The sequence below is a fragment of the Nicotiana tabacum genome, chromosome 13, assembly GCF_000715075.1.
Source record: "Nicotiana tabacum cultivar K326 chromosome 13, ASM71507v2, whole genome shotgun sequence".
NCBI classification, from domain to species: Eukaryota; Viridiplantae; Streptophyta; class Magnoliopsida; order Solanales; family Solanaceae; genus Nicotiana; species Nicotiana tabacum.
In genome coordinates this window covers 83,631,948-83,704,036 of record NC_134092.1, presented here as the reverse complement: position 1 = coordinate 83,704,036, position 72,089 = coordinate 83,631,948, and the positions used below count along the sequence as shown (strand labels likewise).

At 38.4% G+C, this 72,089-nt stretch overlaps 1 protein-coding gene across 3 annotated transcripts; it reads right to left on the bottom strand.

Annotated features, from left to right (window-relative positions):
• Positions 1-21,678: 21,678 nt before the first annotated feature.
• On the bottom strand, positions 21,679-64,287 carry LOC107772910 (MADS-box protein AGL42-like). 3 transcript variants are annotated; one of them, XM_075228093.1, is made up of 10 exons: positions 64,142-64,286; positions 63,925-64,004; positions 63,741-63,817; positions 63,469-63,654; positions 39,154-39,244; positions 23,379-23,440; positions 23,175-23,274; positions 22,989-23,030; positions 22,849-22,890; positions 21,679-22,002 (listed from the first exon to the last, which is right to left on the bottom strand). In XM_075228093.1, exons 4-10 carry the CDS (start codon positions 63,648-63,650, stop codon positions 21,853-21,855), a joined length of 669 nt encoding a protein of 222 aa, XP_075084194.1. In that variant the 5' UTR covers positions 63,651-63,654; positions 63,741-63,817; positions 63,925-64,004; positions 64,142-64,286; the 3' UTR covers positions 21,679-21,852. The 3 variants fall into 3 exon arrangements, with proteins under 3 accessions (XP_075084194.1, XP_075084195.1, XP_016447855.1); XM_075228094.1 differs by lacking the exon at positions 63,741-63,817 and having other exon boundaries at positions 64,142-64,287; XM_016592369.2 differs by lacking the exon at positions 64,142-64,286 and having other exon boundaries at positions 63,925-64,135.
• Positions 64,288-72,089: the final 7,802 nt, after the last annotated feature.

Genomic DNA, 72,089 nt, shown 5'->3' with positions numbered 1-72,089 from the left:
TATGAGGCGAAGTACCTTGGGAAAAAATCCTTGAACAAATCTTGTGTGGAAGCGGTTGCTCTTATTGAGTTGTTACTTGTTTTCTCTACTTGGTTTCACCAGACTTAAACTGTGTTCAGCTTACTTCTCGGCATTACTACTTGTTGCTCCCTGTTGCTAGTTGTTTCTAGTGTCATTTTGCGAGTATAGCTTTGTTATTTTTACCATGCTTAGTTTTATATTGGCATTGTTTTCCCTGTTAGTTTCACATTCATACTTGTACAGGTTGTTAAGTCTACTAGGTGTCTTGACTGTCCCTCGTCACTACCACTGAGGTTAGTCTTGATACTTACTGGGTACCACTGTGGTGTACTCATGCTATGTTGTTTGTACATTTTTGTATAGATCCAGGTACTTCGGAGTTGGTTGATCACTAGCTAGTTTTCCGGGTTTGCTGTGGGGACTTAAGGTATACATGTCATCGCGTTTGCAGGCCTCAGAGTCACCTTCTGATTTTGTACATGTACCGTCTATTTCTATTTCGGAACTGTTGTACTTAGAAGATTTATCCTACTAAACTCAGTATAGCTTATGACTTGTACTATCGGTTTTGGGTATTGTATTGCACTCGGGAGTATTGGTTCACTATGGAAATTTCAATTTCATGCTTAATAGTTGTTTCTAGTTAAATTATGTCATTTATTTTAGTAAGTGTTAGGCTTACCTAGTCTTAGTGACTAGGTGCCATCACGACATCCTACGGAGGAAAATTGGGGTCGTGACATTTTGATCCTTTGGTTCTTGTCTTAGAAATTTAAGTTGAAAATGTTGACTGAAGTTTGACTTTTGTGAAAATGACCCCGGAACGGTGTTTTGATGGCCCCGATAGTTCGTATAATGATTTTCCACTTGGGCGTATGCCCGGAATTGAATTCGAAGGTCCCTAGGTTTATTAGACTTGTTTTGCTGAAAGTTAGCAATTTGAGGTTTAGAAGTTTCCTTAAGTTTGACTGTAGGTTGACTTCATGGCTATTGGGTTTAGATTTTTATTTTGGGACTTGAAATAGGCATGTTTTGCTATTTAGAACTTGTCGTATAGTGTTTATAGATTTGTGTGGATGTTTGGTGTAGAGCCCCGAGGGCTCGGGTGAGTTTCGAACGTGTTTCAGATTGGTTTAGAGTCATTTCCAGGTTGCTGGTGTGCTAGTGCCTCAGATATTGCAATTGCGAGCACCAACATCGCAATTGCAAAGTGGACAGGAGGAGAGCAGGTATCGCTTCTGCGATTCCTTACTCGCAATTGTGAAGTTAGGCCTTGGCTGGGTAGGTTCGTATTTGCGATCAAGGGGTCGCATTTGCGACATTCCTCAAGGTCGTCAAGTGCCGCAATTGCGAGTCCTTTTTAGAAATTGCGAACTCAAGGTCGTAATTGCGACTTCTGCACCTGAACAAAAGGGTTAAGAAGATGGGATTTGAATCTCATTCTCACATTTTAGAACCCTAGACTCAGTATGAGGGGATTTGGAGAGGGGATTTTCACATATGACCATTAGGTAATTGATTTTGATTAATTTTCAACTACATTACATGATTAAGTGATTTTGTTATTTCATGTTTTAGTTTCCATTATCGAGGTTTCCCTTATATGCATTTGTTAGTAGTTGTTGTTATATGTTATTCTTTCCATTGTCGAGTATTCTCATGAATTTAGTCGTAATTGCAATTTCATGCTGCCTCTTTTATTGTTAAGCTTATATTATGTTTCAGAATTTGAAGATGCCATTTCGTGGAAATACCTTCATTGTTAAGTTATTGAAGTTGTAGTTGTTGAAAGCTATTAACCCGGTTGTGGTTGAAAATGTTGGTTATTAGAATACCTTTCCTTGTTGAGTTAGTTCTCATTCATTTTGTTGTTATTGAGATTTTATTACACATTGTGGTTGAGCCGTGGGCTATGTGTTGTGGTAATATTGGTATTATTTATTTTGGGAATGTTGTCACAGATGGGCACGGTGGTGCGAGTTTATTATTGTGTTGTGATATTGATGTGCATGTGGCGGTATAAGGATGGTTTATGCGCATGCGGCAAGAAAAGGTGGGATTTATACACGTGTTGCTAGTAAAGGAGTTACTTGAAGCCACGGGGTGAAATAACGGGGCTAAAGTGCGTGTAGCTATTTCGAAAAAATATTTTTAAAATAAATGCAAGGCTCAAGCGGCGATATAAGGAAGACTGTGATGTGACTTGTGGAATGTGAATATGAGTTGTGGTACCTCGATTGTGATTCTTGTTGCACATTCTATATTGAAAAGGTTTGTTGATTTGAACGGTTATTATCTTTCCTTCATTAGTTTTACTTGTATTTTCATGGTATTTGATCACTTGTTGTTCTTATCATATGTTCACTCTTTGTTGTCCTTTATTGCCTTAATTTCTATTGTTAGCCTTATATCCTTGTATTGTTTTATCGACATTATTTCGTTGCTTTCCGTTATTAGATTATATTAATATTTTATTTAGGTTTCTATGTCCGGGAGGTGTTTTGACCTAGCCTCGTCACTACTCTACCGAGGTTAGGCTTGATACTTACTGGGTACCATTGTGGTGTACTCATGATATGCTTCTGTACATATTTGTGCATATCCATGTACTTCTGCTCATGCCGGACGTTATTGAGTTGACCCAGATATTTCGTATACTTTAAGGTATACATGCTTGACTCTCGCAATCCTCGGAGTCCCCCTCTGCTATTGTCTTTTCTATTGTTATCTTCATATCAAAACAGTATTATATTCAGAGTTCACTAGTGTACTTATTTAGAGCTTATGACTCTGTACTACCGATTTTGGGAATTATTCTACTGTTATTCAGTTATGGTTATTATGTCATTTATCAGCTTAATTTAATATCTTAGTCGATATTTCTACTAGATTTTTATATGTGTTAGGCTTACATTTTCTTAGAGACTAGGTGCCATCACGACTACCTAAGATGGGATTTTGAGGTCGTGACATGTTGGTATCAGAGTGCTAGGTTCATAGGTGCTACGAGTCATTCGCAAGTTAAGTAGAGTCTTGTGAAGCAGTACGGAGATGTTTATACTTATCTTTGAGAGGCTACAAAACTATAAGGAAAAATTCCACTTCTTTGATATCTTATCGTGCGCATTTGTTGATTTCGAAATATGAGCTATGTCTATCTATTCTTTCACAGATGGTGAGGACACGCACTGTTGGATCGGATGAGCAAACACCCATGCCCTCTGCTACAGCTGCGAAATGTCGTGATCGGGGCCGATGAGGGGCACGTGCCACAGCTAGAGCACCTGCTAGAGCAGCGACTGAGGAGCCTCTAGTAGCTCCGATTGGGGGACAAGCATCTGAGTCGCCTATTGTCACCCCTGGACTTTAGGAGACCCTAGCATACTTCCTGATTATGTTCGCTACTTTAGCTTAGCCGGGATTGATCCTAGTTGCACCATCTACGGCCCACACTACAGAGCAGCGGGTACATGTTGATCAGGTTCCAGGTATTATGCCAGCACAACCTGTTATTATGATTCAGCCTGAGGTCAGGCCAGAGGTATCTGAGGAGGAGCATTAGGGACTTGAGAGGTTCAAGAAGTATGATCCTCCTACTTTCAGCGACGCAGTTACTGAGGATGCGCAAGGTTTTCTAGACAAGTGCCACCATATTCTCCACACCATGGGTAGTGTGGAGGTGAGCGGAGTTGACTTTACTATATTTCAGCTGTCAAGAGTAGCATACGAGTGGTGGCAGGCTTATGAGGAGGGTAGGTTCAGCTGATGCATCCCCACTCACTTGGGCTCAGTTTCAGAGATGCTTTTGAGAGAGTTTGTTCCCTAGATCCTCCGGGAAGCGTGGCGCAAAGAGTTTGAACAGCTGCATTAGGGGACTATGATGGTGTCGGAATATGCCATCAGGTTCAGTGAGTTGACCCCTCATGCACCGATTTGGTTTTCACAATCAGAGAGCGAGTCTGCAGGTTTATCGAGAGGCTCAGTTATGGTCTTCAATTCAGTATAGCTCGAGAGTTGTAGACGGATACTCCATTTTAACAGGTTGTAGAGATAGCTTGGATGATTGAGCGTACGTGTGTCTAGGAGATAGAGGGTAGGTAGGTCAAGAGGCCATGAGATTTTGGAGGATTTAGTGGTGCCCGCGCTCCGGTTTCAGATCATCATGGCAAAGGTTATAAGAGTCGACCCATTCATTCAGCACTTCCAGCTACTCACACTACTCTAGCTATTCCGAGGTCTCAGATCGTCCATTTTGCACAGCCACTTTCTAGTATACCTCCTGCACGGTGTGCCTTTAGCAGTTAGTCCAGCTGATCGGGTTAGGTTCAGTTTCAGCACCCACACCCACCGAGAGCTTGTTTCGAGTGTGGTGATACCAGGCATATGGTGAAGGGCTGTCCTAGACATAGGAGAAATGCACCTCCATAGGCTAAACAAGTTCAACGGATTCCACAGGGTCCACAGGGTACTCAGGCCATGGTTGTTGCTCCAGTTGCCGCTCCACCTACATCGCCAACTAAGGGTGGAGGTCAGGCGGGTAGAGGTCGCCTTAGAGAGGGAGGCCTGGCCCGTTTCTATGTTTTTTGGGGTAGGACGAAGGCGGTCGGATCTGATGTTTTCATCACATGTATTGTTCTGGTCTGTCATAGGGATGCATCAGTTTTATTTAATCCGGGTTCCACTTATTCGTATGTATCATCTTACTTTTGTTCCATATTTGGATATATCTTGTGATTCTTTGAGTGCTTTTGTATATATTTCTATGCCTCTAGAAGATTCTATTGTTGTAGACCATATTTATCGGTCCATTTTAGTCATTATCGGGGGATATGAGACCAGAGTTGACCTATTGCTACTCTGTATGGTGGAGTTTGACGTGATATTAGGCATGGATTGATTATCGCCGTATCATGTAATTTTGGATTGTCATGCCAAGACCGTGACATTGGCTATGCCAGGGTTGCCATGGTTTGAGGGGAGAGGTACATTGGATTATATTCCTAGCAGGGTTATGTCCTTTCTATAGGAACTGTGCATGGTTGAGAAGGGATGCAAAGTGTATCTAGCCTTTGTAAGGGATGCCAGTGATGATACTCCTACCGTCGAGTCAGTTCTGGTAGTGAGAGATTTTCTATATGTGTTTCTAGCAGACCTATCGGGCATGACGTCCGATAGGAATATCGATTATGGTATTGACCTGGTGCCGGTCACTCAGCCCATTCTTATTCCACCATATCATATGGAACCAGATGAGTTAAAGGAATTAATGGAACAATTTCAGGAGTTGCTTGATAAGGGTTTCATTCTACCAAGTGTCTCGCCTTAGGGTGCTCTAGTTCTATTTGTGAAGAACAAAGATGGCTCTATGAGGATGTGTATTGATTATAGGCACCTGAACAAGGTTACATTCAAGAACAAGTACCTACTACTGCGTATTGATGATCTGTTCGACTAGCTTCAGGGTGCTCGGGTATTCTCGAAGATCGATTTGAGGTCGGGGTACCATCAGTTGAAGATTCGGGATTCAGATATTCCTAAGATTGCTTTCAAGAATTGCTATGGTCATTATGAGTTTTTGGTGATGTCACTTGGGCTGACCAACGTTCCAGAAGTATTTATGCACTTGATGAACAATGTATTCCATCCATATCTTTATTATTTTGTCATCGTGTTCATTGATGACATATTGTTGTATTCTCGCAGTCGGGTGGCTTAAAAGGGTGCCCCATTCAGGTGGTCTAACGAGTGTGAGGAGAGCTTTCAGAAGTTCAAGACTGCCTTGACCACAGCTCCAGTTCTGGTGTTTCCTTCAGCGTCGGGTTCTTATACAATTTATTATGATACCTCGCGGATTGTCATTGGATGTGTATTGATGCAGGAGGGTAGAGTGATTGCTTGTGCTTCTCGTCAGTTGAAGCCCCATGAGAAGAACTACCCAGTACATGATTTAGAGTTGGCAGCCATTGTTCACGCATTGAAGATTTGTAACCACTATCTCAACGGCATGTCTTGTGAGGTATATACAGATCATCAGAGTCTACAACACTTGTTTAAGCAAAAGGATCTGAACTTGAGGAAACGAAGGTGGTTAGAGCTGTTGAAAACTATGATATCACCATTCTGTATCATCCTGAGAAGGCCAATAGGGTGGTTGATGCCTTGAGTAGGAAGGCTGAGAGCATGGGGAGTCTTGCTTATATCCCAGTTGGAGAGAGGCCGTTAGCATTGGAAGATAGGCTTGGGCCAATCGGTCCGTGAGGTTGGATATTTCGGAGCCTAGTAGGGTTCTTGCTTGCGTGGTTTTTCGGTCTTCTTTGTATGAGCGCATTAAGGCGCGTCAATATGAAGATCCCCATTTTCTTGTCCTTAAGGACACGGTGCAGCATGGCGATGCCAAAGAGGTTTCTTTAGGAGATGATGGGTTGTTGGGGGATACAGGGCTGTATTTGTGTGCCCAACCTGGATGGGTTGCGTGAGTTGATTCTTGAAGGGGCCCACAGTTTGCGGTATTTTATTCATCCGAGTTCCATGAAGATGTACTAGGATTAGAGGCAACACTATTGGTGGAGAAGAATGAAGAAAGATATAGTGGAGTGTGTGGCTCGGTGGTTGAACTGCCAGCAGGTGAAGTACGAGCATAAGAGACCGGGTGGTTTGCTTCAGAGACTTGATATTCCAGAGTTGAAGTGGGAGCATATCACCATGGATTTCGTTGTTGGACTCCCAAAGACCTTGAGGAAATTTGATGCGGTATGGGTTAATGTGGACATACTGACCAAGTCTGCATACTTCATTCTGGTTGTGACTACCTACTCTTCAGAGTAGCTAGCTCAGATCTATATTCGTGAGATTATTCGTCTTTATGTTATACTGATGTCTATTATCTTCGATCGAGGCTCGCCATTCACATCGCATTTATGGAGAGCTGTGCAGCACGAGTTGAGCATGACATTTCATCCCCAGACGGACGGGCAATCTGAGCGCACCATTCAGATCTAGGAGGATATTTACGTGCCTGTGTTATGGATTTTGGGGGTTCATGGGATTAGTTCCTACCGCTCGCAGAGTTTGCCTACAATAACAGCTACCAATCGAATATTCAGATGGCTCTTTATGAGGCCTTATATGGGTGTCGGTGTTGTTTTCCAGTTGGTTGGTTTGAGTCGGGGAAGGCTATGTTGTTGGGCACTAATTGGTTCGGGATGCCTTGGAGAAATTCAAGTTGATTCATGATTGGCTTCGTACAACACAATCCAGACATAAGAGTTATTAGAGAGGGGATTTTCACATACAACCCTTGGGTGAGTTATTTTGATTAATTTTCAACTATATTACATGATTATATATGAAATTTAACATCAAATTCATGAGAATCTAAGAGGAATTTTGGGAAATTTTGTCTATTTTTAAAAAATGAAAATTTGGGATTTGAGAGTCGAATTCGACTCGGATTTGAAAACAAATCACATATATGGACTCGTTGGGTTATGGGTAGTCACGATCTATCCTTGGACTCGGGTCTTGACCGGGAAGGCCCAGGATTAACTATAGTTGACTTTTGGAAAATTGTGTAAAGATCATAGCTTTATTGATCGAAATTGGTTTCTCTTGCATTGTTTGATGTTATTAAGTCGGTTTTCTTAGATTTGAGCCGTGTGGAGGTAAATTCTAGGAGAAAAGCTATTTTTGAGTATTTATTTGACCTAGTTAGATAAATATCTTGCCTAACTTTGTGTGAGGAACTACCCATTAGGATTAGGTTTGATTGCACTATTTGAATTATGTGAAAGACGAGTACATGGGGTGACGAGTGTGTACACAGGCTTATATGTAAAAATTAACTGGAGAGGCTCTTAGGTTACTTATAAGCATTTAATTGAGATTGTTATTAATTGTTCTATTTTACGTTGTCAAGTTTATTTTTACAAGCTTTAATTGAAGTTGTTATTTCATGTTTTAGTTTCCATTATCGAGGTTTCCCTTATATGCATTTGTTAGTAGTTGTTGTTATATATTATTCTTTCCATTGTTGAGTTATTCTCATGAATTTAGTCATAACTGCTATTTCATGCTACCTCTTTTATTGTTAAGATTATGTTATGCATTTGAATTTGAAGATGTCATTTCGTGGAAATACCTTCATTGTTGAGTTATTGAAGTTGTAGTTGTTGAAAGCTATTAACTCGGTTGTGGTTAAAATTATTGGTTATTGGAATACCATTCCTTGTTGAGTTAGTTCTCATTCATTTTGTTGTTATTGAGATTCTTGTACATGTTGTGGTTGAGTCATGGGCTATGTGTTGTGGTAATATTGGTATTGTTGATTTTTGCAATGCTGTGGAATATGGGCACGTATGGTGTGAGTTGATTATTGTGTTGTGATATTGATGTGCATATGGCGGTATAAGGATAGGGGTTGATGCGCATGCGGCGGGATAAAGTGGGATTTTATAAGCGTGTTGCTAGTAAGGGAGTTACTTGAAGCCACGCGGTGCGATAAGGCGGCTAAAACGCGTGTAGCTATTTTGAAAAAAATATTTTTTAAATAAATACAAGGCTCACACGGCGATATAAGGAAGATTATGATGTGACTTGTGAAATATGAATATGAGGTATGGCACCTCGGTTGTGATTCTTGTTGCACATTATATATTAAAAAGGCTTATTGATTTGAAGGATTATTATCTTTCCTTCATTCGTTTTACTTGTATCTCCGTGGTATTTGATCACTTATTGTTCTTATCATATGTTAACTCTTTGTTGTCCTTTATTGCCTTAATTTTTGTTGTTAGCCTTATATTCTTATATTGTTTTGTCAACATTATTTATTTTCTTTCCGTTATTAGATTATCTTAATATTGTGTTCGGGTTTCTATGTCTGGTAGGTGTCTTGACCTGGCCTCATCATTACTCTACCGAGGTTAGGCTTGATACTTACTGGGTACCGTTGTAGTGTACTCATGCTATGCTTTTGCACATTTTTGTACAGACCCGGGTTCTTCTGCTTGTGTCGGACGTCAGTGAGTTGACCTAGATATTTCGGAGACTTCAAGGTATACTTGCTTGATGCTCGCAGGCCTCCGAGTCCCCACTGCTGTTGTCTTTTCTACTGTTTATCATTATATCAAAATAGCATTGTATTCAGAGTTCACTAGTGTACTTCTTTAGAACTTATGACTCTATACTACCGGTTATGGGAATTGTACTATTGTTATTCAATTATGGTTACTATGTCATTTATTAGCATAATTTAATATTTTAGTCGATATTTCTGCTAAATATTTTTGTGGGTTACGCTTACCTAGTCTCTAAGACTAGGTGCCATAACGACTACTTAAGGTGGGATTTTGGGGTCATGACAACCAAACTATAAAAACTTTAGTTAATAGCAAAGTGCCTATCGCAAAAAAAAAAAAAACCAAAAAAACTTATTACCTATCTATTCTACATTATGAATCTAAATACCATTATTAAAGATTTTCTCATTTAAGTACATACCCTATACATAATTACCAATTGCATATAAAGTGTTACGCCATGCCTTACTGAGATTCCTTGGAAGGGCGACGTAAGGCTAAGCAACCGATGTCCGTGTAGTTACTATCCGCCAACTGGGGTCCCCTCTGTATGCTAGACGAGATTGTCAGTGCCGTAAATGAGAGAACAAAAAAGAGAATTGAGAATGAAAGAAAACTTGATTGCATTAATAAAAGCTATTACAGCAAAGCAACACGCTGTTGATGGGGAGAGTCACCAATACAGAGAATTTTTTGCTTGCTAGAAAGTTTGATTGCTTGATCCCCTCTAATAGTGCTTAAGAAGAATAAGCCAAAGTTACAGAACTTAGCATAACTAAGCTAGAGAGACATAATGGAAATACATGAAATAAAACTACTCTATATTTACAATAGAAATGACTTAGATTCCAACAAAGCAGAAGCAGGTCCGTTGGCAGCAACATTGTCTTTAACATGCATGACGTTGTTGGAATCTGCCTACGGCTGGGCACTGGCGACGGCTATCGGTGAGGCGACATAGGCACAGGCGCGCTTGTCACTTGGCGCTGCCAAGACCACGGGGCCGTCCATGGCGCTAAGCATTGGGAGGCTTGCCAGGACACCATGGGACGCGTCCAAAGGGTCATGGGGCATGGCTGGAACTCTGCCCATGACATTCTCCCCCACCTGAGTTAGCGACATCCTCGGTGCCTTACTTGCAAGATAATCTTCGATTAGGCTCTTGTTGGTTTTGAGCTTTGTTCCCCTCTCCCAAGTATTGTCCTCTGCATCACAGCCCTGCCATTTCACCAGGAATTCTTCGTGATCTTTCCTCGAAGCATGAAATACCCTATCACCGAGAATACCTTCTACCCGCCTTTTCTCGGTTGAATTCGAGCCTCAAATACTGGGTATTGTGAGTTGGCTCCACGAAGGATCCTTCATGTTTTCTTGAAAAGGTTTCAGGAGGCTAATATGGAAGACTGGATGAATCTATCACTAGGCTGGGGTATCCACCCAGTATGCAACATTCCCAATGTGCTTCTCAATGGATAAGGGTCTAATGTACTTTTGCAATAGGCGAGGGTCATGGAACCCAGCAAACAAGTACCGCTTTGGGATTTTCACCATCACTTTGTCTCCTACTTGATATTCAACAAAGCGATGATTTTGATCAGCATGCTTTTTCATCCGTTTCTGGGCTTTGACAAGATAGCTCTGCATTATCTCTAAATTTCGCTTCCATTCCTTCGAGAAGCTAGCAGCTCGAGGAGATTTCGACATGTTTGGGGCATTCATAGTGTGTGGGAGTAGCGGTTGCTGTCCGGTAATAATTTCAAAAGCGCTTTTGTTTGTACTATAGCTCTTTTGTGAATTGAAACACAGTTGAGCAGCATCCAGAAGCTTCACCCAATTCTTCTGCGATTCGGTAATAAAGTGGCGGAGATATTCCTTCAGCATGCCATTGAACCGCTCCATTTGGTTATCAGATTGCGGGTGGAAACTTGAACTGTGGCTCAAATTGGACCCGAGGCACTTAAAGAGCTGAGTCCAAAATTTGCTTGTAAAGTGAGAGTCGCGATCACTAACGATGTCTTTAGGTAGACCGCAATATTTGACAACATGAGTGAAGAAGAGTTGAGTTGTATCTTCTACTGATATATATTGTGGGGCATCTATAAATATAGCATACTTGGAAAACCGACCTACCACAACTAATATAGTTGTAAGATCTCTTACCTTGGGTAGCCCAGCGATGAAATCCAGTGAAATGCTTTCCCAATGTCTCTTTGGAAAAGGCAATGGATCCAAAAGTCCCGCTTGTGTCAAGAGGTCCGACTTGTCTTTTTGGCACACTAGGCAAGTCTTCACATACTGAGCAACATTATCATCCATTTGAGGCCAATAATAAGCACGGCGCAACAACGCCATGGTGCGTTCTTCACCTGGATGGCCAGCCCACAAAGTATCATGGCAATCCATCATAAGAGTCCTTCACAGATTTCCTCATTTAGGAACATAAAGTCGGTTCCCTTTTACCTTTAGGAACCCATCTTCTATGTAGAACTGGCGAATCTTGTCCTGTCCTACCAAATCGACCAAATACTATGTAGCAGGATCCTTTGGGAGTAGATCTTGTATCTGGTCTCTTATAGTGGTGGCCGCTTCGCTCCCCTTTAGGGTGGCAAGTAGGAACAACGAGGCTAAGTCAGCCCTTCAATTGAGTGCATCAGCAATTTGGTTGGTATTCCCACTTCGGTACTCGAGGTTGAAGTGAAATTCCTCTGGGAGTTCCTGCCACCTGGCATAGCGGCCATTCAGCTTTAGCTGGGCCATGAAATGGCTAACAGCTGTGTTGTCTGTCTTGACCATGAATGGGGTGCCCAGTAGATAGTGCCTCCAAAGGCGTATGCAATGGACGATACCCAATAATTCTTTTTCGTGGGCGACATAGCATCATTCTTCATCCTCCAACTTCCGGCTCTCGTACGCCACCGGATGACCCTCTTGTAGCAAGACTCCGTCCAGAGAAAAGTTAGAGGCATCCATCTGTACTTCAAATGGCTTGGCCAAATCAGGAAGGGCCAAGACGGGGCTACTAGACATAGCCGCTTTCAATGCGTTGAAGGCCTCGACTCGCCTGGTACCCCAATCCCAAGGCTTGACCTTCTTCAGAAGTTCTGTCAACGGCAATGCAATGAGAGAGTAATTCTTCACAAATCACCGATAAAAGTTGCATAGACTAAGGAACGCCCTTAAGGCATGGATATCCTTAGGCGGCGGCCAATCTCTGATAGCCTGAATCTTCTATTGGTCCATCTTTATCCGCCCTTCCTCGATGACATGTCCGAGGAAGTCAAATTGGTTTTGGGCGAATGTGTACTTGGACAACTTCACATATAGTTCGTGCTCCCGCAGTCAAGCTAGGACCTTCCGTAGGTGCTCCAGGTGCTCCTCTAATGTTTTGATATAATATCACAATATCATCCAAGTAGACTACTACGAACTCGCCGATGTATTCTCAGAAGACTTGGTTCATCAATGTGCAAAATATGGCTGGAGCATTAGTCAAGCCTAATAGCAAAGCCAGGAAGTCGTACGACCCATATCTTGTCACACAGGTCATATTGTGTTCATCTCCTTCAGCAATTCGGACTTGCTAGTAACCTGTCTTCAGGTCTATTTTGGTGAACACTATGGCACCACCCAATCTATCGAACAAGTCTGCCATGAGCGGGAAAGGGTACTTGTTCTTCATGGTGATTTTGTTTAGGGCCTGATAATCCACACAGAGTCGTAGGGTGCCATCCTGTTTCTTTTGGAATAGCATAGGGGACTCATAAGGGGACTTGGAGGGCACAATTATCCCCGTGTCTAGTATTTCCGTCAACTTTTTCCGAAGCTCAGTGAGCTCGGGTTGTGACATTCTGTAAGGCACCCAGGCGGGTGGCTTCGCACCCGGCACTAACTCAATCTCATGGTCTATAGTGTGCCTAGGCGGGAGTCACTTTGGCATGACGTCTTCAAACTCCAGTAGCAACTCCCTCACGGGTGTAGGAATGAGACCCGAGAAGCATTCTATATCTTTAATACAAAGGGTAGCTAGGAACGTAGGGTCATATCTTTTGACTCTTTTCTTTAACAGTAAGGCCGAGATGTTCTCAGCGGCCATCTTTATGGTTGTGCATCGAATAATACAGGGCTTGGCCTCGTTTTCTCCCATCATCAGTAGCATGTCAGCATAAGGTACTGGGTCGGTTTGCCTCATGAATTCCAACCCAACTATCAGCTCGAAGTCATCCATGGCGCGCAAGTTGACTTTTCCTTCATAAGGGCAAAGATTCACTAGCACTCCTTTGACTATTCCACCCACTGGCTGAGGTGGTGAATTAATAGCCTTTACACGACCTCTGCCCTTTTCCCACAACTAGACCAAGGCGTTCTACCGAGTTGAGGCTAAGTGTTGTGAGTTGCGCCAGTGTTTATCATCGCCCGAATGGGCTTGCCATTAATTTTCATCTCGACGAACATCAAGGTCTTCCCTTGGTAAATAGGAGGCCCCTCATCCGCCCTATTTTTTTCCTTTCTTGGTCACTCGGCATGGGTCCTTCTTATTACAGATATCAGCACTGGTTCCCGCTAAGGCCTTAGAAATAGAACAAACAAGTATGTTGAAGGCACCTATTGGTTCGGTCTCGTCAGCATCATCTGTGTCGCCATCCGTCCCACCATCAAAAGTTTGATGGGCATTCATCTGTGCATGTAGGAATTAATTATTCCAATGTGGCCCACCGCAATGAAGGCATCCTGAAGGGGGGTTCCTCCCCCGATCATTATTGTTTGATGCAGCACTATTGCTGCCTGAGGTAGGAGCCTTAGATTTCGTTACACTTCGATCTCCTCCACCTCTACTAGGGCCACCATTACTAGGCTGGCCCCTTTTCTATCCTGCTCGGACAGGCGGTTGAGGCTTATCCTTCCGAGCTTCCACTTGATAGTCCCCAAGGCATTCCGCTGCTTGGATCGTCTTGGGTAAAGTGTCTACCCTTTGTCTTTGCAGCTCCATACGAGCATAAGGTTTCAAACCTTCAAGGAATGTGAAGAGTTTGTCTTTGTCTCCTATATCCCGTATGTTCAGCATGAGCAGGGAGGATTTCCGCACGTTATCCCGCACTGAATTGGTCTGGCGGAGCTCCAGTAGCTTTCTCTGCGCACTGTACTTAAAATTTTCGGGGAAGAACTGTAGATGTATGGCCGCCTTTAGTTCAGCCCATGTCTCGAGAGTATCTTCACCAGCTCTGATGGCTTCATTTTCACCCGCCACCAGAGTTTAGCATCTCCTTGAAGATACATGGCAGCAGTTGCTACCTTTTTTGCTTCTTCTAACTCCCCCACTGCATCGAAATATTGTTCGATGTCGAAGATGAAGTTCTCCACTTCTTTGGCATTCCTAGCTCCATTGTATAATTTTGGCTCAGGAATCTTCAGCATTTGTGGCACAGGGGCGAGGTTCACAACACCCCTTATCTAGTTTCCGCCTCATCGAAGTAGGCCTTATAGTGCAACATTGACAATATTGAGCTGGCCTATCAAATTGTCTATAGTTTGATGCATGACAGTCACCCTGTCTGCCTTTTGTGCCCTGTAGGCTAAATCTTCGGTATGCTCCTATTGGAGGCCCTCGAATTTACCAAATAGTTCGGCTACCTCTGTGGTTGCCGTTTGCCGGTCTCCCTCAGAGTCGCGACTGATGTTCGCAATATCACCTTCGGCTTGTTGCATCCTGCGGTCCAGGTCGTCCAACCTTTGCACTAGGTTGGTTCTTAGATCAGGCACTGTGTTCACGTGGGGTCGTAATACATGAACCGTCTCTTCTCGGGCCGTAATACGGTCCTTATGATTCATCATGGTCAGAAATGGTGGTAATGGCAATGTGTTCCCTCGAGCGATGTCGAGCCTAGGCTATGATAGCAAGTGTTTCACGACGCCTTCCTGATTTCCTTGGAAGGGCGACGTAAGGCTAAGCAACCGATATCCGTGTAGTTACTATCCGCCAACTGGGGTCCCCTCCATACACTAGACGAGATTATCAGTCCCGTACGGAAAAACCAATGTCAAAAGCAATTGAAAGAACAGAAAAGAGAATTGAGAATGAAAGAAAGCTTGATTGCATTAATGAAAGCTATTACAGAAAAACAACACGGTGTCGAGGGGGAGAGACACTAGTACAGAGAATTGCTTGCTTGCTAGAAAGTTTGATTGCTTGATCCCCCTTAATAGTACTTAAACAAAATAAACCAAAGTTACAGTATATGATATAACTAAGCTAGAGAGACATAATGGAAATACATGAAGTAAAACTACTCTATATTTACAATAGAAATGACTTAGATTCCTACAAAGCAGAAGTAGGTCCAACGGCAGCAACCTTGTCTTTAGCATCAGAGTCTGCGCGGGCGGCGCTGTCTGCGCGCATGACGCTATTGGCATCTGCTTGCAGCTGGGTATTGGCAAGGGCTATCGGTGAGGTGACATAGGCACAAGCGCGCTTGACACTTGACGCGGCCAAGACCACAGGGCCGTCCATAGCGCTAGGCGTTGGGAGGCTTGCCAGGACGCCATAGGGCGCGTCCAAGGGGTCATGGGGTATGGCTGGATCGTATTATGCTCTAATTGTCCCTATTTTCTCTCTTTATCTTTTTCACGCCTTCCAAAGAATATACAGACCTTAACTTCCATATATGAAGAATCAATTCATCAAAGCTGCAAAGAAGAAAATGTTGAGGCTGATTTGAAGAAATCCATGTCGAAAACGCTGGATAGTGATGTCTCGAGAGCCTACCGAAGTTGAGTGTCTGCTCGCCATTAATTTGCTCAGTCAAGGAGTTAAAAAAGGGAACTGGTTGAAGAGACAGCCTCAGAGCAATGTGAAGGCTACAATGGAGAAACTCCTTAAAACTCTTCTAAATGCTTGAAAGGTTGTACGACATTCAAAATGATAAACCTAATAAAAAATCATGAAAAACTTCATTGTCAATCATTCACAAGCTTCAATATTTTGATTCGAAAATCGATTTTGTGAAATTATTATTTATTTGGATAAGATATTGCTGCAGATTATTGGGAATTTCCTTTGGAGTTTATATCTCAATTTGGAGAGAGTTCGGTGAAGATTCAAGATGGTTTTGATTGAATTTCACATTGAAAATTCAAAAAGGAAGACATAAATAAATTATATGTATTTTGTATGTCGGGCATACAACGACATATAATATACATACAACTAATATAATTATACAAGTTGTATATAATTGAGCAGATTCTATATAACAAAATATTGTATACAAGTTATATGTAAGATGTATATTCGGACGAATTCTAGTAAAATAAAAAGTCGTACGCAAGTTGTATATAAATTCTATATGGTTTACCAGATTTGTACATAGTTTGTAAAAAACAAACACTCTACCTGCTTTTTGTAACTAGAAAATCTAGCTGAAACGGGTAAATATTATCCTAATTTTGTATCTATAATAAAAAAATTCCCCAAAGAAGTGAAAAGAAGAAAAGATAAGAAAATGAGGCCTAGGTGTGCTATTTCATTTTGTGAATGCCCAATTCAGTATATTTCTCCAAGAGAAAAGAAAGAAAAAATAAGAGTACATGAGTTTCTTTCCGTGGTCATTATCCCCACAATTAAGGTGTTACAATTAGAACTGGTAACAGTCTATTCAAATCAGCTACATAATTAGTGTAACATTGAAAGTTTTAGGACCTCTTGTGTGTTTTATGAGTCCCATTGTAAATTAGGATTTCTTGAAAAGGTTATTATCTATGACAATATATCGTCCAATAGTTTATGTCTTTTCAATCTAACGGGATTTACATATATATCTATTTTTGAGGTCACTACTGAAGTTATACTCATATTGCATAAAACTTTACAAACTTACCTGCTTTAGGATCAACTTCAGTTAGCGAGTCTGAAGTTGGAATAATTCGCGTCTGAAGTTGCAAACTTAAGATGCACTTCAGACTGTTTTAGTCTGAAGCATGCACTTAAGACTTTTTTAATTTGTAGTGCAAAAATTACGCTTAAGATGCACTTAAGACTTAATTGGTCTGAAGTGTAGCTAATATTTTCATGCACTTAAAACTTTAGTCTGAAGTAAGGGTGTGCATGGACCGGGTTAGGTCGATTTTTATCAAAATCAAACCAAACCAACTATATCGGTTTGGATTGGTTCGGTTTTGTCGGATTTTTTGGGTTTTTTTATTAAATAATTATTATGATAAATGAATATATGTTTAGTAAAAATTGAAAAAGCTGACAAACGTATGATATATTAAAACATACTTATTGAAGAATTTTTTAGTAAAACATGATAGTTATATTCTTAGTTATCTAATAATAATTTTTCATTGATGTACGCTTTCAAGCTTAACTGAATTTAATAATTAAACATAAAAATCAATATGATACCTAAATTATGATATGTTCTATTTAATTTTTAATTATTGAAATACCATTTCAAATTCGAAAAAGATATAAGAATTTAATATCTTGACATATAAATATGGAAGAACAAAGAGATTGACGCATTTCAGTAGTACTTGATAAAAAAGTGATGATACAACCCTTTATTTAAAGTAAATAAAAATGAATATACTTCATACTTCTATTAATATTACATCCCATGAGAGGATCCCAAATATTTTTAAATATCTTTTAAAGAAAGCTCTATATAAAATGTTAAAAGTATATATAAGAATTATATATTTATATGCCGGCTTGGTTCAGATTTTTTTACTCAATACCAAACCAAATCAAATCAAATCAGGTTTGTTAATCGGTTTGGTTTGACTTTTTGGTTTGGTGTAATTTTTCGGTTCTGTTTGAACACCCGTAGTCTGAAGTGCAAATTGCTCAGAAACAAAAACTTGTTCTTTGAATTTCAATAATTCAATACTCAAATCTACTCCAAATGAGCTCAAATTTAAAACATAACTTTCAAATATCATTAAGAACAAGCTCTAATCATCAATTTATTAAAATAATAACAAATCTAACAAACTCATTTTGTAACTAAGAGGAAGAAGAAGAAGAATGTCACGACCCAAATCCCATAAAAGGTCGTGATGGTGCCCGTCGATGTTGTTAGGCAAGCCAACGGTAAATCTCCAACTTAATTATTTATTTTTAACTTGTAAAATCAAAAATTTCTTTAAATACACCGAATTAAACGAATAACTCATGGAAATATACGTACTCCTTCACCAAAATACCGATTACGAATAAACATAGATCAAAGTGATAATAGTAATAAGTACAACAGTGAATAACCACTAGTAGCCCCCAAAATCCGGTGTCACAAGTGCATGAGAAATTTAGGGAATATACAAAATCACTATAACTATTCTCTGAAATAAAATAGACAAAAATAATAAATAAGATAAGAGGGAGACTCCGGGTGCTGCAGATCTAAGCAGGAAAAGCAGCTCACTAAGTCTCCGTATGATACGTCTATGCACTTGTATGACCACTGGAAGTACCTGTCTCAGTACCTACACAATCAGTGCAGAAGTGTAGTACGAGTACGTAAATCAACGCGTACCTAATAAGTATTTAGTCTAACTTTGAAGAAATTGTAATGAGGGGTCGACTTGACACTTACTAGTGGTCAAAATAATAAAATATATAAAGTAAACACATATGAAACACAACAAGTAACAACTAAATGTATAAGCTTTAATAATAAATTTCCAAACATGGATTGTTAGCCTCAAAGGCACACAATCAACTGATACTAATATCAAATCAATTCTCAAGTATTACGCACGAGTCTGTCAAGGTGAACGGCCTTATCCCATAGGAATATTGTTACACAATACTGTCGAGGCGAACAACCCGATCTCATAAGAATAACTCACAATACTGCCGAGACGCACGATCCGATCCTATAAGAGTAATTCACAACATGGTCATGGAGAACAACCCGATCCCATAAGAATAGTTTACAACACTGTCGAGGCAAACGACCTGATCCCGTAAGAATTGTTTGTAGTCATGCCGAGGCGAATGGCCCGATCCCATAAAACTATAGAAACTCTCTCTAGCAAAAATACATGCGAGTCAAGAAGACACGGAACTACCGTTTATCAAATATTTCACAATTTCCAAAGTAAGAGACTCAGTCAATATTTTGTTCTAGCCTCAATCTGAGTCATAAATTAAAGAAATCAAATACACAAGATTAATTCAAATAGAACATTTAAGGCATGATGTGAAACTAAGTCTACCCAGACATAAATATGAATCCAGCTACATACGGACTCTCATCACCTCGTGCATACGTAGCTCCCACAACAAGTAGCACACAACAATTAATACAGGTACGGGGATAATTCCCTCTTACAAGATCAGGAAAGAGAATTACCTCGCTTCCCTCACTACCCGGCTCTTAAATCGCACTAGTAGACTCCAATCGATGCCGAGCAATCTGAAACTAGTCAAAAGTCGTATAAATTAATCAATATATGTCCAAAAGTTTATAATTTAGCTATTAAAATAATTTTTCATCCTAATTCGGAAAGTCCATAAAAGTCACTCTCGGGTCCACGTGCCTGGATTTCGAAAATATTTATAGATAATTGTTACCAATGACCTTACGAACTCAAATATATAATTTATTTTCAATTCCATAATCAATTTCGTAGTCAAATCCCATTTTTACTAAAACCTAGGTTTTCCAATAAAATTCCCAAAATTTTCATAATTTATACTCCCTCCGTTTTAATTTATGTGAACTCATTTGACTGGGCATGAAGTTTAAGAAAAAAGAGAAGACTTTTGAACTTGTGGTGTAAAATGAGGTACATATATTTTGTGTGGCTATAAATCATTGCATAAAGGTAAATTGTTTCCAAATAAGGAAAGTGGTCATTCTTTTTGGCACGGACTAAAAAGGAAATAGATTCACATAAATTGAAACGGAGGGAGTATGTTAAAACCTACTCATAATCGGTGTATTAACTCAAGAATTGCTAGATTTTCACTTACCGTGTGATGCTTGATGAAAATCCCCTCAAAAGAGCTCCCAAAGATCGGCCAAGCCAAGAGAGAAATGAAAGAAATGAGCCTTAGTCCCGAATTAAAAATCACCTTCTGCCTAGCAATTTCTGCATCTGCGGAACCTTCTCCGCTTCTGCGACTCCGCATCTGTGGAACTAACCTCGCAGATGCGGCTTTCACTAAAGTGCCGACCTTCCGCTTCTGCGGACTCCAGCCGCTTCTACAAAAAAATGTGTGCATCTACGGTTCTTCCTCAACAGGCCAACTTCTGCATCTGCGGTAAATTCCTCGCATCTGTGCGCCAGCCCACCAAGACAAAACTCACAGATGCGCTCCACTGGCCGCTTCTGCGGCCCTTTTCCGCAGATGCGAAAACACCAGACCTTTAAAAACCAGCAATACCAACATCAACCAAAATGATCCGAAATCTATCCAAAATATACCCGAGGCCCCTGGTACCCCATTAAAACACACCAACAAGTCATAAAACACAATACGATCCCATTTTATACTTCAAACCACACAAAATGACTTCAAAACTATGAATCACCCCTCAAGATCAAAACAGTAAGTTCATATACTTCAAACTTTGAACAAGGCATCCGATTCAAGCCTAATCTATCCGGAATGAACCCAAATTTTGCACACAAGTCACAATTCACTATACGAACCAATTTCAAGGCTCGGAATCCCAAACGAATTTCGATAACACCAAAACCTACTTCAAATTAACCTTAGGAAACTCTAAAACCTTCAAGACGCTAACTTTCAACAATAAGCGTCGAAACACTCCCGGTCTACACGAAACTCGATCAGAACATACGCCCAAGTCTAAAATTATCATACGAACCAATTGGAACCTTCAAATCCCGATTTCGAGAGCGTTTACTCAAAGTATTGACTCACGTCAGACTTGGTCACCTTAGGCCACTATTATGGAATATGTGTTCTGAATTCAATGTGAACCCTTCCAAAACCAAACCAATCATCCTTCTAAGTCATAAAATAGTAAAAGCATATGCGAAAAGTTTTTAATAGGAGAACGGGGATCTAGAAAGTAAAATGACTGATCTGGTCGTTACAAAGAAACTCTAAGAAGTAGCAAAAAGAGAAGTGTCACATCAACTCACTGCTGTAAAACACTATAAACCATCTTAAAATCAAACACCGCGTAAATCTACCATCACCTTTGCTGTCACAACAACTAAGGAGGAGGAGGAGGAGGAGGAGGGAGGAGAAAATATTCTTAAGTTATCTGTTCTTTGAATACTAATTAATTTTTTTTAAAAGTTGATACAAGTTAAATAATGTGGTGACCAAATAGCGCACGCCGTGAAATTTTTACCAATCTCATGCCTCAACCATCTATAACCAGATGCCTTTAGAATCCGAATGAGCTTTTCTTTTCCTTTCTTTTTTGTGATATGAAAAAGGAAATTTTTGCTTTCTTTATGCTCTGACAATGGAAATATGAACTCGTAGTAGCCACTCACTATCTTTTTCAGTTTCCATATAAAGTTTGAAGGGTTGGGAGAAAAGAAAAAAGTTTAGAACTAATACTGCATGAAAGAGAATAAACTATATGAATATGCAATTAAATCAGGCTTCTTTACAACCATTATTCATGGAAATATAGATACATTTAGCAAGAAGCTGCAAAGGGGTAAAAGACAAATAAAATCTTGCACTCGTATATACCTTATTTTTTGCATTTGCATGCTTTTAATGCTTGTATCGAATTTGAGAAAATTATTCCAGCAGCTACGACCAACAAATGTCAGGAAGACCAATAAACAAATCAGTCTCCACCTCTGAATTCTGGACGCTATGGCTACAGCTTGCCGTTTCTTTCTGTTGGGATATTCGTGTTAGGGGAGGTGGTGGTGCTTCTGGTTGCCGCCTTAGCCCACACTATCATCATGATGATAAGAATTGTCAACAAAACCAGGTCATGCATAAACTTTAGGAGTAATATTTTGGACACTGACAGTATTTAGAACTTTTACACAACTAGATTAAGTTGATTTTGATAAGAAAAGGGACCTTGGACCTAACAACTCCAAAAGCTAGTTTATGAGGTTAGGATTATCCAAAACGAAGTCCAATTTTCTTTCTCATAGGCAATATGGGACTCAATGCCCCTGTACGCCTAGGACTGGACATCTCGAGCGTGGACAATATAAGATGGAGGTCCAATATCGAGTAAACAATAAATTAAGAATGGCCTGATTCTAACACCACGATAAGAAAATGAAATTTGGACCTAACCTTACCCCGAAAGTTAGCTCATGAGATGAGGATTGCCCAAGACCATATAAGGAGTCCAAATTTACTTCGCACATCCAAATGGAACTCAACGGACTTACAACAAGTAACTCGTCATATCAAGATTGATATGGTAACCTAGAAAGCTGAGTAATTAACGACCTCTTCTAGCTGGTTAATTTGCATCAATGGTATAATATAACTTAAACTCATAGTTTAAACAGGCTTCAGACTATAATTATTGGGTCTAAGATTGCTTTAGCATTTTTCATTAGTCGCATATAATATAATTGCAGCGTTTACTCTCGCAGGTGGTTTTTGGAATTGAACTTGCAGTTTCATAAGCTGTAGAGCTTCATTGATCTAAAACCCTTTTAGTTAATTTAGTTAGAAGAATATACGAAAACAATGATACAAACATGACCTCGGCCACTTTGACAAGATACATTATTATTCGACAGAGCAGATATATGGGAGAGTCAATTAATTCACCTCTTCAGATAATCTTTCATTTTCTTCAAGCAATTGTTTTTCCTGCACAAGAGGAAACAAAAGGCTACTAGTACGGGGAGCACTTAAAGAAGTAGTAAGTAATAAAACCCATGAAATGCATTGAAGTTGTTTCATCATACCTTGGCTTTTAACCGTTGAATTTTGTCCTTGAATAATTGAGTCTAGAAAATGACCAAGAAAGAACTGGTTAATCAATGAAGGTCAATCACTAAAACATTTTAGGAGTCACCAATTACCAAAGAAGAAGAAAAGGGAATCAACTCCACTTTGTAGGACACATATAATTTAAATTGGTACATTAATACCTTTCTTGCCCTGATGTTCTTCAGGCTTCTTTCCAGCTGGCTGTCAATCTCTTGAAGTTCATTCATTGAACATGATCCAATACCTTGACCCATAAGCTTCCTAAGCATTTCAAATTCAAGATTGCACTGAATATGCCAAGAAATATAAAAGAGAGAGTATCACGTTGAAGAATGCAGGGGGAAAAGTAACTGCTAACACAATACCTCTTAGAAACTTCAAGGATCTCGATCTTCTTTGCTATGTTTGCTGTTTCTTCCTTCAAGTGCTGCAAATCAAAATCAATTATGTAATAACATGAGGAGAAAACATGTGGAAAATTTCCCGGAGGAGGATATAAAATAAAGTTTCCTCCCACGAGGTGAAAAAAAAAAGAATTGCTTATCTGATCCATCTTTACATCACAACTAACAACTTTATGTTCTTTGGGGTGATCATTTCATTTACTGATTGAATATAAACATATATATTACAAAATTATAAACACGTAATAATGGGGGATTGAATTGATCCATGTTTGAGTAATAAATGATGAAGTAAATGTATATTCATCTTTTGGGGGCAAAGTAGGGCATGTTATGTTGGAATAGTAAATGTATTTTCATTTTTTTGGGGCAAAGACAGGGCATGTTATGTTGGAATAATAGTGAAAAAAATAAAAATAATACTGCAATATTATGTTATTGAAAGCAAAATAGCAATAATATATTTGGAGAAGAAGGGCATGAGGCCTGACCTTCTCAGAACAGTTCCAATCTGGATATAAAAGTCAAGTTCAATCGTCGAAAGTGAGATCCCTTTTAGTCCAGTCTTCTTTTTTCTTTTGAGTCAGGTTCTTAAGACAGGAAATCGGATTTTCTGAATATCTCTCTTCCGGCCTATGTTGTAAGTTAGTTAGTTAGAGATCGAAACTGGACCTGACATTTTTGCATGGGCTTGGACTTGCTTTGATGATGAGTAGGCTTGTTGTGCTTTGGCCCTTCTGTGGGCTTTTATTTCAAGAAAATTGGCATTTCAAATGCTTGAATAAAAGAGACTAAGTGTAGTTTATATAGATGCTTTACAGTGTATTGTTTTAGTGCTGGTTCTAAAATTCATGTTGGAAAAAATAATAATCCCGTCCAAGAATAATATCAACGACAAATAATAATAACACAAGAGAGTAACAACGACACCAACTCTTTTAATGGGTAAAATACAATACCCGAGTGGAGCAATATAACCACTATAATATTACAACCTAGTACTGTCAAGAGACTATACAATCTTGAAAGAAATAACACTCTTTATTTAAAATACGTCACTGCAATATTACTCACATTTACTATTTATCTCACAAACTACAATCTGTGGATTACTCTCTTTAACTTCTATTGCTTCTCTCTTATTTTGGTGTAATTGAAATGAAGAATGGAGGCCTCTATTTATAGTAAGAGATGCCATTCAACTACTACAAAGAAGATGTCTTATTGTTGATTTAATCCTATAATTTTTCAACAAAGTTAGGTAACTCTCATTATCTTCAACAAAGTTTTCAACAAAATTAGGCACCTCCCATTTTTTTCAATAAAGTTGTCGACAAAGTTAGGCATCTCACATTTTTTTCTTTGTTTTTCTTTAATATGAGCCCCACAAATCTCTCCCTTAATTTTGATTTTTCTTTTTCATTCCAAGACTTGATCTCAATCTATGAAAATCCTCAAACTTAAAAGGCTTTGTAAAGATATCTGCAGCCTGATCATGAGACTTCATATATTTGAGTTTGACTTCCTTCTTGGCAATGCACTGCCTTTACTTGTAGCCTTTAGCTACAAGTCGTGCCTTATATCTCTCCAGATCTCCATCAACATTCTTCTTTACCTTGTATATCCATTTAACTCCAATTGCACGATGACCCTTGGAAAGAGTTGTTAACTCCCAAGTGTTGTTCTTCTCTATTGACTCGATCTCCTCCTGCATGGCTTGTCTTCAACAGCTTCATCAAAATTTATTGGTTCACTATCAATAAAGAGACAATATAAAAAATCAAAATTAGTAACTTCTTCTATGTCCTCATAGAGCTCTTGAATACTCCTTGTCCTTTGCGGTTGTTCATTTAAACTTTTTTTAGAAGAGGGAGATACAACATTTGTTGGAGAAGGAAGTGGAGTTGTATCTGGCCCAGGTTCCATGGTCTCTGGTTCCTCTTCATCACCAAACTATGTAAGAAAATCATATGAAGTTTCTTCTTGAGCTTCCTAGTTCCATGCCAATTCTTCATCAAATTCAACATCGCGATTTACCATCTTGCAGCTACTTGGGTTGTATAGCTTGTAGCTTTTTGAACTAGTATCATAGCCAACAAACACATGCTTGACATTTCGATCGTCAAGCTTCGCTCTCCCTTGATGTGGAACATGAGCATAGTCTATGCTCCCAAAGATTCTTAAGTGCTTAACACTTGGATTTCTTTCACTTCATGCTTCTTGAGGGGTTTGATCTTTAACATTCTTTGTTGGAGACTGTTGTTCAAATAAACTGCACAAGATATAGTTTCTTTACCAAAGAAAAGTAGATTGATTGGTCCACACACATCAGTGTGAACAAGCTGAAGCGGCTTGGTTGATCTTGACATGGCCTCCTTTGGAAAATTCTTCCTTGCATGTTTTCCAAGAAGACAAGCTTCACACAATTGATTGGGATGGCTTATTGATAGTATCTCATGCACCATGTTCTTTTCTCCCATTGATTTGAGCGCTTCAAAATTTAAGTGCCCAAATCGCATGTGCCAACACCATGATTCATATTGCACATTAGCCTTCAAACATTTTGCATCAATTGTCTTAAGATTCAGAGAGAATAATCCATTCTTAGCCATATGCACTTTAGCAATTAGAATTTCACTTGAATCTCTAAGCCAAAGATGCATATTTTTCATGTGGATGTCATATTCCTTTTCAAGAAGTTGGTCCAAACTTAAAATATTATTTTTTAATTTTGGGACATAATAAACATCTTGAATTAACTTATGACTACCATCTTTACAGGAGATCAGAATCGTACATATCCCTTCAATTTGAATCTTTGAGGTATCTCCAAAGGACACATTACCTCTCACCGTTTTATTGATCTCCACAAACTTCTCTTTGCATCCACACATATGATTGCTTGCTCCATTATCCAAATACCACGAGCTGCAATCATCTTTGTCTTCTTCCTTGAGTGCCATCAATAATGTTGACTCAACTTTTTTTTTCTTGTTGGTCAACAAGGTTAGATTTTTCTTCAATATTGCTACGACATTTCCAAGAGCAATGGCCAAATTTATGACAATTATAACACTCAATTTTTGATTTGTCATACCTTTGTCCATTATTTTCTTGGTAGTAGCCATGTCCTATTCCTCCTCTATGTCCACGACCACGACCTCTGAATGTCTGGTGGATTTTAACTTCATTGTTGAAGTTGTTAGCGTTGCTTCTTCCTCTTCCATGACTGCCACGACCTCATCTCCGTCCATTCCCTCGATAGCTCTTTTTACCTCCATAATCTTTAAAAGATGCCTGAGTTTTAAGAAGTTGCTCCAATGGCACTTCTTGTCTCCTCCTGATCTTTTCTTCATGGGCCTGTAAAGAATCCTCCAATTGCTCTACCATCATAGAGTCTAAATCCTTAGACTCCTCAATAGCACAAACCACAAAATCAAATTAAGGTGTTAAAGTGCGAAGGAACTTTTCTACTATACAGACATCTTTTATGTCCTCCACATATCTTCTTAATTGATTTACAACGGCCTTCACTTTTGAACAATAATCTTAAATGTATTCAGATTCTTTCATTTTTAAAACTTCAAAATCAACCCTTAGAGTTTGAAGTTTTACCTTCCTCACCTTGTCAACTCCTTGAAGAGAATTTTGTAAAATCTCTCAAGCTTCCTTTGAGGTGGTAGCATCTGCTACCTTCTCGAACATGGCATCATCCAGACATTGATGGATGAGCGTGAGGGCTTGTTGATCTTTCTTCCTTGTCTTTGCCAAGACATTTTTTCATTTTGAGGCAGAGCTTTCTTATTATCGGATTTTGCATACCCTCTATCTACAATTTCTCACGCATCATGAGAGCCAAGAATGGCTTTCATACGTAAACACCATTTCTTATAATTATCTTTTGTGATACGGGGGTACTGAAAAGACAGCGTACCATTATTTGCCATGTCTCTGATACCACATTGTTGGAAAAAATAATAATCCCGTCCAGGAATAATATCCACGACAAATAATAATAACACAAGAGAGTAACAATGACACCAACTCTTTTAATGGGTAAAATACAATACCCTAGCGGAGCAATATAACAACTATAATATTATAATTTAGTAGTGTCAAGAGACTACTACAATCTTGAAAGAAATAACACTCTTTATTTAAAACACTTCACTATAATATTACTCACACTTACTATTTATCTCATAAACTACAATCTGTGGATTACTCTCTCTTAACTTCCATTGCTTCTCTCTTATTTTGGTGTAATTGAAATGAAGAATGGAGGTCTCTATTTATAGTAAGAGATGCCATTCAACTACTACAAAGAAGATGTCTTGTTGTTGATTTAGTCCTATAATTTTTCAACAAAGTTAGGCACCTCCCATTTTCTTCAACAAAGTTGTCAACAAAGTTAGGCATCTTCTATTTTTTTCAACAAAGTTGTCAACAAAGTTAGGCACCTCCCATTTTCTTCACTCCAAAGTGACAATCATACAGTGTATTTTAGTTCTGGATAACGAGTTAAACACAAAATAATAGAAGTCCATAATCAAACATTCTCGTTAATACTTCTGAAATGAAGTGATGACCATGGTTAAGTGGAGTAGGAGGAGAAGGAGAAACGGTATAAATGTGAAAGAGAATTCACGTTGGATTGTGGGTATTGGAAGAAGCTGACACTGCTAGGCTCTGGTACCATATTAACATAAACAATTATTTGGTGAGAAGAACATATACAACAACAACAACCCAGTAAAATTCCACTAATGGGGTCTGGGGAGAGTAGTGTGTACGCAGACCTTACCCCTACCCCGAAGGAATAGAGAGACTGTTTCCGAAAGACCTTCGGTGAGAAGAACATATACTTTAGAGTAAATTTCATTTAACCTCCTTAACGTTTACTGGTTGAGAAATAATATCTCCTTCACCTTTTGAACGAGAACATTAACCCTCTAGAGCAATGTTTTTTGATGACCTTTGAAACTTTAACACAAGAAAAGTGTTGTAATAATTTTTTTGCTTAAAGATTCAACAAAAGTATAAACCACTGATCACGGTTCAGAAAAAATGAATCAATTTGCTAGTTTCGATGGAAGCAAATAATAAACCTCAAATTCCTAATGTCCAGAAACTCTTCCATTTACGCTAACTTTCGTGATCCCTCAATTATTTATTCTGGTTTAACTTCATGTTTCAGCTGAATTTTATGTAGGGAAAAAATATAGTAGAGCAAGAAAGTTCTCAGCTTGTGTTATCTCTAAGCTTCGCTGGTAATCCTGTCCATAGAGTGGTCTACTATATATTTTGCTGCAACTCTTTGAGATAGAATTGATACCAAAACCCGAGTAACTCTAGCAAAAGGGAGCAAAATGCTGGATGAAGTTAAAGTGGAAGATAATGCTCCTATCATCTGCAGTTATTGAATGCCAACAAAAAAATGCATGTTACACCCTATATTTTCGTACGTGAAAGTACATCATAAGTCAATTGATGTAAGCTCAGAAATGAGATCATTTTTGAAAGTACATAAAATAAGTTAATCATGTTACCTTGGAGGTTACAAATCTTTAAGATCATGGATAACAACTACCAAGAGGGTTGAAAGGCTTAGGAGCTAAGCAAATTGAAGAAAATAAGTTTCGTCGAATGTCGACAAGTTGGGAATGTTATAACGTGTACTTTTGATGTGATACTAGGGTTCTTAACGTGATAAAGAGGTTATGTTATGAGTTATTTTAGTCGTATGATAGTCGTGTGTTACATTTTGAAGTCAAGCGAGTTTTGGAACAAAAGTTGGCAAAGGTCATCACAAGTTACATTCATAATGTGCTGAATATTAGGTCAAATGTATCAGAACTTTTCTCCTAATATACTTGGAATTATAGGATGATCCATATATCAAATTTAAGATCTACGAGTCTAGTTTGTAATGCATTAAACCGTTTATCAATTGGACATCGGAGCAGAGAGATATTTGCAGTTTCGTGAGACTGCGCAGACAGCAAAGGTGACAAGTAGGTGGATCCCTAAAGCTTTTTGAGCAATACCTTTCGTGTGTTATATGAGTTTTTTTGGGACATATTATATACCAAATTGAAGGTCATGGAATTTAGTTTCCAACACTTTTAATCGTTCATTCATACAAAATCAGGATAAAAAGGTATAAGCATGGGAAGAAGGACCAATGCTAGGGTGCCAAGTAGCACCTTTTTGACTTTTTAACAAATTGGATATTTATATCCCTTATGTCGTCTCTTTCTTCATTTTTCCAGAAACCACGACCAAATAAAACCCATAAACTTACCCTTAAGATCTCGGGTTTCAAAGAAGATTAACATCCCGGGTACGAAATCAAGAAGCGATAATATTAGAACGATCCCTACAACGTAAGTATCGCTATATCGCCTTTCTTTTTCTTTGTAGTTTGCGTTTTGGAAGGTATTTAATAGTTAAAAAAATGCCTACAATCTGTATTTAATATTTTAAATATCAAAAAAAGTTGATAAATTCGTTTCTAATAGTTAGAACTCACGGGACGGTGATTGGAAGCCGTGAGTTCGAGTTATTCGACTTGTGGTGGACTGTTTCGAGTTGTTTTTGGGATGTTTAGACTTGAATTCACTATAGGAGGTAATTATATTGTGTTCTTACATGTTCTTAAGGTTGTCTTGATGTTGATTAAGTTAAATAGATGGGCTAAACATGAACTAGTGAATAAAGTTGCTAATTGAGGATAGTTGGAGTTATGGATTATTTTCTTTGTTATAAATATATGGTATAAGGTTGTAATCATTGATGGATGACTTCATTATCATGTTAATAATACTGTTAAGTTAAATTAATAAGGCTATAAGGGGTGATGTGGGGTATACAGGTTTCAATCGGAGCTAGCTTGCCACTCGTCGTGAAATAGTTGTGACTTCTTGTTGTTATATGGTGTTTTGTTATTGATAATTATGTATTGCTTGATTACTCTTTTCATTGTTGTTAGTATATGGTATTGGAGGAGGCTCTTTTTACCGGGGAGATGCTGCCCAAATTTACATAAACGAGCTACTAGTTTAAGTTGCGGACTTAGCCTTTACTCAACACTGATTTTGAATCTCTTTATGCTATGGTAGATTGAGTTGAGTTGTTTGAAAAATTGCTTGGAAGGTATTAAGGACCCAACAAAGTTAAGGTATGTTAAGTCTATCTCTTCTTTCCTTTTGGCATGATCCATATGATGCAATGAAACGAGCAAGCACGCAACTTTTAAAAATGATTCTATTCTTAGAAGTACTAGGGGTGCCTATGTTCTTGATTCCCCATGTGTCTATTATTTTATCATTTGTTCATGGGTCTCAGTAAATAAGTAAGTTGATAAAGTTTATTTCATGATATTAACCAAAGGCATATTGATCTCATGACATTCCGAGAGATCTTACTTCATTATGCATTGCATTCATTGATACATGTATATTGACCCATGACTAGATGGCGTCATATATATGTAAAGATATGTATATGGGATATGGGAAAAGGTTATAGCGTTATATACGCATCACCACCTGATCAGCTGGTATACGTTGATGATTTCGCCCATAGAGGCCGAGATGATATGATGGGATGCCCTCAGAGGCTTAGTGATGTTATGTACGCACATACCTATGCATGACGTGACATTTATACGCATATGCATGACATTATAAATGTTTCATGATTCAGAGAGCTATTCAGACTTACATGCTGAGTTCTTTACTCCTTGTTTCTTTCATATCTTTTATATACTGCTTTCATGCCTTATATACTCGGTACTTTATTTGTACTGATGTCCCTTTTGCCTGGGGACACTACGTTTCATGCCCGCAGGTCCCGATAGACAGGTTGAGAGTCCTCATACTAGGCTATCAGCTCAGCAGAAGGTGTTGGTGCACTCCACTTGCTCCGGAGTTGCCTATTTGGTCAGTATAATTTGGACATCTATTGATTGGTATGGCGGGGCCCTGTCCCAACCTTTATAACATTTATGCACTCTTAGAGGCTTGTAGACATATGTCATGTATAGAGATGATTGTATGGCATTGTCGGCATATGTTTTGAGTGTACAAATGATCATGTCGGCCTTATAGGCTTGTATGTCACATGTATAAGTTTGTATTTCCATGTTGGGTCGTCGTATGTCGAGTATTCCCTTATGTTTTATTCTGGTTATATCATGACGACCCTTCTAGCCCATTTACCCGTGATGGTATGATAAGAAAGATATGTTACATTGGTGCTCGGTTAGGTAAGGCACCGGGTGCCCGTCACGGCCCATCGGTTTGGGTCGTGACAAAAGTGGTATCAGAGCAGTTCTGTTTTAGGGAGTCTACAAGCTGTGTCTAGTAGAGTTTTATTTATGGGTGGGTTGTGCACCACTCTTATAAGCAGAAAGCTACAGGGCATTTAGGACTGTCACTCTTTCTTCTTACTTTAGATCGTGTGGTAGATCTCAGTTGTAAGAATTCAAACTCCTAAATACTATTTTATTTGTAATACAACGATACCTACATCCAGAAAGACAGTTGATAAAAGATTGAATGTGGTTGTGGATGAGTTGAGTCAGAGGAACTCGATTTTGCATCATGCTTATGATGAGTAAATGTTAGGTCTTCAACAGATCATGTGTGTACTAAGACGTGTAAGCTTCTTGATAAAGAGTCCTAAGACATGAATATCTATCCACCCATATGGTAAAAAGCAACGAGAGAAGGTAGATACAAGTTTCAACAAGTAAAAGAAGCAAGGTGAAGAAGGATTCGAGGTACCCAGTTAGTGAAGATTATCAGTATTTACAATTCAGACAGAGAAATATAAGTATTCTAAGTTACTTTCAACAGTAACAGAGATATATACAATTGACCACACCTATCTCAATTATGCCATATGGGAGCTAACAGATATAGTTTAAGAGAAGGACGGGATATCAGGATCCAGCTGGGGTTAGAGTAACCCAAAATTGTGGATGGATTGTTATCATTTGCTCACATTTCAGAATGATATTGCAAATGTGTTAATAGTTCTCCTTGTGAGACACACAGATGGTGCACTCTAGAGTAGTACAGTCAGATATAAACACTAGAATGTTCAGAAATTTCAGAAGATGGATATTGGAATCCTAGAAGGGATAAATATTTACCTTAGTATGACTCCCGTCTCTAGAAAAAAAAAAGGAGAGAGAATGTTAGGCGTCCCGAAGAGCTAGTGAGATGAAGCAAGGGGAGCTATAAGTGAAATAATATTTTGTTGAAGTTTTTAGAATAAAGTTATAGAAAAAATTATTAGCGGGAGAATAGAAAGAGAGTAAATGAAGCATTATGAGTAAGATGTGATGAATGGATGATAACGGTAAATCAAAATATGACAAGATTACAGATTCTATAGTCAAGTGAAGGAAAAGACAAGAGGTGACAGGCCTTGAGACAATAAAAGAGTATAAACCATAAAGTCATGTCCCCATTTCGAGAAATTAGTTGGTAACTCGTACGTGATTGCCATAAGGAAAAGTTATATCCCCGGAGTAATAGAAATTAGTATGGGCTAGTGAATAAGATAAACTGAACATGAATTCGGGACCGAAGGATTTGATAATAGTCGACATTGTGAGAATTTCAGATATCGCGTTCCGGCGATAATAGAATGGACAACAGAAGAATAACCTTTAAAGGTCATTCAGGAAAACGCTTCCCTAAAGCAAGCACTGTGAGCAGAATTAAGCTTAAGGGACTAAGTGTGCCAGTTACACTAGGCGTCACCCTCGCACGTAAAAAATTCAGTTATCCTTGGTATAGAAGGGTTACCGCAAGATGAGTAAGATGTCAATGAAGATGTGAAAAGACGCCAAAGATGATGAGGCAAATGGAATGAGATTGCATTTATTCAGATCCCATAGATATGTTACGACTCCAGAACATTATGCAAGAACGACACCGGGGAGAGGAAGTAAGGTTCCCGCCCAGGATGTTATTGATAAATAAGTACGAATAAATACTTGATACATAAGGAGCCAATGCGAGAGGTAAGTTCAAACAAAGGACATATCCCAATGGAGATTACACGGAATATAGATATGAGAATAGACTAACGAGTAGTTAGTAGTTGATTCACGAAGAGTCTAGTTATGGCTAGACAAGAGAATACAGACAAATCAGCAGAATGTGCAACATAAACATAGTGAAACCCAACATAGGGAATTCAGTCTCGCAAATATGATAACATCGTAAACCTTGAGAAATATTCAGATAAGGATTGGGGCAGTTAAAGGTACCGTATAAGTGTTACAAAAATAAAATACAGTGCCACTGAGAAGACAGTAAAACATTTCAGTTCAGAAGCAACCCTACAAGCACAAGGGCACAAATGTAAGTAACTAAGGATAATTATAAGCGAGTAAGAACATCAAAAATTCTTCCAGGTATACGATGTAATAAACTCGCAGCTTTACAGGAGTCAAAGGGTCTCCCTTAAGTACTACAAAGAAAGACTAGCTAAGGAAATAAGGAAGAAGGCTTTAACTTAAGCATAATGATATAAAGAAGAAATGGTCATGTAACAACAGTCTCACTACAACATTGTATGTACTCCATAAGAAAGTGGCACCTATCGTGGCTAATGAACGGGAAGAAGAAAAAAATCAAAAGGTGATATTTGAGATCGTATGAGTTCAAAAATTCCAGTATTCATGGGCAATGAGATATGCCATGTATTTATTAAACAAGTGGCAGAATGACCAGGAAAAATGATTGCTTATGTTTAAAGGCAACTGAGAAGGCACGAAAAGAAATCTATGGTGCTAGCAACTTAAAGGAAGGTTACGAGTAGTATAAATAGATATGTGTAGGTCACAAGTTAAAGTATAGTAGAGTAACAAGGTTTTAGGTAGATGGGAGTAAGGATAAGAAAAGGTGAGTGAGAAGGTGACAAGAATAGGTAAGGCCTCGGGATTAAGCCCATCAAAACAAGAGAGCTGATGGTTTCCGTAAGTTATAGAAAGCTTAGCATAGATTGATTTAACTCAGAGGAGTCTAAGACTAGGAGCATTTAGAAGATATGGAATGCTGCCCTGGTACTAGAATAAAGGTGTAATTGCAATAGATACGAGGATAATGTTTAGGCCTTTGACTGAGTAATGATTTTGAGAAAAAAGGATTTCATGAATTGCACTGGATTAGAACCCATATGATGAATCGCGTTGGGATACTATGAAATATGGTTATTGAAGTATAGTATTGTCCCTAGGTGGATCAGGAAAATCACTTCAAATGTTCCCCGATGAGACGTGAGCCCTAGTGATAAGGTATTACGTAAGAGGTTTCAAGTTATCAGTGGTAGATTATTGATCAATATTGAGGTGAATCGACAATAGAGGGGTAGAGGTTCCAAAGTATGGTATGAGATTAGGCCGTCATTATTAAGATGAACGGTAATTAGGAAGCATTAAAGGACTTAGATTTATAAATATACGATAAGCAGCGAGAGAGTTACCTTGAGTTGGGTAGCAGACATCGGTAACAATAAATCGAAGTAAGAGTTATGGTATAGTATAGAGGAAGAAGAAGAGAAGAGTCGCATGGGCACTTACAAGGTCAGTGTCGTACATACTACATGATAGAAGGTAGCAACAGTTACGAGATTGAAAGGATTCGGACCACAAGTCATGGTGTGAAGAAGAGGCCTAAAGGGGGAATGCCCTGGCCTTTGAATTTATTCACATAATAGTTGCCTAAATGACAAGGACAGTATTAAAGTATTCAAAAAAAGCTATAGGTTATGAGACTAATAGGCATATTAATCAACATTCGAGGATGGATGTTACAAAGGGGAGAATGATGTTACACCCCATATTTCTGTACGTGAGAGTACATCACAAGTTAATTGACGCAAGCTCAGAAATGAGATCGTATTTGAAAGTACATAAATTAAGTTAATCATGTTACCTTGGAAGTTAAAAATCTTTAAGATCATGGATAACAACTACCAAGAGGGTTGAAAGGCTTAGGAGCTAAGCAAATTGAAGAAAATAAGTTTTCACGAATGTCCACAAGTTGTGAATGCTATAACGTGTACTTTTGGGCTGATACTAGGGTTTTTAACGTGATAAAGAGGTTATGTTATGAGTTATTTTAGTCGTATGATAGTCGTGTATTACATTTTGAAGTCAAGCGAGTTTTGGAATAAAAGTTGGCAAAGGTCATCACAAGTCACATTCATAATGTGCTAAATATTAGGTCAAATGTAGCAGAGATTTTCTCCTAATATACTTGGAATTACAGGATTCTCCATATATAAAATTGAAAATCTATGAGTTTAGTTTCTAATGCATTAAATCTTTCTTCGATTGGACATCGGAGTAGAGAGATATTTGCAGTTTCGCGAGACTGCGCAGACTGCATAGGTGGCAAGTAGGTGGGTCCCTAAAGGTTTTTGATCAATACCTTTCATGTGTTATATGAGGTCTTTTTAGGACATATTAAATACCAAATTTAAGGTCATAGAATGTAGTTTCCAATGCTTTTAATCGTTCATTCATACGACAACCGGATAAAAAGATATAAGCATTGGAAGAAGGGCCAATGCTAGAGTGCCATGTAGCACCTTTTTGAGTTTTCAACAAATTGGATATTTATATCCCTTATGTCATATCTTTCTTTATTTTTCCAGAAACCACGACCAAATAAGACCCATAAACTTACCCTTAAGCTCTCTACAAGGGTTTCATAGAAGATTTACATCCCGGGTATAAAAATCAAGAAGCGATAACATTAGAACGATTCTTACGACATAAGTATCACTATATCGCCTCTCTTTTTCTTTGTAATTTGAGTTTTGGAAGATATTTAATAGTTAAGAAAATGCCTAATTTATGTATTTAAGATTTTAAATATCAAATAATGTTTATAAATTCATTTCCTAATAGTTAGAACTCACGGGACGGTGATTGAAAGCCGTGAGTTCGAGTTATTCGACTTATAGTGGACTGTTTTGTGGGCTGTTTTGTGTTGTTTTTGGGCTGTCTATTTTGCTACTGTTTAATGGAGTTTTTGAGGAGAAATAGTGTGGAGAAAGTTTGCTTCGTTGTGCCCACTTTAGCTTGTAATATTTTTGGGGTGTTTGACACTACTATAGTTGTCATTTTGGGTATGAAGTGATTGTGGTGTGTTGGGCTGTTGTAAACTAAATATAACATGAATTTAGACTTAAATTCACTGTAGGAAGTAATTATATTATGTTCTTAAGGATGTCTTAATGTTGATTAAGTTAAATGGATGGGCTAGACATGAACTAGTGAATAAAGTTGCTAATTGAGAATAGTTGGAGTTATGGATTATTTTCTTTGTTATAAATATATGGTATAAGGCTGAAATCATTGATGGATGACTTCATTATTATGTTAATGATACTTTTAAATTACATTAATAAGCCTATAAGGGGTGATATGGGGTATACAGGTTTCAATCAGAGCTAGCTTGTCGCTCGTTGTGAAGTAGTTGTGACTTGTTGTTATATGGTATTTTGTTATTGATAATTATGTATTGCTGGATTGCTCTGGTCATTGTTGTTGATATATGGTATTGAAAGAGGCTCTTGTTACAGGGGAGATGCTGCCCAAATTTACATAAACGAGCTACTAGTTTAAGTTGCGGACTTAGCCTTTACTGAACACTGATTTTGAATCTCTTTATGTTATGGTAGATTGAGTTAAGTTGTTTGAAGAATTGCTTGGAAGGTATTAAGGACTCATTGGAGTTAAGGTATGTTAAGTCTATCCCTTCTTTCCTTTTGGCATGATCCATATGATGCAATGAAACGAGCAAGCACGCAACCTTTATAAATGATTCTATTCTTAGAAGTACTAGGGGTGCCTATATTCTTGATTCCCCGTGTGTCCTATTATTTTATCGCTTATTCATAGGTCTCAGAAAATACATAAGTTGAGAAAGTTTATTTCATGATATTAACCGAAGGCATATTGATCTCATGATACTCTGAGAGATCTTATTGACTTACTTCCTTATGCATTGCATTCATTTATACATGTATATTGATCCATGACTAGATGGCGTCATTTACGCGTATAGTATATGTATATGGGGTATGAAAAAATATTATGGAGTTATATACGCATCACCACCTGATCAGTTATTCTATGTTGATGATTTCGCCCACAGAGACCGAGATGATATGATAGGATGCCCTCAGAGGCTTAATGATGTTATGTACGCATTTACCTATGCATGATGTGACATTTATACGCATATGCATGACATTATAAATGTTTCATGATTCAGAGAGCTATTCACACTTACAGGTTGAGTTCTTTGCTCCTTGTTTCTTTCATGTCTTTTATATACTACTTTCATGCATTACATACTCGGTCTTTTATTTGTACTGACATCTCTTTTACCTGGGGACACTGCGTTTCATGCCCGCAGGTCCCGATAGATAGGTTGAGAGTCCTCCTACTAGGCCTTCAGCTCAGCAGAAGGTGTTGGTACACTCCACTTACTCCGGAGTTGTGTATTTGGTCAGTATGATTTGGACATGTATTGATTGGTATGACGGGGCCCTGTCCTGACCTTTATGACGTTTATGCACTCTTAGAGGCTTGTAGACATATGTCATATATATAGATGATTATATGGCCTTGTCTGCCTATGTTTTGAGTGTACAAATGATTATGTCGGCCTTATAGGCTCGTATGTCACATGTATAAGTTTGTATTCTATGTTGGGTCGTCCTATGTCGAATATCCCCTTATGTTTTATTCTGGTTATATCATGACGACCCTTCTAGCCCATTTACCCGTGATGGTATGATAAGAAAGATATGTTACATTGGTGGTCGATTAGGTAAGGCACCGGGTGCCCGTCACGGCCCATCGGTTTGGGTCGTTACAATGCAATATAATTTATATTAATTACTTAATTCTCTTGAACAAAAAGAAATTAAACAGACAACACAAACGTTTCTTTTTTGTATGAAAATATTAAAACTTGTCGGAAAAATATTATTCAAGGGGTTACCATTCTCATTCAAAAGGTGAAGGGATTATTATTTCCTCAAAGGTTAAGGGGCTTTAATAAAATTTAGTCTAAACTTTAAGATTGGATTCCACATTCCAGACTTATGTATCCCCTTGTATTTATAATATATGATGTACAGTGTAGTTACAATTTTAGAATTATACAAATTCCAGAGATAATATAATCATTGAAGATAAATAGAAAGATTAGTGCTTACCCTGACCCATAACTGTTTAAATTAAAAATCTATTGTGCCAAAAGATATAAACATATATACAACAAAATAAACAAATAGATAGGGATTGAATGGATCCACGTTTAGTAAAACATAAATGAAGTAAATGTATTTTCTTTTTTGGCAAAGTAGGGCACTTTTTTGAAAGCAAAATAGCAAAAACTAATTTGGAGAAAGGGGATATGAGACCTAAAGTTTGGCATTCCAAATTCTTGAACAATGGAGACTCAGTGTAGTTTATATATATAGGTGCTTTACAGTGTATTATTTAAGTGCTAGATCTAAATTTCAAAGCGAAAGATCGTACTACATATTTTCATTTTGAATAACGACTTAAACACAAAACAATAGAAGTTCATAATCAAACATCATCATTAATATTACTTCTGAAATTGTATAGCAAGGACCTTGGAAGCAAATTAATCATGTTAACCAGATTATTCTTAAGAAATCTGACCTCCATGTGGTGCTCCACTTCTAAGCTAGAGTTATTGTTTATCAGCGTTTCTTTTGTATATTGACGATATCTTCCAATGGCCTTCTGCATGCTGAATTATTCCAAGAAGTTGAAGTAATCATTAATTAAGACTTTATAGAGGTAAATCACATTCGATCCAAACAATATTGAAAGATATATTGAACTAGGTACCACGTTTAATTGCATCAGAAGATGAAAAAACAAGGTAATCCTCAATTTAGGATTGTCACAAACAACATAATTTGCAGATGGTAAAAGAAAATATTGTTTCCTAGAAAGATTATAAACTAAAACCTTCTCATTTCAACCAAAAAAGATCTTGTCAGTCTAGTCTATAAGAGTGAAACATCCTTCACAAAATGCATGTATATTCATACATACTGGAGATGTCAATCCGAAAAGAGAAAACTCTTTTTCTCCTATACCAGGTTATAAACCACATCGATTTCGCATACATATTTTGAAATCAATAGTAATTGCTATAGTTAAAACACTATCAATGGATTATGTGCAGCTATTCAATCATGAATTCATGCCATAATCTTGCTAGAGTTACAGTGGAATTATCAAGCGGGATAAGATAACTTGAAATATATATCTGAAGTAGACAATCTATTTGATAGAATATAAGGGTTCACCAAATTCTATAGAGAATCAGATTCTCTATCAGTTCCACTAGAACACACGCACACTGCAGTAAGTAGATGACAAGAGGATTTTTACGTGAAAAACTCCCAGCTCAACGGGATTAAAAATCACGACCTACCCTTATAGGATTTCAACTTCACCACTGAGCAACTTTTAGATTACAACCTCTGCAACCTAGAAATTAATCTCTTAATCCCTCACTAACTTGTAATACTCTATTACAAGCCACTTTGTAATAACTCTATTACAAAGACTTTACAACTCGACTAACTCTAGCCAAGACTCAAACACAAATATTTAAGGTTTACAAAGGGTTTCCTACAGAATACTTCTAAACAAGCTAAATAGGAATTACAATTGAAGAATTATTACAAAGTTACAACTCAAATAAGGACATACAATGACTTGCTGTGGGGAACTGGTCCGTAGTAGTGCTATTCTTTGTTCTTGATGCACTTGAGAATTGATTGCTTGATGATCAATGACCGTGTGAGAGCTTCAATGATTTCTCTAAGTGAACTACTCATTTGTTTTACTTTCCTTAATGTTAATAATGCATTTGTGACATCACTAGGATGATGTAAGCAAGGTAGGTAAAAGACACTCCCCATAAAGTTGACTGCTGCACTGTATCTGCACTGTAGCGTGTGCAAGCAGCAACTTTATAGCTGGGGCAGTTGACTTGTACTGTTTCCTAGGGAATTGATAGTTATCTGTTCCCTCTGTTGTTCCTCTAACTCTAAAGAGTCGAAGCATATTCCAAACTGGAACCTTTCGATCTTAAGGTCTTGAGAATATGTAACTGGTTCTTTATCTGGTTCTTGACCGTTAGTTTGTTAGATCATCAGAACATAAAGCAAGGTACTTGTAACCTATCAATTTTCCCCTTTTTGATAATGACAAACTTATAATTGAACATCCCAGAAAAAAACCGCACCGAACTAGACAGTGAACCAGAAAAGCCTTAAGTTTCCCCCTAAGTCTGTACTCCCCCTTAATCAGTGATCATTAATCAATTATGCATATTAATCTTCCCCGTTTTGGCATCATAAAAAGAAGAGCAACAAGTATATAGCAAAAAGAAGTCTAGCTTGAGTTAACTCATGCCACTTGTGTGCATCCAACATGACTAAAAACAAAGCATAAAGACAATGCATTGTTAGCAAAAAGGGAAAAGCTGGTATTAACATTAATTTGGATTTTTCAACAGGAGCAGAGTCAATGTTACTACCACCATCCATAGTTTTGAACAAACAAAAAACAAAAAAAGCACCACAAACATCATCATTAAAACTGACACTGAGGGAATAGACTGATCACTAAAGACTGAACACTGAAGGGACACTGTTTAGGGAGCACTGGAAGGAGATGGCTTAGAAAGGGCTTGGAGGACTAAATTCATTCGAGCATTTGCTGACATTTGCTCGTTGAGCAGTCTCCCTTTCAAGTCCTCCATTTATTTCCTGAGCTCAGCATTCTCTTTTGTTAGAAGAGCAACCTCTTCTCCTTGAGAACAACTGGAACAAGGTGCCTCCTGCTGCTGACTTAACTGAGTCTCAAGGATAGCATTCCTTTCTTTCAATTTCCTTATCTCCGAGGTAACACTGTTCTGAGCATTGATCGGCTGAGATATGGTAGAAGTGTTTCCAACCCCTCCAATTTTTTCGATGCACTCACATTCTTCAAGAGTAGTTTTGGAGAAAGTTTGCTTCGTTGTGCCCACTTTAGCTTGTCCTAGAGGAACCTTGAAGTGCTTAAAGACCTTGGTGAGAAGGAACACATACGGCATCCCATGATTACCATATTTAAAGTTTGCCACTTTGTTCATGTGCTCTATCATAATCCCAGGCAGATTGATGGTAGTGAAGTTATCCAGTGCTTACATGAGGAACAGGTTTGCACGAGAGGTGATAGATCTTCTCTCAGCTCGAGGCAGCAGTACCTTATTCACCATCTCAAATAGCAGTTGGTATACAGGAAGGAGGGCCTTCTTCTGAACCCGATCCACCTGCTGAATTGCTCTGTCCTTTAATATGGCATTTCTGAAATTTTGAGAATAGGATCAATGAACACTAGATAGCCCTTCAGCAGGCATACCAAGAATGGACCCCAACAGGGCAGAGTCCATCACCATATCAACTTCATTCACCAATACACAGATGTGATCATCTTCAACTTTAAAAAGGTCAGCATAGAAACTTTGAACTTCCTCTTCATACACCATTGGAGCATCATTTGTGAACAAATGTGTCCACTGTTAGAACTCACAGATCTCAACCAGCTGTCTCATACCAGCCTTCTCTAAGATATCAGCGCCAAATGTGCGGCCCCACAACACCTTTTGACTTCTTAACCTCTCTTTCCCAGCACTCCTTAGATCACCCACTCTGGACTTCTTTGAGGAACCAGGTTCCTCATCCGTATCAGCTTTTCTCTTAGCAGACTTGCAAACATTCTTTCCTTTTTCATCAGACTTCACAGACTTTTCACCCAATTCTTCCATCACCCTGGCAACAGACTCTTCTACCAACTTATCACCAGATTCTTTCACCATATTTTCACTAGCAACAACATCATCAGATTTGTTCAGACTTTCAGCAGACACAGAAGATCCCCTTTTAGGCTTTGGGAAACCATGCTTCTGTGAGTGATTTCTAGTCAAGGAACCAGGTTCCTCTTTTACTTCATCATCCACATTCACAACTAACACTATCATCTCGCTCACAACTTTTCCATCTTTCACTAATTTTCTTCTCTTTGACTTAGCTTGGCTGTTCTTAAGCGCAGACTCAAAAGCCTCCTTCCTTTGCAACCTTATAGTAGGTCGCTTGGGAGTAGACTCTTGAGTAACCATTGGTTTACGCCTAGTCAAGTAAGTAATTGGCATATTATCCCGTGCCGATTGTTCAACAGGCACAAGCTCTCTACCCTCTTTAACAGTCTTAGACTATTCCTCCTGAGTCCCAAAACCATCATCACCTCCTTCTATAACAACCCCTTCATGAGCTATGGACAGCATATTCTCTATTACCTCTTTCTCTTGTACATCCATGGAGAACTCAGTAGAGGAAGGAGTGTTACCTGTGGACGTAAGATCAGGAGCAGTCTTTGTTGAGTCAAACTTCTCAGAAGTATCAGTTTGATCTACCTTTGACCCTTTTTTCATAGGCGAACATGAAATTTCCTAATCTTCTTCTTTGTCAGCAATACTCTGTTCATCCTTTTTTTTCCGGTAAAGTAGGAGAAGGGCTCTGGGCTACAAATCTTTTGGGAGACGAGATTTTGCGACTCATATGAGAACTAGAACTCGAGTGGGTAGGAGAGGATACGGAATGTGGGGGTGACTCTATCCTAGGGTTTTGGTTAGCAGTGGTGTGGGGTGAGGAGTCTAATATCAGTGTTTCAACAGGTGAGGACTCAATGGGGATGTCACTTGGAACACTCGAGGTTGTTTGATTTTCGGCCATCTTGAGAAGAAGAGCAGGGATTTGGCAGTTTGAAGAGAGGCAGAAGAATGGGGTTTTGAAATTTGATGGGAGGAGTTGTGACAGTGATAGATGTATTTATGATGGATGAGGGACTGGTTAAGAAAGAGCGGTAGTTTTCGGAGTCGGGTCGATTATTAATGGGTGAGACGTTTGGGTTCACAAGACGCAAGGAAAAGAAAATGACGCACTGATGACGTGGCACTTGTTTTAACCGTTCAAAATTGTGCATGAGAGAACAGAGAAACTACTAACATGTGTCAGGAGAACCAGGTTCCTTGACTAATCTTGCATCTGTGCTTTGCCCTTTTTACAGCACGTACTATATCAACTGCCTATTTTCTCTGTAATCATCATGTGTGTCTACCTGTAACGGTATAGAGATGAGTTAGACTTTGCCAGAAAATACTTTTTAGCTAATTTTACCTGAACATGTCTTTCATAGCCAATCATCGAGGGACCAGGTTCTTAGTTGGGCTTTATCAATCCCAGTGCCAGACCATTTCTTTTAAAATGTTCTCTACTCAAGGTCTTGGTAAATATGTCTGCAATCTGTTCTTCTGTGCTGCAGAATTTCATGCAAATGAGCCCATTTTCCACATTGTCTCCGAGGAAGTGGTGACGCACACCAATGTGCTTGGTTCTCTTATGTTGGACTGGATTTTTGGCCATATTGAGTGCACTTGTATTGTCGCATAGGAGAGGCACACAATCTGAGAACACTCCAAAGTCTTCCAATTGCTGCTTGATGCTGCTTGATCCATAGCAATTGAGCACAGCAAGAAGCAGCTGCTACCTATTCCGCTTCTGCAATTGAGAGTTTCACTGCATTTTGCTTCCTTGTACCCCACGAGATTAGGCAAGAACCCAAGAATAGTTCCATTCCAGACGTGCTTTTCCTGTCCAGCAGATATCCTCCATAATCAGTGTCAGCATACCCAATAAGATCAAAGTTGTCACCTGAGGGATGGTAGAGAATCAGGTCCTGCGTTCCTTTGAGATATCCTAATATTCTCTTGGCAGAATTCAGATGAGATTCCTTTGGATTGGATTGAAACCTTGCACAAAGGCCTATGCTAAACACAATGTCTGGTCTGCTTGCAGTGAGATACAAGAGTGACCCTAGGATCCCTCTATACATGGTTATATTTACAGGGGAACCAGGTTCATCCATGTCTAGACGGGTAGTTGTGGCAATACTGGTGTCGATGACTTTTGATGATTCCATGTCAAACCTTTTCAGCAATTTCTTGATGTACTTCTGCTGACTTATCAATGTTCCCTTCTGAGATTGCATCACTTGAAGTCCTAGAAAGAAATTTAATTCTCCCATCATACTCATCTCGAACTCACTCCCCATGAGTTTTGCAAATTATTCACAAAGAGAGTCAGCTGTGGCTCCAAAGATGATATCATCAACATATACCTGAACAATGAGCAGGTTCCTCCCTCGTTTCTTCATAAAAAGAGTGTTGTCAATTTTTCATCTTGTAAATCCATTTTCTAGAAGGAATTTTGACAACCTTTCATACCAAGCCCGAGGATCCAGCTTTAGCCCGTACAATGCTTTGTCTAGTTTAAACATATGCTCAGGATGCTCGTGACTCCCAAAACCAGGAGGTTGCTTGACATAGACTTCTTCCTTCAGATAGCCATTTAAAATGCACTTTTGACATCTATTTGGAACAGTGTGAACTCCATATGAGATGCAAAGGCAATAAGAATTCTAATGGCTTCCATTCGAGCAACTGGAGTAAATATTTCATCATAATCGATCCCTTCTTCCTGATTGTAGCCTTGAACTACAAGCCTTGCCTTATTTCTTTTTGTATTTCTAAAATCATCAAGTTTGCTCTTAAATACCCACCTGGTTCCTATGACAGTTCGATCTGTAGGTCGAGGGACCAGGTCCCATACCTTGTTTCTTTCAAATTGATGTAGCTCCTCTTGCATGGCTGTGATCCAGCTTGCATCTTTCAACGCTTCTTTGATATTTTTGGGCTCTATTTGAGAAAGGAAGACTGAAAAGGCAAGTGAATTTCTGGCTTTTGATCTGGTTTGAACACCTGAGTCAAGAGGGGTGATTATGTTATCAAGGGGATGTGAGCTTTTGTGCTTCTAGTTTGGTACCTGAATCTCATTTGTAGAGGACCCAGGTATATCTGACTGAGGTTCTTGGCCGCTTCTTACTTCAGCAAGTGGAGTACCTTGGACTGCATCAGCAACTCTATTTTCAGCTTCAGTTGTTGTGATCGTGGAACCAGATTCCTCTCCAATGGATGGAGATGTATTTGCATCTTCACTGAATTCCTTGACATGACTCATCATGTCTGCCTTTCCATTTGCCATGTCAATAACTTCACCTGGAACAGATAAAGGTTCTCCGTTTTGGTCAACACGTCTGTCCTTCTGACATGAGAAGTGAGATTCATCAAAGATTGCATGTATACTCTATTCAACACATTGAGTCCTTTTGTTGTATACTTTGTAAGCTTTGCTTTGGGATGAGTATCCTAGAAAGATTCCTTCATCACTTTTGGCATCAAATTTTCCAAGAGCTTCCTTTCCGTTATTGAGGACAAAACATTTACACCCAAAAAGTCCTTATATGTGTCAGCTTGGGCTTCCTTCCATTCAGCAATTCATATGGAGTTTTGTTCATAAGGGACCTAATCACGCACCTGTTCACCAAGTAGCAAGCAGTATTGACAGCTTCTGCCCAGAAATTCTTTGCGATCCCACTGTCAATCAACATTGTCCTTGCCATGTCTTCAAGAGTTCTATTTTCCCTCTCCACAATACCTTTTTGTTGAGGTGTTCTTGGATCCGAAAAATTATGAATGGTACTCATCAAATTTGGCATTGTCCAACTCCGTCCCATGATAAGACCTGTTGCAAGCTACATTATTACCCATATTCACTTGAATCCTTTTGACGAAGGCAACAAACACTTCAAAGGTTTCATCCTTGGTTCTAAGAAATAAAGTCTAGGTGAATCTGGACTAATCGTCAACTATAACGAAGATATATTTCTTTCCACCCCTATTTGCCACCCTCATGGGTCCACATAGATCCATGTGAAGAAGATCAAGTGACCTTGAGGTACTGACTTCCTTTTTGGGCTTGAATGAGGATTTGACTTGCTTGCCTTTTACACATGCATCACACACTTTGTGATCCTTGAAACTTGACTTGGGCAGACCACGAACCAGGTCCTTCCTGACCAATTTGTTCAGCAACATGAAGCTTGCATGACCTAGCCTCCTATGCCATAATTCAACATCATTATCAATAGCACTTAGAAAGTTGAGATCACCATTCTGTAGAGACTCAAAATCAGCAACATAGATATTTTTTTATATTTTTGCTACTAGCACCACCTCACCAGCCACTAGGTTTGTGACTGTACATATTATTGACACAAATTCCACCTTGTTTCCCTTGTCATAGATCAGGGAGACACTTAGCAAGCTGCACTTCGACCCGTTCACGTAGTACATATTTTCGATTGAGTGTGAGAGAGACTTTCCAATCCTTCCAACTCCTAGAATGTATCCTTTCTTGCCATTTTTAAAGGATACACTCCCTCCTTTCAGGGCTTTAAGTGAAAGGAGATCATTTGTACTTTCAGTCATGTGCTTTGAGCAGCCGCTATCCATGTACTATTGTAGGCTGCTCCCTTTCATTATTCCATGCACAAAAAAATCAGGAGTTAGACTTAGGAACCCAAACGAATTTGGGTCCCTTGTAATGAGGAAAAGGGTGAATGAGGGATCTTCTGGTCCAAGCAGGCATCATGCATTTTTTATATGAGGGACCAGGTTCTCTATCAGTAGTTACTTTTTTAGCAAAAACTTTATTTTTCTGCTGTGACTGAAATCTGGCCTTATAGTTTTCTTTAAAGTGCCCAGTGTTGCCACAGTGAGTACAAAGCCAATTATCAGGTATAGTAACATACTTGCTGTGAGGGTTGTAGGGAATCTTTTCCCTTTGGAACCCAATCCCCTGCCTGTTTCCCCCATTGTTGGTGTACATGGCAGTGATAGCATCAGAGGACTAGGTCCACTTGAGTGATTTTTCAAGATTACTCTTCACTCTTCCTAGTTCTTCATGAAGTTGTTTGTTTTTCTCAAGCTCAGCACACATACTAGATTTCACTGAATTTAACTCACTTTCAATCTTAATGTGCGCCTCGCTTGCAACTTCCTTTACCTTTTGAGAATTTTCAAGCCTACTCTCTATTTTAGGTTCCCCAATTGTTTCCTTCAAGTCCACTACCACCACTAATAGGTCATCTCTCTCATGCTCAATGTTAGCAACTCTCTCAGCTAAGACTTCTTTTTCCTTTCTTACACACTCAAAGGTCTCTTAAAGGTTGACCACAACTACCATTAGATCATCTCTTTCATGTACTATATGTGCAATTGTTTCATCTAAGGCATCTTTCTCTTTCTTCAGGTTCTCAATTGTTTCCTTTAAATCAACAACAACGATTACTAAGCCATCTCTGGTTTGTTCTGCTTCTCCTAACTCCACAGTTGAAGCATATTTATCATTTATAAGACTGTGATAAGCATCAATTAACACATTTGCCGAACATGAGTTTTTTAGGAGAATAAGAATTCAGATTTCTCTGAACATCCAGAAAATTTACCTCATCATCTTTGTCATCTTCATCATCATCAGACTGAGCCAGCAAGGCAAAGATTGAATCATACTCAGTTGCTTCACTATCACCATGATCATTTTCTTCTTCAGATTCGCTGGAGGAGTCTCCCCATACAGCAAGAGCTTGCTTTACAACATTGTCAATGACATTCTTTCTCTTGAAGCATTTATCAGGAACCAGGTTCCTCTTGGCTGCTTTGTCAAAGTTGTTTTTATACTGATCTTGTTTTAAGAGAGGGCACTCCTTGATGAACTGTCCTGGCTTGCCACATTTATGACATAGGTCATAATTTTTTGGCTTGCTAGAACTTCCCCTTTTTTGAATGTCTCCATTCCTGCGAACCATCTTCTAGAATCTTCTTGTCAAGTAAGCCATATCACCATCCTCACTACTTGAATCATTGTTGTCTGTCTTCAGGACCAGGTTCTTCTCTCTTTTGGGTTCTCTTCTTTCATTGTCCTTCTTCTTCATTTCATATATTTTCAGATTGCCAACAAGTTCATCTATGGTCAGTGTCTGCAAGTCCATCGCCTTTGTAATGACGTTCACTTTGCTTTCCTAAGTACCGGGAAGAACATTAAGGATTTTCCTGACAAACTTGTTTCTTGGAATAGTTTCACCAAGAGAGTGAAGCTCATTAATGATGGAGGTAAAGCGAGTGTGCATATCTTGGATGGATTCATCATTTTTCATCCTGAAGAGCTCGTATTCAGTTGTGAGTATGTCGATCTTGGATTGCTTAACTAGTGTTGTTCCTTTGTGAGCTGTCTGAAGAGCCTCCTAGATTTCTTTTGTTAATTGGCATGCCGATATCCTGTTATATTCATCAGGACCTATGCCACCAACAAGAATTTTCTTTGCACGAAGTTCTTTTTTGTGGCCTTTCGATCAGCGTCATTGAATTCCTTCCTCGTCTTGGGAATGGCTATAGCTGGGTCGCCAAGATTCTTGGTGGGAACAAAGGGTCTGTCACATATAACATTCCATAGCTCAGAATCTTCATCCATGATGAAGTCGTGCATCCTAGTTTTCCACCATCCGTAATACTGTCCATTGAACCTAGGTGGTCTGTAAGTAAACTGGCCTTCTTCGAAGTTTGGAGGAGCAGCCATGAGGATCCTTTCTAGGTGTTAACCTGATAGAAAGATCCCGCTCTGATACCAATTGATAGAATATAAGAGTCCACCAAACTCTATAGAGAATCAGTTCCACTAGAACACACGCACACTGCAATAAGTAGATGATAAGAGGATTTTTACGTGGAAAATTTCCCGCTCAATGGGATTAAAACTATGACCTACCCTTGTAGGATTTCAACTTTACTACTGAGCAACTTTTATATTACAACCTCTGCAACCTAGGAATTAATCTCTTAATCCCTCGCTAACTTGTAATACTCTATTACAAGCCACTTTGTAATAACTCTATTACAAAGATTTTACAACTCGACTAACTCTAGCCAAGAATTAAACACAAAGATTTAAGGTTTACAAAGGGTTTCCTATAGAATACTTCTAAACAAGCTAAGTAGGGATTATAATTGAAGAACTATTACAATGTTACAACTCAACTATGGATATACAATGACTTGCTTTAGGGAACGGGTCCGTAGTAGTGTTGTTCTTTGTTCTTGATGCACTTGAAACTTGATTGCTTGATGATCAATGACCGTGTGAGAGCTTCAATGATTTCTCTAAGTGAACCACTCATTTGCTTTACCTTCCTTGATGTTAATAATGCATTTGTGACATCACTAGGATGATATAAGCGAGGTAGGTAAAAGACGCTCCCCATAAAGTTGACTGATGCACTGTTTCACAATCGATACCCAGTAAGTACCAAGCCTAACCTCGGTAGATAAGTGACGAGGTCAGGTACGGGCTCTACTAGAATATGATAATAAAGCAAGGCAAGAATGAAATATCACAGTAAAATAAAGACTAAAATTTAATAAGAAAGAATTCATAGAAGGTAACAACTCAATACATAGAAATATAACAGGGGATCTCCCGAGAGACCGTCTCGTAGTCCCAAACGTAAATGTGCAGGGGGATCTCCCAAAATACCGTTCCGTAGTCCCAAAGTAAATATGCAAGACAGGCAGGATCTCCCAGAATACTGTTCCTCATTTCAGCATAGCATTGTTTACGGAGGAGTATTTGTGCCTTGGATGTTACTTCTGTTGTCAGCTATTTCGTATAATCTGTATTGTGCCATGTGCATTGTGAGGTAGTTTGATTATTCGCGCTCGTATTGAGATCGCGTGTAGTTTGTGGTGTTGTGAGAGCAGGATGGATCTCATGATGCAGGTCATTTATTTCAGCTTAGTTGTGCTTGAGTTTCATAGCGTATGGCGCTAACCGTCTCCCCAAGATTTGTATTATGCACTTCGCATGTTTGTGGTTGACATTCAGGTATTTCGTAGGTATAAGCATTTTGGCTTGATGAGTACTTCCCTATTTATTGTCATATGTGGATCGAGTGGCATGCCTCCATGGGTATATCGTTGGATCGGGTGGCACGCCACCATGGTTATGTTATTTAGATCGGGATGCATGCCGCAACGGTATTGTGTATGGATCGAGTTGCACGTCACAACAATAAAATGTTGAGCACGGTTTCTTATATTTATTTTGCGTGTCCTATTTCTTGCCTCTGAGAAGGCTCATAATATTTGATGGCCGGTTTTAGTAGTTACGCGGGCTGGATAGTTCTTTTCTAGAGCTTGTTCTTCCTTATGTATCATATTCAAGCTACGGCTTGTTGGCCCATTGGTGGCGTTATATGAGATCTTTGATAGTACTTGTGGTGGCTTATTGTCGGAACAACCTTTACTGGGTGAGACGAGATTATTGGACCTGGGATCTGTGCGATCGGATTTATATGAAGCATATTAAATAACAAATATCGTTATTTGGTTCATAATGAAGTAACGGTTCTTGTCCGGAGGAGAGACTCAATGATTTGTTGACTCGGCAGTTGGTTATGAATTCCTACACATCTCCTTCATCATGGCAGTATTGCAAGAGTTGGAACAGGACTTATATGAGTCATGAGGTGTGTTGTGAGCATCAGATTCGTGGTATTTCGGCAGTTGTTATCAGAGAATGTTATTATGGTCATGTGAATTATGCGGTACATGGTTTGGATTCTGCAAAGTTATGCAAACATGTATTGGTGCATCGTATAGTGATTAATACGACGTTTGTATGTTGGAAACATTAGAATTTGGCTCGAAGGCTAATTTGACTAAATAATAGGGAGAATCTTCTAACTGAATTGTGGTAGAACAGGTAGGTGCACGAGGTATTAAACAATGATTTCAGACAACTCCAGAGCAGTTCTTAGCACGTTCGCGGATGAACGTATGTTTAAGTGGTAAAGAATGTAACAACTCGACCGGTCATTTTGAGTTATAGCGCATCGTTCGGTGGTTTGAGACTATGAGTAGCTTCAGTTCGGGTATTATGACTTGTACGTGTGGTCAAAATTGGATTTTGGGAAATTCGGAGTTGATTTGGAAAGAAAATTCTAATTTCGGAAGCCTTAAGTCGGAGGATTTGACTTTGGATAAAATGACCTCAGAATCGGGATTTGACAGTTCCAACAGGTTCGTATGATGATTTTGGACTTGGGCGTATGTCCGGATCGGGTTTCGGATGACCCGAGGGCGTTTCAGCGCCTATTGTGGAAGTTGGCATTTTGGAAGAAATTCATAAATTTGCGTTGAAGTGCATTTCAATGTTATCGATATCCGTTTGGGATTCCGAGTCTGAGAATAGCTCCGTATGGTGATCCTGGTATTGGGAGCGCGTCCGGATGTGGATTTGGAGGTCCGTAGGTCATTTTGGAGTCGTTTGGCGAAAGTTAGAAATTTGAAGGTTTTTGGGAAGTTTGACCGGAAGTGGACCTTTTGATATCGGGGTCGGATTCCGATTCTGAAAGTTGGAGTAGGTTCGTACTGTCGAATGTGACTTGTGTTCAAAATTTGAGGTCTATTTGAAGGTTCATTAAGCTTGAATTGGGGTACGATTCATGAATTCGACGTCGTTTGATGTGATTTAAGGCCTCGAGCAAGTTCGTGTTATGTTTTTAGACTTGTGTGGGTGTTTGGTTTGGAGCCCCGGGGGCTCGCGTGAGTTTTGGAGTAGCTTCGGAGTGTTTTGTGAAGAAGTTGGATTGCTGGTTCTAGTGTGATCGCATTTGCGATGTAATGGTCGCAAATGCAAACATCGCATTTGCGAGGAGGGGTTCGCATTTGCGAACAATATGTCGCTTTTGCGGATCTGTACCCTTCGCATTTGCGAAGATCTTGGTCGCAAATATCATCTTGGCAGGGGCAGCTTGGCTTCGCATTTGCGAGCCAGATGTCGCAAATGCGAGTGGAGCCAAGGGCTTTTTATTCTAAGACTTAGCCCATTTCCCTCATTTCCCACTTGGACTTAGGGGATTTTTAGAGCATTTTGAGAGGGGGTTCCATCATCATCAAGAGATAAGTGATTTTTTCTAGTTGTGAGTTAAATACAAGGTTTATATATGGATTTAGACATGAAAATTGGTAGAAATTTGGGATTTGGAACAAAAACCTAGAAATTTGTATTTTTGAATTTTGACCACGAATTTGGGCATGGAGTTGGAAATTGTTGTAAATAGGATTATAATGAGTATTAGAGTATATATTTATGGAATTGCTCAATTATTAACTATGTTTTGGAGTGTTGGGCATCGATTTGAGTTGTTTGAAAAGCTTGGGAGCCAGCTATGGAACTTCGGAGCGAGGTAATTTTCTTTTCTAACCTTGTAAGAGGGAATTAACCCCATAGGTGAAATTATTCAATATGTGCTTCTATTTGTGGGGGCTACGTACGCACGAGGTTATGAGAGTCCGTGCGTAGCTACTAATATGCTTATATTCGGATAGTCTAGGACCCAAATCATGTTATAATTGTAATGCTTGCATCCTACTTGTTAATTAATTGCTTAAATCATATCGAACCTTGGTAAAGGAACTTTAAAAGGTTAAACTTCATTCTTCTTGACTGTAAACGAGAATTTATATTTTTCTTGAATAGTTGCCTTAATAAATCTTGAATTTGGTTGTTTTAAATTGTATTTTCTCTTTTGTGGAGCGAGTCGAACGCCTCGGCAGGTTAAATAAATGCATCTATGGTTCGTGTCATTCGACCCTCGGCAGTGCACAGTTTAAATATTTATGTTGGATCGGGTTGTATGACCTCAGAATGATTGCGCATGATTTAATTGGTTGCTCTGAAATCTATAATAATTGATTTTTCTTCATTGGCCTGAAATACAAATGATAAATGATGGAAAATAAACCTGGAAGTCTCCTATTAGCAAAAGAATTGTTCACTTACTTCATGTTATTGAGTTTACAGTCGTTTTATAAAATCCACGATTAATTATATCATTGGTATATTATTGTGGGCCCATAGTAAGTGACGGAGTCGGTCTCTCGTCACTACTTCATCGAGGTTAGACTGGATACTTACTGGGTACGCGTTAAATTACGTACTCATACTACACTTGCTGCACATTTTGTTGTGCAGGTGCATATATGTCTAGTGGCTTTGTGGGCGCAGTGGCGCGGTTGATTTGGGAAATTTGGTAAGATGCATCTTATGTTACGATCCGCAGCCAGCAAAGTCTCCTTCATAGTATTTATATTTTCTTTCCTGTCCAGATTTATATTCCTGATAGATGATATGTTATATTTTATTCCTAGTTGATACTCATGCACTTGTGACACCATATTCTGGGTGATTATGGGTTGTTCAGTATTGAAATTGTTGAAAACATTATTATTTACTCGGTAAAGTTTATCTTTTATTATTTAATTGAAGGAAATTATGATTTCAAAAATATTAAATGAGAATTAAATAAAGTATTTAGTGTTGGCTTGCCTGACAGTGGTGTCCGTCGCCATCACGACCTTTGATAGATTTTGGGTCGTGACATCTCCCGGTCAAATTTTTCAAAATCATCCAAATTTTTAACTTTTGCCAAATGACCCCGAAGCGACCTACGGACCTCCAAATCCACTTCCGGACGTGCTCCTAAGTTCAGAACTACCATACGGAGCTACTCTCAGGCTCGAAATCCCAAACGGACATTTGATAACATTGAAATGCTCTTCAACCCAATGATGAAATCCTTCCAAATGACATCTTCTACCATAGGCGTCGAAATGCTCCCTGGTCATCCAAAAATCGATCCGGACATATGCCCAAGTCCAAAATCATCATACAAACCTGTTGGAACCTTCAAATCCTGATTCCGATGCCGTTTACTCAAAAATCACATCTTAAACATTTTCAACTTAAAGCTTCCGAAATGAGAATTTTCTTTCCAAATTAACTCTGAACTTTCCCGAAATTAAATTCCGACCACACGTACAAGTCATAATACCTGAAGTGAAGCTACTCATGGCCTCACACTAACGAACGACGTGCTAGGGTTCAAAACGACAAGTTGGGTCGTTATATTTAATTTTGGACAGCGTGTGCAGGCAGCAACTTTACACCTGGGGCAGTTGACTTGTACTATTTCATCGGGAAACGATGTTTATATGTTCCCTCTGTTGTTACTCTGACTCTGAAGAGTCGAAGCATATTCCAAGCTGGAACCTTTCGATCTTAAGGTCTTGAGGATATGTAACCGGTTCCTTATCTGGTTCTTGACAGTAAGTTTGTTAGATCATCAAAACATAAAACAAGGTACTTGTAACCTATCACTATTCTAAAGATACTTTTATTTTTTCTCTAAACAGGGACAAATTAGGGAATCCCTAAAGTCTCTACAATAGTCTCCATGCCCGTTTGATTAATTCTGAATAAGAGCATGATATATTCAACAAAAAGTAGATGATGTCACCGACCTTCTATCCCCAGGATTTTTGGGATAGGTTGACACCGGCTTCACGCAAAACGTTGAGCAATGCAGCTGGAGGTCCGTTAATGAAGAAGACACCAGAGGATATAGTCAATATTCTCGATGAATTATCTGAAGATGCAAATTAGTGGCCCTATGAAAGTGAAAGAAGACGGGCGAATGGTGTTCACCCGGTTGATGCTAACACATCTGTGTAGGTACAGCTTGATGCTATGGCGAAGAAGATAAGGAAGATGGCCTTAGCCTCAATACAGAGTGAGACTCATGCAACATGTGATATCTGTGGCAGAGGACACCCTACTCATGAGTGTCAAGCCTCAACTAAGGAAGTTAATGCTGTTGGAAATTACAACTTTAATGCAATGGGTTAGAAGCACCCCGATTTTTCATGGAGTTCACCTGGGGGTACAACAAATGCATGGTAACAAAATAACTCCAGATTTCAAGGAGCTCCTGTTTCGTGAATTAGCAGAGGCCGCAGTTTCAGTCTCAATAGCCAATTCAGTCTGGGTTAGAAGATCTAATGAAGTCCTTCATTATCAAGAAAAATGAGAGATTAGATGCTCATGGTGCATCTATCAAAGAACTTGGCACAAGGTTGCGAAATTTGGAGAAGCAAGTGGGACAAATTGCCACCATATTGTCTGAGAGGATCCTAGGTACTTTGCCAGCTGAAACTGAAAGGAACCCCAAAGAAACTATAAATGTTGTAACTCTGAGAAGCGGAAAAGTGTTGGAAGAGCCCACTCCGGTCCAAGAAGAGAGTGTGCCTGAAAAAGAAAGTGGGAAGGAGCTGAAAATTGAAGATGATGATAAAAAGACTGAGAAGAAGAAAATCAAGAAGGGAGCTGAGAAAAAGAAAAAAGAGGAAACTTAAAGAAGGGAGGAGTCCAATGAAGAGATCAAGCACATGCTTGATTTACCTTTTCCCCAAAAGCTTTATAGAGAGAAGGTGGATAAACAATTTGAGAGGTTCCTAGATGTGTTGAGACAGATTAGTGTAAACTTGCCATTCACAGAGGTGCTCTCCCAAATGCCAGCTTATGCAAAATTCTTGAAGGGGATCCTTACAAAGAAAAGGAAGGTCGAGGAGACATCAGTGGTCAAACTCACAGAGCATTGCAGTGCTATCTTGCAAAATAAACTCCCATAAAAATGTGGAGATCCAGAGAATTTTACTATACCTTGCTCTTTATACTATATTAAATTTGATAACTCTTTATGTGATTCTGGTGCCTAAATTAATTTAATGCCTTTGTCTATTTACAAGAAGTTGGAAAGTGAGATTGGAGAGATAAGGTCGGTACCAATATCTTTGCAGCTGGCTGACCAAACAACTCTGATACCCGAGAGGATAGTGGAACATGTTTTAGTGTGGGTAGATAAGTTTGTATTTCCTGTGGACTTTATTGTAGTAAATATGGAGAAGAATAAGAAGGTCCCTCTCATTTTAGGAAGACTTTTCTTAGCAACGGGTAGAGCAATATTAGACATGCATGATAGAAAACTCATGCTTAGAGCGGGAGAAGAGAATGTAACTTTTGAGATAAATGTAGAAACGGGAGTTAAAAAGGAGAAGCCAGCTGCAAGTGTTGAATGGAAAGTGAAGAGTTCGAAAGAAAAGGCTATAACGAGTGGAAAAGATAAGTGTGGGGTGTACCCCAAAAAGGCTGAGAAGAAGTTATTTGCATGGATGTGTGCACTGGTTCGGGAGCGTGGAATGGAGCCCGACTTTGACTCAGACCCCGACTAGATATTCAGGGAAGTTTCCTCTACCTTATGCTTTTTAATTGTGTGTCATGGGGACATGACACAATTTAAAGTATGGGGTAGGGGGATAATTATATGTTGTATGTTGTATGTATGTTAGTTTTAGTTTTTGTTTTCTAAAATTGAAAAAAACATAAATTTTTTAAAACTTTTCGACTTTTTCCGACGATGGATATCATTCGACAGGTTTCTTGAGGGATTTAAGTCGAAAGAAAAAGACAAAAGGATTTTCTTTTGTTAGGTAGTGTAATAATTACCCCTTGATTTTTTTTGTGCCGCGATTCTTTTCCAATGGTTTTATTTGAACCGGGTGTAGTTAGCTTTTGTTTTTAGAAGTAGGAAACCTTGTGCTATGATTTGAATTGAAAGAAATGTTTATTAACTTTATTATGCCTTGAGAATAGTGAGTTCTTTAGTTGTGACACTTAGGCTCAGTTTTTGACTCTTGCATAAGCACCTTAAATTATATAGGTTTAACTTTGCTTAACTGCTTTGACTAGAGAGTCTTGATCATCCAATCTTGAGTGGGTTATGTGCTATGTGTGTGTGAGGTTTTTGTGTTATTCTGTGCATTGCATTTGATGTCTAGAACTTGCCTCGTGTGTTTGCAAAGCGAAATAGTAGTTTTGTTCAGTATGGGAAGTGATATAGGCATTTCTTTGTTGAGCCAGTTATATGCTTTTACCCACCTAATTGTTATGTATCTTAGTTAACCCCGTTGAGCCTATAATCCTGTTTCTTTTGGCAACCACATTACAAGCCTTACCCATTTGTTTGAATTGACCATCTATTTAAACCATTTACCTCTTGTGAGCACTTGAATTTGTTATGAACTTTGTAAAAGTTAAAGTGTGGGGTGTTGGTTGGGCTTTCGAGTGGAACTATTGAAATAAGGAAAAAGGTGCACTGTTTTGAAAAAATAAGAGCCACTTGAATTGAAAAAAAAAAGAGATTAATTGTATGATTGTGAAAAATATTCCTTGATAGTGGTTACTTATGATGTAATTGTGATTAAATAAATTAGGAGTTAATGTATATTGATATGAAGGTGAAGTTATAGTTTGACATAAGTGTGGGGTTTCAAATAATAAAATGTATGTAATAAAGTGCTTAGGGAGGAGATGTAGTCACTCTTATATCTAAATATATTCTACCTGTCCCGTAGCTTACATTACAACCAATGAAAGTCCTATTTGATCCTTGACTAAATAGGCTCGATTAGTTGAGTAGTACACTACGGGCAAGCTTATAATGCATATTTTGTGGCATATGAATGTTGTTTCTGAGAGTAAGTGAATTCTTTCTATCTTGAGTTCCTAATTATTCTTAACTTTTATTGTGTGTGGAACTACTATCTATTATTGTGAGGGAACTTGATTCATGAAGGAAAAGCAATATTGCTGACCTCTATATTAGAGTAAGTGAGTGAGTTGTAAATAATGCATGGTGCTTTTGAGTCAATTCTTGAGGTGAAGATGCTACACTATTGTACTTAGTCTATTTTAAAGATTCTTTGTGTAGTGAGTTAGGAGAGTTACTTAGTAAGGTTGTGCCTATATAAAGTGTGGTGTGATTGCTCGAGGACGAGCAATGGTTTAAGTGTGGGGTGTTAATGGTAGGCTATAATCTTGTGTTTTAGTCGCTTATTACATTCTAATTTACTGCACTTTAATTGAGTTTGAGCATTAATTGCTAGTGTTTTGCACTAATTGTGTGTTTTATTCCTTGTAAGAGTGATTCCGAGCTATGTAGATATTATGGAACTAATTCGAGCTAATTGGAGCTTTGAAGTCTGAGTAAAGGCCCAAAGGAATAAGTCGGAATCGTGTTCAGGGGTCGAGAATCACTTCTAGGCATCGAAAATTCAAGGAAGAATAATCTGCTGAAAAATACACTGGTGCGGCACACTGGACGACACATAGTGCGACGCATCAGAGTAAAAATATTTCAGAAAATAGTAAATTTAAGAGACTGGGTTTTTGGGTCTGTCAGGATAAAGCACTAATGCTACGCACAGTGCGACGCATGAAATACAATAAGTTTGCAAGTTTTTCTATTTCGGCTAGGAAAGGGTAATTTCGTTTGGGCCCGACCCTACTTGGTATAAATACATGAAAAAGCGGTATTTTCTGGACTTTTGACATATCTAAGATGTAATGAAGCTAGAGAGAAGGTGAAAAAGCCAAAGCACAAGGAATGCATCATTCAATCCTCACTCAAGACAAGAGTTTGGATCGTTTAATACTTTTCTTTATCTATGGAGTGGTCCTCTTCGAGGATTGATGGATTTTGTGTGTTGATTATTGCTTGTGAATATTAACTCTAGTTTTTATGTATTGAATTATTTTGGGTGATTTAATTATTGCATCTATATTTATATGTTCATGTAATCGAGAGAGGCATAACTTGTAATATTTTTGCATTATCTTGTTGGTTGAATTCATTGATTCTTCTTAGTAATCAAAAGAGGCTAGTTAAATTATTGTTTAGACCTAGTTAGGAAGATAATCGGAAGAGGTTCTCCTAAAGACCAGTCCACTACGAATTCGTGCATATCTTTACGGAGCATAAATTGGTTCATATTGTGAGGTTGAGACTTAATCGAGAGAGGAGTTTCTACTAAATATTTATACTAATAATTGAGTGAATTCGATAGACTCACTAGAACATTAGAAGTGAATTAACGCAAGTTAAATCCCAGACAATTATCTTGTACCTATCCAATCAACCCCTATTTTCTCCTATTGATATCTTTTTTGCTTAATTTTGTTCAATTGTCATTAGTCAATTAGATCTAGAGTCTTAGTTAATTTTAGTTCTTAATCATATAATCTCAATTGTTGATCATCTTGGATAGCAATCTAGCTACAAACTACGAAAATATTGTTTAACTCCAATCCTTGTGGATACGATAATTTTCTATACTATCTTTGACTAGCGGGCATATTTAGGTGTGTTTTGAGCTCGTCAATACAATTCCCCTACTTAAAGATAAACCTTTGTTTCACCATCATTAGAAACAAAAATAGAAAAAGAAAGAAAGAAACTCCATCACCCGAGTGCTTCCACCTGACGACGGCTTCACCACCGCCAATTCTTCAAATTCCAGAAACAATACTTCACTACGAGAAATACTTTCTCTTCGCCAATGCTTCCACCTACACTAATTTTCTCAATTTTAGAAAACAAAACTCCATGAATATTTCTCATAATGAAGTAACAGAGAAGAAATTTGGAGACTAAAGTATCTGAGTATGAATTATTTGTATTTACTGCCACTTGAGCTGGCATATTTCAACCAATGTGGTATGTTCCCTTACGTCATTAGGAATTTGAACAAAAAGGGAGTTTGATCGAATAGGTGCCATTGGAATGGGTGATAAATTTTCGTTCTTTACTGCTTCACTTTGGAATGGTCCCGTGAAATTTTCAATGGTAAAAGTGCATCAATTTGTCGTACTTCAATTATTGTCAAGTTTTGGTTTCGTTCGATTTCGAGCCGTCGATTTCCATCTTCTTCATTCTTGTTTTTTTACTTTCTATTAGGTTAGGAAAGTGACTATGAAAGATGAGGAAGATGGACCAGAACTTGGAAAATATTTCAGGAGAGCAGGTGGTGGTGGTGGCTGAAGAGGAGAAGGAGTTGCGGTAGTGGGTGATGTGGTACAAATTCTTGGGTCAGGTAATAGGTAAGATAATGGGTAGGTATTTAATTAGAGTCGGGTATTTAAAATCGGGTGTGGGTCTTTTTGTTCCTGAGCTACCACGTGGCACTCCGCCTAAATTAGGGGCAAATCAGTGCCAATAGTATAACGGTATGGAGTTAATTGGACGAATAGTATAACGGATGGTATATTTAAACTATTTTAAAAAGTACAGGGATATATTTGACCCTTTTTCGTTTAAACTTTGGTTGAAGCAGTAATCTTGGAAATCAAAGAAGTAGACATGTATTACTACTCAACAATGAAATCAAAACTTATAGATATGTCTTCTGCTAGAGAAGAAGCTAACTAGCTTAGAAGTATGTTGATCGATATTCCTCTATAGCGTAGGCCAATGCCACCTTTGACTATCTATTGTGATAACAAAGGTGCTATATTTCGAGCTTCAGGTGATTGTTATAATGGCAAATCAAGGCGAATCGTCTCAAACACAATCACGTGAGAAGATTATTGGAGGATGTCATAATATTCCGTCAATTTGTGAAGTCCAATTTCAATTTAGTCGCAATATTTGGTGGCGAAACCTTGTAAGAGGATGGGATAAAGCCTGTTTTAAATCAATTATACTTAATGGAAACCTTGGCTAATATTATTATCTAGGTTCAAAGGGATAAACAAGTAAAGTTACAATGGTTGAGCACATCAATAAAACTCTTATTTCCTGAAAATAATATATATATATATATTAGTTATTCAACGACCCCCTAAGAAGAATTCTGGAATATTTTCTGTCCCAAAGTCCAAACAACCTCAGCTTTCATTTAAAAATAAGTGTTTCGTGTAGTTGTCTCCAAAAAATACCTAGACTTCTATTGGATTTAGTTCCCATAGGGATGAGGTTACTCAAGAAATAATAAGGACAGTGATCGAACGTATGATGCGCAGGGCCGTACCAGCATCGATCCCGGCGACAATCAATATTGGAAGTAGAAGTGTACAAAGAAAATCGATAAAGCGCACCAAATCGATAATTCGAGTCAAACCGGAAAAAAAAACCCGATGTGATTTGGTTTGGTTTTGAAAAATAAAACCCGACCATAATTGGTTTGGTTTGGTTTTAACTAAAAAAATTCAAATCGAAACCTAACCAACCCGATAGTACATTTATATAACTTTTAAAAATATTTTTTATATATAAATATTTATTGTAATGTAATTTATAAATATTTCTTAAATTTTTTCACAGTTTTATCTTTTAACATATTATTTCAAGTTTAGACTTAACATTCTTGAATGGTAAATAAGTTTTTAAGCCCATAAATGTAGTAACTCAAACAAAGTTCAAATCAATACTAATGCTAAAAAAAGAAATCAATTCAATACTAGGAATGACGATAGTGTTGGATAATTATTTTAGTTTTACATTGGTTTATAATGAAAATGCATAACTTAGTTTATCTTTTTCTTTAGTGCTTATTTATGTAATTAATATTAGTACTTATTAGTTATACTTATGTTAGTATGATCTATATAGTTTTTTTAGATTATGTTAATTTTCATTATGGCTTATTAATTAGCAATATTTGTTTTATGTAATTTTATTATTTTATCTTTGTTATTGAATATTTTAGTATAATGCTATGACTTATCTCATATTATTATGTTAGTTTCTTGAAAAATGCATTATATAGTTGCATTTTACTAGGACTTAAGAAATATTTGGAGCACAATCTACATATTTTATGCTATGAAGACTTTACCCGAAAAAACCCGAAAAATTCGAGAAAAACCGAGATTGAAAAATCCGACTTTGTTGGTTTGGTTTGATTTATAAATTTAAAAATCCGACACTATTGATTTGGTTTGACAATTGAAAAATTCGAACCAATCTGTCCTATGTACGCGCCTGAAAGTACCTCCGATCATTTTAGAAATTTGACCAATCAGACTATAAGAAATGATACCTAGGACGACCCTCCCCCGCTCCACTTTCCTCAACAAAGGAACTTTTGGAAAAAAAATGTATTCCATGTCATTATAAGACTTTACTTTAGATGGAAAACAAATGTGTTCCATGTGTTATAAGACTTCAACAATAGATTGAAAATAAATGTGTTCCATGTGGTACAAGAAAAAGAACATGGATAACCCAAATACAAAAGTTAGCTCACAATGTAAGCATTACCTCAAAGACTCTATAAGGAGAAAATAATTCATTCCCTCCACTAATTTGGGACTCGCTAACACTCTGCCACTCCGAGCTGGATATTTGAGCATGAACATCATATATAAAATGAGGATTCAACATTAAGTAAAACGAGAATAACTCTAGCTCGGACTTTGGACCTAATTCATTCTAGAGACTATATCATGACGTGAAGATTTCTCAAAGAACGAGAAAACAGCCTATTGGCTCCACTAACGTGGGAAACTCAGGCAAACAGAAACTACATAAAATGGTACAAAGAGCCCATGTGACATTGCTGCAGCCTAAACTTTCTCATAGGTATGCTCATGTCCTTATCTAAATCCTAATATCACTCAGATAAAATCTCCTTAATTCACATCATATAGGCAAAGATTCTAAAGACTGCCACTGCATGGTTTAAACATGATCTCTCTTTAGTTCCGCGTAATAAGGTGTACCAGAAAACAGAAGGACTAACACAACTCAACAGCGTTATCCACATGAACATGAGTCATGAGTGCGTGGAAGATAAGAAATGACTGGACAAGAAAATGTACAGCTCACTGACCAAGAAAACAAGTTACACTAATAGAATAGTACTGGTATCGACGTTTGAATATGGGTCTTTTATAGGGATGCAGTTGTTGAGAAAGGTGTTAATTAAGTGAGTTATCTGGCTATAGCAAATAAGATGCGCAAGTTTCTCCACAAATTATGTTGGAAAAATCCCAAGTACATGAAGCCCATGCTTCCTTACTTCATCAAACAGCGGAATTACTAACGTACCTTTAGAAATTAGTGATATTAATTCTAGAAACCAAGTACTAGAGGCTCTTTCTAAAAATGATTGTTAATTTCTTGAAAACGAGATCCTAGATAAACTTTTTTTAAAAATATACAATCAGATCTCGGATGAGGAAATCTATTAAGAAAGTAGAAACAAGCTAAGTACGTACATACCTGGAGCTTGAAAATTCGTAGAGTCTTCCTTTTTGTGAGAAAATGATGACAGCAACTTCAGCATCACAAAGAACTGATAGCTCATAAGCTTTCTTCATAATTCCATTTCTACGTTTCGAAAAAGTCACTTGCCGGCTCGTGGCATTCTCAATTCTCTTCATTTGTACCTTCCCTCTCACCATTTTCCTGCACATTAATATTTTCGTCACAAGTAATAAATAAATTCTAAAAACAAATACCATATAACTATCAGAATAATATAATTATCCTACCAAAGATTAGCAAGAAATTGAGATAGCCTGTTGGTATTAAGCTTGGGAATTGAACATGATGTTGAACAAGCAGAAAGCTGAATATCGAACTAAAGATGGTTAGAAGAAGAAATTTTGTGAAAGAAATAGTAAGAGCCCAAAACCCTAAAAATAGCTAAATAAAAAACTGAAGCTTCCAGCTGACCTTACAGAAGAAGAATAAAGCCCGAAAAGTTGATAAACCCTAGCTTTGAGAGTAGCTCGGAAACAGAAAATAACATTCACCTTGAAAAGAATGAAGCATAAGAAATTTAACCCAAAAGCAAAATAAGCCCCAAAAAGGGATTTTGCTGGAAAATGGAAATAGGATGAAAAAGAATATATAAGCAACTGGATTCGAAGAAGAAATTAAAAGCACTAACAGACGGACAATGACATGAAATTTGGGTTATTCTTCGTTGATGTATCAATCTCTTTATTTTGAGACCAGAGAGAGTCCAATATTTCCTAATTCATCGTATTTTTCTTATTCCCTTTGTCCTTCACTATCAGTCTTAGCCACAAAAAAGGAAAAGCACAAAAAAAGTAAAATTAAGAAAGTCCCAGTCCGAGCAAAAGCGCTCATTGTTACCTTGTTTTGGTAAATATAAAAAATAGACACTAATCATACAGAAACGGTAATCTACTGGGTCAGAAATGGGAGTATAAATTATTTTATACTGCAAAAAAAAAAGTTCTAACGGGCCGCCCGGTGCACTAAGCTTTCGTGCGGGGCCCGGAGAAGAGCCGAACTATAAGGGTTTATTGTACGCAGCCTTACCATGCATTTCTGCAAGAGGTTATTTCCACGAAATCAAAATAAAGATTTTTCGTTCATTTAAGTTATATATTTATAAACAAATTTATACTATCAATATAATTTAATCATATATAAAAGGTTTATTTATTTATTTTTCCGGTTAATATACCACGGTTTGACAAGAAAACTACCCGTCGTTATAGATCAATTTAATTTTATATACTACTACTTATTAGTACGTCTCAATTCCAAATAAGCTAGAGGTATCTATATGAATTACGTTATTTCATTTATACTAGTCTTATGGCAATTCAATTTAACCAGGTAATATAAAAAAAATTATAATATCACCATAAATATTTTTTGGGGGTGTTAAATAAAAAAAAAAGTTTATGTATAATTAGTGTAACATCTAAACCAATTAGGAGTATGAATAGGGTGGGGTTAAGAAGTGATTAATTTTTAGGGTGGGAATGGCTTATTGATGTGAACGCGTCAACATCATCGTACCATGTGATGTATCAACAAATAATGGATTGACACGCATAATATCTATTTATGTTTGGCACTTAGGGCCAATGAGAGTAAAGTCTGTCACGTTGCTACCTTTAACTTCGTTTGATGCGTCCATTCACTTTGGTGCTAAGACTACTCTGTAGTAAACTATATTATGTTGTGCAGTTGTGCTTTATATCCTACAACGCAATATTCCAACCTTGTTCCATAGTGTAATTGATAATGGTGGACTGTTGGTGGGCCATACGGTATTTTTCTTTTACTAGTATGATGTTTCTGTTTGGTTTAGAGATCTCCCTATTTTGTCTGATTACATGTCTATAAATGGCGAAAAGTGCATATTTTTTTTAGTATATATGCATATTATTTCTTACGTGAGTTGCAGGATATCACATGGTTTTTGAAGTGAAAAATATGCTATTTACGTATTTTTTTTATGTGTAGGAATGAACTTGCACGGAAAAGAATTAAATAGGAGAAAAATTGGCAAAAATAGAGCTAGAGAGAAAAGCCTTGGACAGCGAAGCGAGGTTCGCTTTGCCAGATCGAGACCGGAGCAGAAAAAATCAGCAATTGGGAGCGGTCTGGGGTGCGCGTTTGGACGCGCCTCCAGCTTCTCCAATCCGAAATAGGAGAAGTCAAATCCACCCCAACTCAACCCTACTTCATATAAATATGATAGTTAGCCACTTTTTGAATGAGAGAAGATTTTGGGGAGGCAAGAATATGCTTGAAGCAAGGAGAAGTATTCAACTTCACGTTTTTTCTCTTTCTTCCTATATTTTCATTGTTATGATATCTAGTGTTGTATTTTTACATACTAGCATGAGTAGCTAATTTCTTGTCTAGGGTTTTGATGGAACTTTTTGGAGGATGAGTTCTTGTTACGTTTTTAAGTAATTGAGCCTTTGAATTTCTCGACTTGTTTCACTACATGCTTATTTCAGTTGATTGAATAGCCATCGATTGACTGTGCCTATTTATTAAGATTGCTTGAAAAAGGGTATATCTTTAGGTAGTTGTTGAACAATTTCACTCCTAACATATGTGATGAATCAGTGCGACGGGTTTAAAAGATGGTCTAGGAATAACAAAGCCTTGACGTGGTTATATAGTGAGCGGTAAGATAGTGTCACTTAGCGTCGTTCGGGAGAATATGTCTAGTAAATTGTTATAGCTGCTTGGGAGAGAATTATAACACCTGAAGTGCTCACGATCAATAGAGAATACTTAGTTGAAATTACAGGAGACGTAGCTGGAAGGATTCTACTCTAGACCTCCTTAATCTTTTCTCCAACTTCATCATCGTTAGTTGATAATTTTACTACTTTATAGTATTTGTTATTTAATCAGTCTTTATAATTTAGAAAATTATTCAAACTTGTCTCTTAGTGATAAGAACAGTTGTAGTTAAACTTTAGTTCTATGTGGGATTTGACTCCGGACTATTAGACCGAATTATATTTGCAGCGATCGCTTATCCTTTTTAGGATTAGAATTGGGCATGATCAAATTTTGGCGTCGTTGTCATAGAACTAGCGGTGTAGTTATAACTATAAATATTGCTTGGTTTCAAGTTTGAATTTTTTTTTTTGTTTTGTTTTCTTGTATTTTTTAATCTTACTTGTTGATTTGAGAAAAATGACATCTTGAAATTTTGGAAGTTTCAATATTGGTATTTCTACTTTTGATCTTCCTTATACTTCCCCAATCCCTTATGATGATGGTTCTACCTTTTCTTATAAAGTTAATAGGAATAAAGAACCTGAGGATGCTGAACTAAAGAAGATCATGGATATATTAAAGTGCCTTGTGGAACAATATGATGTGAAATCACTGAGGATACAACGGTAAGAGACAACTATTCGCAACTTGGAGGCTCAAGTGAGTCAACTAGTTAAACCATGTAAAGTGCAACAACCTGACATTTGTGGATAGTAGCCAAGAAAATCATGAATTAGCGGCAAAAATTGACATTATAATAGAGGAGCTGAGAGTAGAATATGACCAAACCAACTATAACGACCTGACCGGTCGTTTTGAGCTCTAGCTCGTCGTTCATCGATTTGAGGCCATGAGTAGCTTTAGTTCAGGTATTATGACTTGTACGTGTAGTTGGAGTTGAATTCCAGGAAGTTCGGAGTTGATATGGAAAGAAAATTCTAATTTCGGAAGCTTTAAGTTAAAAGAATTAGCTAAGGTTTGACTTTTGAGTAAACGACCTCGGAATCGGGATTTGAAGGTTCCGATAGGTTCGTATTATGATTTTGGACTTGAGCGTATGTTCGGGTTGAGCATCCGATCACCCGGGAGCAATTCGACGCTTATTATGTAAAGTTGGCATTTTTGAAAGTTTTAGAATTTCATAAGTTTGGTGTGAAGTGGATTTTTATGTTATCGATGTCCGTCTGGAGTCCTGAGCCTTGGAATAGGTTCCTATCATGATTTGGGACTTGCACATAAATTTGAAGGTTGGAAAGTTGAAAGAAAGATTTTGGCCGTCGATTCATAGTTTCGATATTATTTGAAGTGATTCGGGATTTCGACTAAGTCTGTATCGTGTTATGGGATATGTTGGTATGTTTGGATGGGGTCTCGGGGAGTTCGGGTTTGAAACGGATTGAAATCGGATCGAAATTTGAAATTGAGGCAAAGCTGGAGAATTTTGGTTGCTGGTGCAACCGCTTTTGCGGAAGCTTCACTGCAGAAGCGACCTTGTATAAGCGAGGCAGTAAACTGCAGAAGTGGCTAGGAGTGCACAGGGCAGAGATCGCAGGTGCAAAGAAATTCCCGCACCTGCATGATCACAGATGTGACCACTGGAGCGCAGAAACAGATTTTGCTGGGGAAGGCTGGGATCGCAGATGCGTTCGAGTTCTACAGAAGCGGAACCGCACCTGCAGATGAGGCGCCGCAGAAGCGAGGGTGCAGAAGCGCTGGAGGAGACGCAGATGCAGTAGGCGACTGGCCTGGGTTCTCGCATGTGCGAGATCGAAGCCGCAGAAGCAGCTGTCGCAGAAGCGACCAGGTGACTATAGATGCGAAAGGTCGCTCGGCAGTGTTGTTATAAAAATGGGGGTTTGGCCCATTTTCACTTCATTTCGTCCATGGGAGCCGATTTTGGAGCAAGTTTGGAGTGCCATCTTTATCATCTATTATGGGGTCAGTGATTTCTCCACATTGTGAGTTAAATACATGATTAATATGTGGATTAGAACATTGAAATTAGTAAAAATTTGGCATTTTGGTAGAAAACCTAGAAATTGGTATTTTTAGAATTGGACCTAGAAATTAGAATAAATTATATATTTGAGCTTGTAGTGTTAAGGGTAGAGTTTATCTTCGAAAATATTCGGATTCCGGGCATGTAGGCCCGAGGGTTGATATTATTGACTTTTCGAACGAAGTGGAGAATTGTTATAAATTGTTAAATTGTAAGCATTGGAGTATATTTTAATTGAATTAGACGTGGTTTGACTAGTTTTGAGACGTTTGGCTTTGAGTTGAGGTGTTGGGAGGTGTTGGAGCCGGTTATAGAACTTTGGAGCGAGGTAAGTCTCCTGTCTAACCTTGTGAGGAGGAAACTACCCCTAGGTAATATTTATTGTTATGTGCAACTAGTTGTGGGTTCTACGTACGCACGAGGCGACAAGAGTCTGTATGTAGCTAAAGCATGTTTATGTTCGGGTAGACTTAGGACTTTATCATGTAATAATTGAATTATTTCAACTCGTTCTGCTAGCTTAATTAATTAAATTTATAACTGAATTTGATTTAGAAATAAATATATGTATACTAGGCCGAGCCTTAACACTTTGAGTTGTGGGTGAGTTATTTGAGAAACGGTAAAGATTATAATTATTTTGTGATCATGTACTGTATTGTAAACACGTGTTTCGTAATTCAGTAACTTCCTTCCTTTCTTGTGGAGCGGGCCGAATTCCTTGGCAGTATAATAGATGCATCTATGATTCGTGCCGCTCGACCCTCGGCAATGTACACATTATTCTGGATCGTGCAGAACGACCTCGGCAGAATCGTGCGTTATATCGCTAGTAGTCCGAATATTCATGAGATAAACATTCCACAGATGCCCAGTATTTTATGGTATTCCTTATTTATTTGATATTGATACCTGACATTTTTCTGAGCTACTAAGGTAGAATACAAGATCGAGAAATTTATACTTTAAAAGAAATATTTGGAAGATTATGAAATTTATAGATTTACCCCACTATTGTTGTGCACTTCATATCTGTTATGAATTATTATATTATTTTATTGGACCTCTAGTAAGTGTCGATATCGATCCCTCGTCATTACTTCTCTAGGGTTAGGCTAGATACTTACTGGATACGCATTGATTTATGTACTCATGTTGCACTTCTGCACTAAATGTGCAGGATCTGATAGGTTCATTTGGTGATCATCTTGGCGCGTAGGAGCATCTGTTAAGGAGACTTTATGTGAGCTGCAATTCAGGCTATGCATCGTAGTCCACCGAGTCTCCATCGTACTATTTATTTTATCCTATCTTATTTATATTCTGGACAGACGTTGTATGATTATTGTACTCCGTAGAAAAATGCTCATGTACCTTTGACACCAGGTTTTGGGGGTTTTCTACGGGTTGTTCATTATTGTAGTTCGTGTAAATATTATCATTTATACTATAAGTTCTATTTCATACTATTTAATTAAGGAAAATCATGATTTCAAAATACTAAAATGAGAAATTAAATTGGTAAATCAACGTTAGCTTGCCTGACGGCAGCGTTAGGTACCACCACAGCATATAGTGGATTTTGAGTCGTGACAGCTTGGTATCAGAGCGTTAGGTTCACTTAGGTCTCACAAGTCATGAGAAAGTCTAGTAGAGTCTTGCAGATCCGTACGGAGACGTCTGTACTTACCTTCGAGAGGCTACAGGGCTGTTAGGAGCACTTCCCTTCTTGATTTCTCATCGTGCGGTTGGATTCCTTTGAGGCTTATGCCTTTATTTCCTTCCTACTCAATCTTATTCGACGTGAAGCGCTTGTTATCAATTGGGCGTCGAGTAGTTGTAGTGGTACTATAGACGTGGTACCAGATGTTTTCCCTGCGTATTCGGGTGGGCTATTATTGTCTCCTTGAGTAAGGATGTTTCGTCGTTTCAGCTCAGTATCTATATTTTCGATGGTTTTGAGGCTTTGTAGGGATTGCTATGATGTTCATGTGTTGTTATCGCACGGTGTTGGTGTAATGGTAGGGTGCTTGTTTATGTGTCGAGGAAGTGAATGACTCGAAAGGGGGATTTCTCAGTTCATGGTTTAGAGGTTCGACATCTAATCCCAACAGAGGAAGGGCAGCCAGACTATGGATGTTCAGGCTTAGGTTGATAGAGTAACGAGACTTGATATTTTCAAGCGTAGTGGAATTTTCATGTATGATGTGGTATCGTTTTCCTTGTTTAAATGTATTAAGGTTCGTCGGTGTTATGGTCTTCTTCGATTTGCCTTTGGGCAAAGTTTGGTGGAATAGCACCTAAGAAGCAGTTGTCAGAGATAGCGGTGTGTAGTGGTTCCGAATCGAATTGGTAATTCTAATGTTGATGGCCCAAAAAATATGATCTTCCAGGAGGTTTAGAGTTGGTAGCAATTTATTAGTGCAGGTGCTACAGAGTTGGGTTTTGATTTGAGGCAGCATTTGGGCAGCGAAAGATGAGGAATGACGTGGTGGGAGGTGTCTCGTGGTGGTTGAACTGCTAGCAGGTCAAGTATGAAAAGAAGATATCGAGAAGTTGCTTAAAGGAGATGGTTTAACCAAGTTAAGAGCGGCAGATTAGCGTATGAATTCTGTGGCAGGATAGCCACATGCCTTGAGAAAGTTTAGAACGGTTTGGGAATCGTGATGGAAGGTGATTTGGTCTACGAATTTTATTTGGGATGGTAGATACTGTATCGAGGAAGGTAGGATATGGAAGAAAAGAGGTTTCTTGAAATGAAGAGGGGTGTGAAAACTTAATTATCGTTGGGATGCATCATGACTTCGAGTTTGGAATGTGTTATCGCACTTTTAGTTGATGTCAATGTGGAATGAACGAACTTGTACAGCTGGTGGGCGAGCGTGGGCTCACGAGGGTTTACTGATTTCGTGGTAATTGTACCTAGTGCAGTGCTGTTGGAAGATGTCGGTAAGGAATTCCATAGGTGGGTGATCTCCTGTGAGCAGGTTAGTGGTTGCGTGATTATGATAAAGTTTCTGCGAAGAGTTCTACTTACTACACGGCAGAAGGTCGAATATGCGATTATGGCTGATAATTCGGGATGTTCATGAAAAGTTTAATAAGAAACTACAAGAAATTTTGGCGGGTTAAATGTGCGAGATCATGGTAATTGAGAAGGAGAAATCTTGGTGGGTTCTAGGTTTATGTAATTATAGCTTTAAGCTAAGTGGGGGAGCCCCACCGTCTACGATTAGATCGCGTGGTTGTCTATTTGTGCGGTTTCTGGTTATCGATGCATTGGTGGATCATAGGGGTGGCTAGTGGGCCGGTTAGGACCGGGACCGGCCTAGGACCGCAAGCCCACATGGGCGATAGGCCTAAACGGTCCTAACCGGATAGGACCGGGATCGTGGGGTGGTGGGCCGGGTAGTGGGCCGGTCTCGTAGGGGAGGCCCGCGAGACCGGGACCATTTAGGACCGGGACCGGCTCAGAAGTGGGCCAGTTCAAGCGGTCCTAAACGGGCCCAACGGATAATTTTTTTAAATTTTTTTTGACTGTTTGGCCATTTAAAAACTAGTCGTTTAGTCTGCCAAAATAGCCATTTAACCCCCCAAATTTTGTTTTAACCCCAATCTTTTTATAATTATACTTTTTCCCTATTTTCAACTATAAATACCCCCTCATTCTTTCATTTTTCTCACAAAATCATCAATCTCTCTCTAATATTCTTCTATAATTGCTTACTTAATTGTTACAATTTGTGCAAAATTGTGAAGTTGGTGAATTGAAGTCTTCAAGTCTTCAACGATAATTATTTTTCAACAAGTTGTTCGTCAATTCGGTAAACTC

Excerpts from the sequence above, each read along its gene's own strand:
- LOC107772910 (XM_075228094.1), bottom strand. The coding sequence starts at position 63,650 with ATGGTGAGAGGGAAGGTACAAATGAAGAGAATTGAGAATGCCACGAGC. Across the intron at positions 23,441-39,153 it reads AAGTGGAGCACCACATGGAG|CACTTGAAGGAAGAAACAGC; the intron begins GTCAGATTTCTT and ends TTTGATTTGCAG. Across the intron at positions 23,031-23,174 it reads AGAACATCAGGGCAAGAAAG|ACTCAATTATTCAAGGACAA; the intron begins GTATTAATGTAC and ends GTCATTTTCTAG.